This window comes from Ovis canadensis, chromosome 20, assembly GCF_042477335.2.
Source record: "Ovis canadensis isolate MfBH-ARS-UI-01 breed Bighorn chromosome 20, ARS-UI_OviCan_v2, whole genome shotgun sequence".
NCBI classification, from domain to species: Eukaryota; Metazoa; Chordata; class Mammalia; order Artiodactyla; family Bovidae; genus Ovis; species Ovis canadensis.
The window spans coordinates 57,099,882-57,171,970 of NC_091264.1; the positions used below are offsets into that span (position 1 = coordinate 57,099,882).

A 72,089-nucleotide genomic window follows, 5' to 3' on the forward strand; every position below is an offset into this window, starting at 1 on the left:
CGGATTGATTTTAGTACAGTCTAAACACCTCCCAAGTACCACAGTCAGTATGATGGAATCAGTGCCAATGCAGTGGCATCTGAAATGCATTTGCCTCAGCCTAAGGAGCTCGAGCCAGTCTCAATAGGGACCGGTCACAGAGAATACACTGTCCTTTATAGGGGGGGCAGGAGGGGACGAGTGTGGGGCAGGCCTGGGATGGCTTGTCCTCCCGGGGGCCACTGCAAACTCCTGCCATCCTCACAGCAAATCAGGGCAGGTACCCCGGGTTCTGGAAGAGGCTCCCTCCCTTCTTCTAGCTGCTGGCAGATGGGCAGTGACTCACAGAGCCAGCCCCTGAGACAGAGGAATTGGCTCTGCCAGTTGGTGCCTAAGAGAAAAAGAACAAAAACACAAGGCTCCCAGAAATCGGCTGGCAACACCAAGGCTGGCACTGGACATCCCTCATCACCACATGCCCATCGGGCTCACTGAGCCTCTGTTTCTATGTAACGTCCCACTGGTGGAAGTCTTGCGGGTCCCTGTCAGTGTGTGTGTGTGTGTTGTCTGTGTGTGTGTGTTGTGTCTGTGTGTGTTGTGTGTGTTTGTATTCTGTGTCTGTATATGTGTGTGCGCATGTGGGATGGGGGGAGGAAATCCACGTTTGTGATGCAGCAAAGGGAACCCCTGTGCTTTCTCCTCCAGAGCTCCACGAGCTCCTTGCTGCCCTTGGTGTTCACTGTCAGAAAGCAGAGCTGATGTCCTGACAAGAGCCTTGCTCTCCAAGCCCTGTCAGCTGGACCTATCAGAGGGACACATTGATGAGGTGTGAGCTTGAAAATGGGAAAGAGATCAGTTTGGGTTCATAACCTGTGGAATCCATCTAGTTCCTCTGTGTCGTCAGTCGGGGACCCCACAGAGCACCGTGCCCAGCAGTTGGGAGGCTTGCCTTTCTTTCTGAAGTGGCCGTAGATTGAGGGGTTTAGCCAGGAGCTTTGGGATCCAGGTAGAATGCTCTTTGCACAGGTCCTGAGTGACCTTTGGCCTTGCCTGAGGGGCAGGCCCAGGGGGTCAGGAGAAGCAGACAGCTGCTCAGAAGAAGAGGAGCATGGCTGGCGGGAGGCCAGGCGCTCTGACCCAGGCCGGGGTCTCCAGGCTCTGCCCAAACCCAGATGCATTCACTTCTCGTCGGCGCCCCTCACGTGCGCTGGTGACTGCCCCCGGAAAGGCAGGAAATGGATGAAGAGAGTGAAAATCTCGGGCTTCCCTGGTGGCTCAGTGGTAAAGAATTCGCCTGCCAATGCAGGAGATGCAAGAGATGAGGGTTCAACCCCTGGGTTGGGAAGATCCCCTGGAGAAGGGAATGGTAACCCCAACTCCAGTATTCGTGCTTGGAGAATCCCATGGACAGAGGAGCCTGGTGGGCTATAGTCCATGCAGTCACAAGAGGCAGATACAACTTAGCGATTAAAACAACAGTCCTCATCTCAGTCATTCCTAGGCGCCGCCAAGATCTAACCTATCGAATGGCCATTTGCATCCTCACCTTCTCACCACTGATTCTTTCCCTGGGTGGAGAAGGAGTTATTAGATTTTCCCCAAAATTGTTTTTCTTCAATTCATGAAAGCTCAGAGTCCTGGATCAGAAATGTGTGTGTTATACATAACGCCTTCTTGAAAGAAAGCCTGGCCCTTGAAGGCTGTGTCTCAAAGACTGAGCTAAAACCAAACTGAGAAGAGAATTTGTGTATCTTTTTGTGGTTTAGAAGGTCAGGGACTTCATTTCCTTCCTCTGGAGCTTGAAAAGGGCTTCCTGCTACGCTCTCAAGGAGCCTTTCATTTCTGCGGCTGCGAACACTGGTTTATGTTGATGGCAGCGTATAAAATTAAGTGAGTGGCTGGTTATTTCGTTTCTAGTACATTAGAGTTCTTCATATACAAAGCAGTTATTCACAGAGTTTATTCTGTTATTTGTTTTCTTTTGAATCCTGGGGCGGGGGGGGATGTTAACAAGGTTAACTCCCAGTTATTAAGGTTATCTAGTTTGTTTGCCGGTGGCTGAGTGGGGCCTGGGGTACAGGCTCTGGAAGCAAGCAGATGCAGGGGTGCTGTTACAGGGAGAGGGCTCATCTGGATTCAGGATTCAGGAAAGGAAGGGGAAGGATGAAAGGACGAGAGACGGGGTACCGGGGCTTGGGTACTGGTATAAGAGACTGGGTACCAGGGCTTGTTGACAGATTTGGTATGGAACCACAGAGCAAAACATAAAGAATAACTCCAGGATTGCAAAGTCTAGAGTTGTTGTTCAATCACTATGTCGTCTCTGCAACCCCAAGGACTGCAACACGCTAGCTCCTGGAGTTTGCTCAAATTCATGTCCATTGAGTCAGTGATGCTATCTAACCATCTCATCCTCTGTTGTCCCCTTCTCCTCCTGCCCTCAGTCTTTCCCAGCATCAGGGTCTCTTCCAATGAGCTGGCTCTTCGCACCAGGTGGCCAAACTATTGGAGATTCAGCTTCAGCAACAGTCCTTCCAATGAAAACTCAGGGTTGATTTCCTTTAGGACTGACTGGTTTGATATCCCCGCAGCCCAAGGGACTCGCAAGAGTCCTTTCCAGCTTCATCATGTGAAAGCAAAGTCTAGAGTACTTTCATACAATTAAAATGCAATGCATTTTATAGATAGGAGCCACATTAAGGAAGTAAAAAAGAAACAGATATATAATATTACTATTTTGATAATTTTAAAATTTAACCCACTATGTCCCAATATCATTAAGTTAATATTTTACCTACTGGGTTTTTTTTTTTTTTTCAGACTAAGTCTTTTCAAATCCAGCGTGTGTTAGCAGACCGCATCACAGATCAGCCACACTGCAAGCGGTCCGTGGCCACACATGGCGGGGACCCCCAGAAAAGTCCAAGGGGATTAGAAGGATTTAAGAAGAAATGAGCGGGAAAGGATCCTTTGTTTGGAGAGGAACCTGATAAGCTGTTGCCACGCTGTGTTTCGTGGGATGCCCGAGAGATGGTCGGAAGGAATTAAAGATCCAGCACTGGTGGTTGGGAGGGGGAGGCAGACAGGATTGATTGGTCAAGGCAGAATCGAGGTAATGAAAATCCCCTTGCTATATTCTACAACACTTGCTTCACGAATGCCCAGACATTGCTCTGTAGTAAGATTTAGCCCATTGACACATGTGTCCATAACGGTAAAGGGCTAGGACCATCTGTATGGGCCTGAAAGAGTGAAAGCATCAGTCAAGTCCAACTCTCTTTGCCCCCATGGACTGTAACCTGCTCCCTGTCCACAGACTTCTCCAGGCCAGAATACTGGAGTACATTTCCACTCCCTTCTCCTGGGGATCTTCCCAACCCAGGGATCGAGCCCAGATCTCCCGAATTGCAGGAGGATTCTTTACTGTCTGAGCCACCAGGGAAGTAGTGAGCTTATGCTTCCCCTAAAGCTTTCAAGCTTGAAGTATTTGGGGATATTAATGCCTATCCACCAACCTCCAAATTACTCCTAATATATATCAAGGATTCAGGTACAAGTGCTTTTTGTTAAGTACTCGTATGTTAAAATATCCAACAAGTACAGAAGTGTATAAAATAGAAAATAACTGTATTTTCAGCTTTCTTTTTGGTTCTTATAAAATAAGGATGCTATACTGTACTATATCATTTTCTTTAAGGTTTTTTGTTTTGTTTTGTTTTGTTTTTGACTGTGCTGAAATGGCATACAGGCTATTAGTTCCCTGGCCAGGGATCGAACCCATGTCCCCTGCATTGGAAGCATGGAGTCTTAACCAGTGGACCTTCAGGAAAGCTCCTCACTTTCTCTTAAATGAGTATTGTGAACCTCCACCTCATCCTTTGAAACGGACGTGCACTACTCTATTGTGCAAATGTGTTTCCCCATTCATTTATCTACTTGACGGAAATGTATGTTGTTTCAAATATTTTTGCTATTATAAAATACTACAATGGCTGTCCTTTCATATATATCTCTGTATAATAGATGGTTTTATTCCTTAGGAATACATTTTGAAAGTGATTATCATTATCAGTATGAATATTTTAAAGTTCTCAATTAATATTGCTAAGTTGCTTCATGAAGCTTCCCTTTGATACTTCCTGAGGAGTCTGTTTCCATGACTCCATGCTAATACTGGTTATTTTCATTCTTTTCATTCTTGTCCATCTGATTCGTGAAAAATATATTACAGTTTACATTTTAATTTCTTTGATCACTAGTGAAGTAAAGCGGTCTTTAAATATGTATGAAACATTCATATTTCTTCTGTAGATTGAAAGTGAAAGTCACTCAGTCATGTCCGACTCTTTGTGACCCCGTGGAATTCTCCAGGCCAGAATACTGGAGTGGGTAGCCTTTCACTTCTCCAGGGGATCTTCCCAACCCAGGGATCGAACCCAGGTCTCAGGCATTGCAGGAGGATTCTTTACCAGCTGAGCCACAAGGGAAGCCCAATTCTGTAGATTGCCTGTTCCTATTTTTTGCCCATTTCTAGACTTGGATTTTGTTTTTCTCTTACTAACAAAATGACACTGACATTTTATATGTAATACACCCTGTAGGTATCTCCCTCGATTGTTTGTTTTTTATTTTGTTTGTGGTGCCTTTGCTTAATATTTCCATTACAAGTAAAATCAGGCTAAAATCATCATGTGGAGAAGCTGGAACTGGGAACCAGCAGAAGGGCAACTGTGGGAAGAAATAATCCAGTGCTTTCCCTTAGTGGTAAAACTGGCCTAAAGGCAATACACAGAAGCAGTGGAAATCTCTCAACCATCTGGACATCTGGGGTAAGCCTCATTTTATTAAAAACAAAAGTACAAGTTTGTATTTTATTTAATAATAAACAATTTAGTCTCTAGACTGTAATAAGAATGAAAAATAAAGAAGGATGCTTTCCCTTCCAGACTTAATTCTGATTTTTCTTCAGAGAAAGGTCAATTGGGATATAGGCGGAAAAAAAAGCTCTTGGAAAAGTAATTTTGCTGCTTTAGAAGTAAGGATAATAACCATTTGGAAATTCGTTGCAGTTTAAACAAGTTTCTCCACGTTATCCCTTTTCTCACAGATGGGGCTTCTGGGCCAGGTTAAGCATAGCATTTACTCCAGAAACATTTTTTAAGCCCCTACCCTATGCTAAGTGCCTCTAAAAAGGGAAGAATTTCTTGCCAACTGGCAGTAGGACAAAAGCATGAAGAAGTCGGGCTTTACTCTAAATGTGCCTGGACGCAAGAAATACAGAAAAATCAATTAGTACAGCCCTGTCTTGAAGGCCTTATGGTCTCACAGGGAATAAGGTTATTGGACACACATGGGCAGTGCACTGCCTCCGGAATGCTGGAGGTGTGGCGAGCTGGGAGGGGGTGGGATTCCATCTAGAAGGATCCATGGAGTTTTCAGAAGAGGCAATCCTCAAGCAGTGTTTAGAGAGAGTGTATGTAGTTAAATGATCTGGAAACTAAGAAAGCAGATTCCAGATATTCAGAGGAAAGACAGACGTGATTGCAAACACCAGGGATTTCTGAAGCACTTGTCATCCTCAGGATGATCTGCTGAAGGAGTGCTCTGAGATACAAAAGTGTAAGTAGTGATCACTGTGGTTACACAGACCATCAGATGGTGAGAACTGTGGGACCCGGCATGTCAGTACCCAGGGCTCCAACATGGGCCAGCTTCTGATATGACTCTTTTAAAAGATAAGATGCCTTTTCAACCTATAATAATAATACTCAGTTCAGTTCTGTCGCTCACTCGTGTCCGACTCCCCACGACCCCATGAACCGCAGCATGCCAGGCCTCCCTGTCCATCACCAACTCCCAGAGCTTGCTCAAACTCATGTCTGTTGAGTTGGTGATGCCTTCCAACCATCTCATCCTCTGTCATCCCCTTCTCCTCCTGCCCCCAATCCCTCCCAGTATCAGGGTGTTTTCCAGTGAGTCAGTTCTTCAAATCAGGTGGCCAAAGTACTGGAGTTTCAGCTTCAGCATCAGTCCTTCCAATGAAAATTGAGGACTGATTTCCTTTAGGATTGACTGGTTGGATCTCCTTGCAGTCCAAGGGACTCTCAAGAGTCTTCTCCAACATCACAGTTCAAAGGCATCAATTCTTTGGCGCTCAGCTTTCTTTATAGTCCAACTCTCACATCCATACATGACTACTGGAAAAACCACAGCTTTGACTAGACAGACCTATATCAGCAAAGTTAACTCTGCTTTTTGTTTGTTTGTTTGTTTTATTTTATTTATTTATTGGACATGCAGCATGTGGGATCTTAGTTCTCCAACCAGGGTTCGAACCCATGCCCTTTCCATTGGGAGCTCAGAGTCTAAACCATTGGACTACCAGGGAAGTCCCATCTTTGCTTTTTAATATGTAGCCTAGTTTGGTTATAGCTTTTCTTCCAAGGAGTAAATTTCATGGCTGCAGTCACCATCTGCAGTGATCCTGGAGCCCCCCAAAAATAAAGTCTGTCACTGTTTCCATTGTTTCCCCATCTATTTGCCATGAAGTGATGAAACAGGATGCCATGATCTTAGTTTTTTGAATGCTGAGTTTTAAGCCAGCTTTTTCACTCTCCTCTTTCACTTTCATCAAGAGGCTGTTTTTAGTTCCTCTTCACTTTCTGCCATAAGGGTGCTGTCATCTGCATATCTGAGGTTATTGAAATTTCTCCCAGCAGTCTTGATTCCAGCTTGTGCTTCATCCAACCCAGCGTTTCTTATGATGTACTCTGCATATAAGTTAAATAAGCAGCATGACAATAAATAGCCTTGACATACTCCTTCCCCAGTTTGGAACCAGTCTGTTGCTCCGTGTCTGGTTCTAACTGTTGCGTCTTGATCTGCATACAGATTTCTCAGGAGGCAGGTAAGGTGGTCTAGTATCTCACTTATACAGCCGTTTGTACTTTCCAGGCTCTGTTCCAAGCACCTTACATATACCAGCTCAGTTAACCCTCATAAAAGTCTTATACTTCCCTTTGGCAGGTAAGGAAATTGAGGGACAGAGAGTTTTAGCCACTTACTGAAGGCTCTTTGGTTCAGAGGTGATAGTGTCAGTATTTGAACCTGAACTGGGATGTGAGTCCAGCCATCCAGATCAGTGTCTTCCAAGCAGATATATTTACTGAGTATTTACTAAGTCTCAGTAAATAAGTTGCACATGGACTCAATGGACATGAATTTGAGCAAACTCCAGGAGACAGTCGAGGACAGAGGAGCTTGGCATGCTGCAATCCGTGAAGTCACAGAGTCAGACACGACTTAGCGACCGAACAACAACAAGTTGCAGGTCGAGGTATTTATTCTGTACATGTGATTCTCAACTGCCATAGATCTGTGAGGTTGTGAGGTTGATACTACAATTTCTCCCCTTCGATAGCATTACAGAGATTATCTGCTTGCCCAGGGTCACAAAGTAGAAAGTAGCAGAGCCAGGATTTGAGCCCAGAGAGAATGACCGTGGAGAGAGGCAGAGCTCCTGGGCACGGTCACGGAAGCACAAAACGCAGGAGGAGGGAGGGGACGGTCCCACGGCGTCTGACACATCTACTCTCATAGTTTTCTCTAGAGCCTCCAAGGCAAAACAAATCTTCAGAGGATGCTCTGCAAATACTGAGGAAGACTGCAGGAAATGGGCGTGACAGGCTCAGCTAAAAGGAAACTGGGAAAGGGGTATTCAAATATCCCAGTCATGGGCAAAGGAAGAACTGTCAAACAGAGAGATGGGACTGATTCTCTATGGCTTCAGAGGGGAGAATCAACCGGGATTTTCCAGCAGTACACTCACAAATGGAATGGCGTTGTGAACCCCTTGGTAGTGAGGTTTTTCTGAGAAAAGGCAGGAAAAAAATGACCATCAGAAAGTTTGGAGAGGGGCTTCCATGCTGGATGCAGAGCTGGCTTAAGGTGCCTCTAAGGTCACTCTCTTCTATGAGCTAATTGAATCTTAATCACCTTCCAACAAGCTCCGTTCCTTTTATGGAAATTAACATAAGACAGAATCAAGACTTGGGAAGTTCACTAGAAGCTGTTTATCCAGCATTCTTTTGCCTGTTTTTACCAAATCTTTGGTGCATGAGGTTCATAATTAGGTCCCTAAGGAAATACAAGGGGCATCAGTAGTTTATAAGATAGATTGGATTATGTTCCTTGTAATTTACAGTTCAGAGTATTTTGTTGCATACTAATGCTCTTGAAAAGTCAGGCTCCATGAATGAGAACTAACAGCTCACCTTTAACCAGAAGATATGATTAACCAGGATAACCCACCTGCATGCCATGACAGATAGCAAATGTTCTGGAACAGTCTCCGAACGGGAAACTGAGCAGCAAAGTATATGAAGCCGTCTCCTGAGCAGAGGCAGCAGCCCTCTGCTCATTTCCTCCACTGGCCAAGCCCAGGCCCCGGAGGTTATGATTTAGTGTGGCCACAGGGTTTATTCAGCTGTTTTTCAGGGACAGAAGAGCTACTGCTCAAAGGCTTGATGGCCAGGGGCATCCAAAAAGGCGGCCAATGTTCACGACGTGTGTGTTCTCCAAGCACAAAAGGTCTGTTCTTTCGCAGGACTGTCTGATGGTCTGGATGTGAACCCTAAGGGAGAGGTGATTACTCTCCCCATCAAGCTGCAAGATGCTCCAAGGGGAACTCTCCCAGAAGGCCACAGTTCACTCGGTTTATTTAGGGAGCTTCTAACACCAGTGATAAAAGAATCCTGCTAATGCAGGAGATGCAAGAGACATAGGTTCGATCCCTGGGTCAGGAAGATCCCCTGGAGAAGGCATTCCAGTATTCTTGCCTGGAGAATCCCATGGACAGAGGAGCCTGGCGGGCTATGGTTCATGGGGTCACAAGAGTTGGATATGACTGAGCAACTAAACAACAGTGATGGCACCTCGAGGCAACGTGCCCACAGCAGGCACTGCATAGGTCACACCTGCCTTTCATGACCCTGCCTCCTGCCTGGCTGCTCTCATCACTGATGTTAACTTTGGGGAGTCACCTTAGGGCTGGCCGGTCACCCTGCTCCCAGGGCCACCTGGCACACCCCCTTTCCTGTGTCCCAGAGGAAAGTGAGCCCCTGCCCCCACACACAGGAGGCCTGCTGCCAGGCCCTCCGCCACCCCTGGCTTTTTCTCCACTCCTGTCTTGTCACTGACTTGTCCCTGGACCTGTTCTCTCTACCTGGGGGCCTCCTGTCCCCTCTCCACCTCCAGGGTCCACTTTGCCAAGTGCACACCCCGCGGGCTCTGCCCATAACAGCTGTGCTCCAGGGAAAGCACCATGGACCAGACACCAAGAGCCTGTATGCTGGTCTCTGTGTGGTCCCGAAGCCACGGGGCTTGTTTCCTCAGCTGCAATCCAGGAATAATAACTACCCCCTCCCCTGCTGGGTATAAAAGGCCTTAGTGAACTGAGAAACGCCCCACGATGTAACAGAAGAGACGGACATACCACCTAAAAAGCAAGGCACTCCTGATGCACCATAGCAGGCACAAACCCTGACACTATGCTAAGGAAGCACGGGAGTCACACAAGTAGCAGCTCCCTGGGGCACCAACTCGGGCAATGAGTAAGGACGCACAAGCCTGGAGGAGGAGACGAGTGTTCCAGAGGAATATCCCAGTGCTCTAGAAGTCTCTCCTGGAAGCCTCTGGGAGGTTTCAGAGATGCAAGCAACACAGGATGGAAAAGCAATGCACGTTGCCTAAGTCAAAAACAGAATAAAACCCTCCACTCTTCACTATTCTTCAATCACTGAGATTTAAATGTTCACTAAGACAAATTAGTATTTTGTTAAATGCAAAAAAAAAAAAAAATCCTAAGGCATTTCACTTCCAGGGATAAACCCCAAAGAACTGAAAACAGGAATGCTAACAGATATTTACACTCCTGTTCATAGCAGCATTGCTCACAACAACAGACACATGGAAAGAAACCCAGTGTCCACTGACAGGTGAGTGAAAAACCAAAATGCTGTCTATCCATACAAAGGGATATTATTCAGCTTAAAAAAAAGAGGACATTTTGACATAGACTACATCAGGGATGAACTCTGAGGACACTGTGTGTGCGTGTTAGTCACTCAGCCGTGTCTGACTCTTTTAGACCCTATGGACTGTAGCCCACTAGGTTCCTCTATCCGTGGGATTCTCCAGGCAAGAATACTGCAGTGGGTTGCCAAGCCCTCCGCCAGGGTATTCCCCCTCCCTGCATTGCAGGTGGATTCTTTACCCACTGAGCCACCTGGGAAGCTCTTAAGAACATTATACTACATGAAATAAGCCACAACGTACAGTGCATACAAACAAGTTCCGTTCTGAGAGCTCATCACTTTGTTTGTGAGTTAAACAAAGTTAGCCTAGCACAGTTGGCTATATACCGCTGTGTTTCCTCTTGCTTCTGGATATCCTGGGCTTGAAATAAAGATGCTGTACTATGGTACTCTTTACAGCACTGTGTAGTAAACTGCCCCAAGGCCCAACCACCTGTAGAGCATGCCCGAATTTGACAGTGTATGCCAGACATGTGAATTATTAATAACTTACCTGGTTGGACTTGCAAACTCACGTTCACATCTGTGAAACTTCTCAACTTGAACGTTCGTATGTAGGAAACCCCTTACTGTACAAATACTGTATGTTTCCACTGATAGGAGGTATCTAGAATATAGGCATACCTTGTTTTATTGCTCTTTATTGCAATTCTCTCTCTTTTTTATTTATTTTTATTTTTTGCAAACTAAAGGTTTGTGGCCACCCTGCATCCAGCAAGTCTACTGGTGCCATTTTTCCAGCAGCCTTTGCTTACTTCGTGTCTCTGGGTCACATTCTGGTAATTCTCCTACTATTTCAAACTTTTTTTTATTATTATTATATTTGTTCTGATGATCTGTCATCAGTGATCTGTGATGTTAATATAACTCACTGAAGGCTCAGATGGTGATTAACATTTTTTTTTTAGCAATGAAGTATTTTTCTTTGTTATCCCAAACTTTAAACTTTGAATTTTGTATTGGTGTATAGCCAATTAATGATGTTGTGATAGTTTCAGGTGAGCAGTGAAGGGACTAGCAATAAAGTATTTTTAAAGTAAATTGTATACATTGGTTTTTTTAGATATAAAGTTACTGCACACTTAATAGACTACAGTACAACATAAACATAGCTTTTATATGCATTGGGAAAGCAAAACATTCATGTGACTTGCTTTATCACAGAGGTCTGTAACCAAACCCACAATATCTCAGCAGTCTGCCTGCAGTCAAATTCATAGAGACAGAAGGTAGAATGGTACTTTCCAGGGGCTGCAGGGGAGGAAGCTATTGTTTAATGGGTAGAGTTTCTGCTTTGCAGGTTAAAGGGGTTCTGGAGATTGATTATACAACAATGCTGCTGCTGCTAAGTCACTTCAGCCGTATCCAACTCTGTGCAACCCCATAGACGGCAGCCCACCAGGCTCCCCCATCCCTGGGATTCTCTAGGCAAGAACACTGGAGTGGGTGGCCTATCCCGTCTCCAGGGGATCTTCATGACCCAGGAATCGAACTGGGGTCTCCTGCACTGCAGGCAGATTCTTTTATCAGCTGAGCTACCAGGAAATCCAATACTTTAACATTCAGTTCAGTTCAGTCGCTCAGTCGTGTCTGACTCTGCAATCCCATGCCCCGCAGCACGCCAGGCCTCCCTGTCCATCACCAACTCCCAGAGTTCACCCAAAGCCATGTCCATTGAGTCAGTAATGCCATCCAACCATCTCATCCTCTGTCGTCCCCTTCTCCTCCTGCCCTCAATCTTTCCCAGCATCAGGGTCTTTCCAAATGAGTCAGCTCTTCGCATCAGGTGGCCAAAGTATTGAAGTTTCAGCTTCAACATCAGTCCTACCAATGAACACCCAGGACTGATCTCCTTTAGGCTGGACTGGTTGGATCTCCTTGCAGTCCAAGGGACTCTCAAGAGTCTTCTCCAACACCACAGTTCAAAAGCATCAACTCTTCGGAGCTCAGCTTTCTTCACAGTCCAACTCTCACATCCATACATGACCACTGGAAAAACCATAACCTTGACTAGACAGACCTTTGTTGACAAGATAATGTCTCTGCTTTTTAATATGCTGTCTAGGTTGGTCGTAACTTTCCTTCCAAGGAGTAAGCGTCTTTTAATTTCATGGCTGCAGTCACCGTCTGCAGCGGTTTTGGAGACTTAATACTACTGAATCTTAAACATGATAAAGGTGGCAAATTTTATATCTATATGATTTTATATTATGTTCTTTTGGCCACAGCCTTTTTTTTTCTCTGTGTTGGCTCTTAACTGCGGCCCTTCCGCTTAGCTGCAGACTCTTCGTTCTCCCATACAGATGTCCTGTTGCTACGTATGGACTCTAGTTGTGGCGCTAGGTCTCAGCAGCTGCAGCTCAGGGGCTCTCTCATGGTGGCACTTGGACTCTGGAGCACATGGGCTCAGTAGCTATGGTGCTCAGGTTTAGTTGCTCCGTGGCATCCAGGATCCCAGCTCGCTGACCAGGGATCGAACCCACATCCCCTGCATTGCAACGCAGATCCTTATCGACTGGATAGCCAGGGAAGTCCCTACCACATCTTTAATAGGAGACATGAGCCGTGCGCATCAGGTATTCCCAGGGGTCACTTGGTTTTGGAAGAGTTTCTGAGACTCACATATACTAAACAGTCAACCGATATTTATGGAGTTGAAAGACTATCTTGGGCACTTCCATGATACCTCAGTTGGTAAAGAATCCGCCTGCAATGCAGGAGATCCCGGTTCAATTCCTGGGTTGGGAAGATCTTCTGGAGAAGGGATAGGCTACCCACTCCAATACTCTTAGGCTTTCCTTGTGGCTCATCTGTGCCTGCAATGTGGGAGACCTGGGTTCGGAAGATCCCATGGAGAAGGAAAAGGCTACCCACTCCAGTATTCTCGCCTAGAGAATTCCATGGACTGTATAGTCATGGGGTTGCAAAGAGTCAGACATGACTGAGACTTTCACACTTCACACACAAGACTATCTTGAACTCCCCTTTCTCACCAAGGGGCCTCAATAAAGGAAAAGGTTTCTAACCAGACAGGAAAGCTTTGATTGGATGAGGAGGCTGTCAATCACATCATCTTTCACACACATGGAAGAATGTCTGATGAAGGTTGCTCGGTCTCTGCAGCTTTCTAACTCCACTCCTGTCGCCCCAGACGGAGGATTCTCAGCCTCCAGTGCATCAGGCCTTCCAGGTGTTTCTTCCTCAGGGCAGCTGCCTGGTTTTCCTTCTCTTCCCACTCTCTGGTTTCTGCCTGGGTCACTAGACTTTCTTTTATGGCATCTACTGTGTCTATGCTAATGAATCTCCAGCCCAGATTCCTCTTCTGAAACAGATTTTTACAACCAAGTGCCTATGGAGAATTTCCATTTTAAGGACTCTCAGTATCTCTTTCTATCCCAAACCAATCTACTCCAACCCCCCTGGCATTTCAGTGAACATCACCACCATCCTCCTAGTTAAAAGCCAGGACCTAGAGGTCAATCACAGCTTCCCACCCTCATCCCTACATCTAAGTCCTGTTGCTTTTATCTCACAAGTAACTTTGGACTCCACTGACTCCCTCCTGACTCTTCCCCACTCTCATTCTGGCCTGGGCAGATGTTAACAGCTTCACATTGCACTGTTCCAGCCACAATCCCTTGTGCCAGGGCCAGAGCCCAGCAGATGGCACCCTGCCACGTGTCCTTGAAGAATCCCTATTTACAAAGGGTCTTGGCAGGGTTGATGGAAACCCACAAGGGATGGTGATGTCCCCTGGGGCTAGCAACAAGGGGAGCCTTAGGCGCCTGGACCTGAAGGGAGCTGTTGCTACGTATAACCCAGAGAGAGAACACAAAGAGGGGAAAGGGCAGCCAGGCAGGATCAGGGCTGCAGGAGGCGAGCAGAGGCTGCAGGAGGGAGCAGAGCCTCTGCCCATCTGAGGCCACAGCAGAGAGGGAGCTGGGGAACAGGTGCCCCAGTTTCCAACTCTGTCTCCCCTCCTATCCCCTGCTCCTGCCCTCTGTGGTCTGGACTCATCTGCAAATCAGGAAGCAGAGAAACCCTCTGTTGCAGTCCCAAAACTGTCAGCCTGCTGGAACACAGAGCAGGATGGAGAGAGGCAACAGGCAGGTTTGGAGCGACAAATGGAAAATATCCCACACACCCTCTCCGTTTCAGCCCCACGCTGCAGCGAAAGCACCTTTCCTATAGTACAGATCTGATCATGCCATCCCTTCACTTAAAGGTCTTCAATGGCTCTTTACTGCCCCAGATGATGCTTGAACCTCTTAACACCAGCCCTGCATTATAGCTGCCTAAGTCTCTGGGCGGGCACCCATCAACACCTCCACCGCCCATGGTTCCCCTTAACGTGGCTGCTCTTCCTCTCTCTCTCCACTGCAGCCACTCTGAAATGTGGGCAATGCCCTCTTGGGTCTTTGCACCCCCTTTCCCTGCCAACTTATTCCACCAATCAGTTCTCACTTTGGTTGTGGCCTCCTCCAGGCAGCCTTCCATCACCACCCAAGACGAGGTGGGGTGCCCCTCCCCTGACTCGCCTCTCTTTCCTATGGTAGCCCATTGTGCTTGCTCATCAGACACGATTGTCTTTGATCTACTTCACATCCATTTTTCCCATAGACCTCAGCTGGTAAAAAATCCACGTGAAATGCAGGAGACCCTGGTTTAATTCCTGGCTTAGGAAGATCCACTGGACAAGGGGTAGGCTACCCACTCCAATACTCTTGGTCTTCCCTGGTGGCTCAGATGGTAAAGAATCTGCCTGCAATGCAGGACACCTGGGTTTGATCCCTGAGCTGGGAAGATCCCCTGGAGAAGGGAATGGCTACCCACTCCAGTATTCTGGCCTGGAGAATCCAATGGACAGAGAAGCCTGGCGGGCTATGGTCCATGGGGTCACAAAGAGTTGGACACGATTGACCAACTTTCACTTTCACTTTCTCCTATAGACCAGAAACATATTGGAAGCCAAGACTGACAGCCCTAACATTTGCTCAGTGCCTGGCACACAGGCACTCAACATATACTTGCTAAATCATTGAATGAATGTTTACAAAAATCCTGTGACGTATTGGGATTTGAGGCTACAGATGTTTAGGGACTTGTCCAAAGTCACAAGGCTGCTCAAGATGAGGCCCGGATGAAAGAACCTGTGAGTTCTGATTCTTGAATCAGTGGGTGGTACTCGCTCCTCCTCCCCAGGCTGCCTGCCAAGGATGCCCCAGAGATGCCAGAAGAAGGTGCTGTTGCTTTGTCTGATGTGCCCAGAAGTCTAGGCTCCCCTGCACACAGACACTGGTCTCTCCTCCTTATAGAGCATATAAGATGTGTTCGTGGTCTTCAAGTTTTTTTCGTTTGCTGGTTTCTCCGGCAACAAGGCAATTGATGTGGGGAAACAGGGTCAGAGGATTACAGAAGGAAAGTCTGAGGGCCAGATGCTTTTGCTGGAAAGAGGACAGAGGCAGAGACACAGACAGAGAGAGACTAAGTCACTGCAACTGGAATCCACCCCAGCTGATGCACCATCGCGCCTCCCCAGCACCGGAAGGCTTCTCACACCAACCCGTCCTATGGGAAAGCCCAGTCCCCACTGCAGCAGGTATACCTGCTCCAGATTTAATTTCTCAAAGCACACGAGGGCTGAAGTCCAGGGTTACAAGACAGCAGGGGGAACCCTGAGAAGCAAAGGCCTACTGTCTACTTTGGGGAGCAGTTATTGGATTCCTGCTCCCTTCCCCGACTCCCTACCGTCTCTTCTTTCTTCACACTGAAGGGAAAGTGCTTAATAGAGTGACTGCAGGCTTTCATCCAAAGGAACAAACAGCTAGCAAGCCTGGCTCTCAAAACACTAGTAGGAAGGATGTCAACATGGGAGCCTCGGAGAAATTCTTCTTGGAGAGTACTTTAGTCAATAATACCGGGGAGATGGCGAGGGCGCAGAGCGAACTGAAGTGAAGGTGCTTCTCTGTGAATGCTGAGAACCACGGCATGCCCAGCACTCTCCACTCGCCAAATGGGGGGGGGGGGGCCAAGTCCTTTCGAAATGCACCAAAGCCTCCCTGCACTCCGGTTAAAAGGAAAAGGGGTCATTATCTCCGTTCTATAAACGGGGGTGCAGAGAAAGGCACCACTGTTTTGCCCTGGTCCATAGTAGGGAAGCCTGAGCTCTCCCCAGCTCCCACATGGGGAAGTCTTTCCTGGCCCAGACAGGGGACTCCTGGTCACTGGGCTTGGTCCCACATACCCCACTTTCCCCAAGAAAACTCATGGGTGTCAGAGATCTCCAAAATGAGAGAGCAGAAAGACACAGGTCCTGCTGGGTCAGAGGCACGGTGGAAAACATATTTAAAAGTAAATGAAGGAACAACAGCAGCAAAGGCCTGGGGCTGGGGCAGCTGAGTGGGGGCAGCTGCGGATACGTGTGGCCCTCGGAGAAGGAGCTGCAAACTCGGGTTGCCTTCCTGCCTGGGGGATCTTCAAGGCGTTCGCAGATGGGAGCCCCTTTTGAAAAATAAAATTCTAAAGTAAATTGCGCTTGGGGCTTGAAAACACAGAGTGTCCTTAATGGAACAAGCTCCCTAATAGCCTAATGCTGCAGTAAATACCTTGCAGAGGGAGTCGGGTCTTATTCAGTGATGTCTCAAGGCCAGGTGGGTTCTGGCAGAGGAAGGGAGGGAGGGAAGGATAGAAGCAAAGTAGGATGGAGGGAAAAGAGAAGGGGAGAGAGAAGCAGAAGGAGGGAGAGAGAGGAGAAGAGGGGAGGAGGGATGGAGAAAGGAGCACCAGAGAGCAGAAGGGAGGGAGGGGGTGAAGGGTGGCGACAGGACGGCAGGAACACAGAGAAGCGGAAGTATCCTTCCCCTCGCTTCTCCCTGCTTCAACACTGAGGATATGGTTTGACGGGGCCACGCTGCATCGCTGGACAGGACCAGCTCCCGTCCATTGCCCTCCCTCCCACACTCACAGCTTCTGATGACACCCGGCCCCCTGCAGGCTTGGGGCCAGTCACGGCTTCCCACTCAGCCCCAGAGGTGCCATCTCTTGCCCCCTGCCCGCACCTCAGTAAATAGCAGCCCTCCTGAAATCCTCTTCTGGTTAAGCTTTTTGAGTGGGTCGTGAGTTTCCTGCCCAGGTCCTGAATGGTGCGGCAGCTACTTAGCTTGTCTGACTTAACTTGTGACTCCTTTGCCTCTAAAACAAGGATGCTGATACTAAGCGAGAAAGTTTGTTTCTAGGCAACAGCAGAATATGACGCCTATGGGGCACCCGCTATGTGCCTGGAGTTAGATTACAAATTCTACAGGCGTGAATTCCTTTTCTCTGACTTTTACAACAAGCACCTTGCTACCATGCTTTCTGAGAAGGATGAGGGCAGTGATGGACTTGCCCCCTATGGCCAGGGTCCAGCAGCTCTGAGCTACCCAACCTAGCAGCCTGGCTGGCCTGTGTAGGCATGTCTTTGTCAGCTCACAGCTGGGGAAGAAGCATGGGTATGATACAGGCTTGGGCAACCATCTCCAGCCAAAGATAAACCCTGTGCTTTAACTTAAGAAAGAAGGCCACGAATGTCTGCTGGACCCAAGATACCTTCTTCGAGACCAAATTATGGAAGCAGTGACAGATTTTGTTTTCTTGGGATCCAAATTCACTGCAAATGGTGACACAGCCATAAAATTAAAGAACCCGTGTTCCTGGGAAGGAAAGCTATGACAAACTAGACAGTATATTAAAAAGCAGACACATCACTTTGCTGACAAAGGTGCACATAGTCCAAGCTATAGTTTTTCCAGTGGTCATGTATGGATGTGAGAGTAGGACCATAAAGAAGGCTGAGCGCCAAAGAATTGATGTTTTCCAACTGTGGTGTTGGAGAAGACTCTTGAGAGTCCCCTGAACAACAAGGAGATAAAACCAGTCAATCCTAAAGGAAATCAACCCTGAATATTCATTGGAAGAGTTGATGCTGAAGCTCCAATACTTTGGCCACCTGATGTGAAGAGCCAACTCATTGGAAAAGACCCTGATGCTGGGAAAGATTGAAGGCAGGAGGAGAAGGGGACGACAGAGGATGAGATGGTTAGATAGTATCACAGACTCAATGGACATGAATCTGAGCAAAAACCTCCAGGTGACAGCGGAGGACACAGGAGCCTGGCATGCAACAGTCTATGGGGTTGCAAAGAGTCAGACACGACTTAGCAACTGAACAAAAATAACAACAACACTCATCTCGCTGGGTGAGGCTTTCCTTTTGGGGGTGGTATTTCAATAAGCTTCAAGATCTGGGGTCATAATCAGCCATCCCCATTCTCAACCATTAAAGTGTCTTAATGACTCATCATCATTGTGGAGGGTCCATCCAACCTCCAAAGGAAATCCAGCTCACTCTTTCCATTACGCCTTCTTTCAGTGAATACACAGTGAGGACTCACCATGTGTCATCATTTTGGTTGCAGCTGTCTTCATGGAAACAGAAGAACAGGAGAATTCGGAAGGCAATTTTCCAAGATTATGGAAGTCCTGATCACTAGCGTGTGGGCTGACTCGTAACCAGACGGCTCTAAGCCTGGCGGTTTGTTTATGACTTCCATTTAGTCATCTTGATAGTTGTCTCATCAGCCTGATTAGGCTCCGTGTTTACTTCTGTTTTCCCATCACCCCTATATTTGCTATTCTGCTCACTCTCATCATTGCTGCTATAACTATAATCCACTATGTCCAGCTTACAAAGGACAGTTCATCCTTCATGAGCAAACAGATCTGATGATTTTTTCATCCAGCCTGTTATTCAGGGCTCTGTGATCACCTACTATGCTTCACGGTACTGTAAACACCGAGAATTTCTAGGGACTTCCCCGGTTGTCCAATGGTTAGACCACTGTGGTCTGTGCTTCCAACACTGTGGGTACAGGTCTGATCCCTGGTCAGGGAACTAAGATCCCACGTCACACCGTGCGGACAAAAAATTAAAGAAAGAAAGAAAATTAACAAAAGCAGAGAAAATTATGGGATGTTTTAAAAGAGACCAATTCTGTTGTGAAACATTTAATGGGTAGGGTTTTTCATCAGAGTTTTATGGAGTGAATTTATGTACAGAAATGCATTTCTGTTAATACTAGTCTCTGTATTAACAGCATGTTAGTATTTACACGCATCTCATGAAATCAGGAATAATAACAATGGTTTATTTCATTCATCCAACAAATTTTATTATATACCTACTATGTGCCAATCACTGTTCCTAACATCAGAGATAAAGCAGTGAGTGAAATGAAGACCCCAATCTCTTGGAGATGATAATCTAGGAAAAGGAGGTGGAGCATGACCGTGGATATGACGTCAGGGAGTGACATTCACAAAGGAGGAAAACCAAAGCAGGAGGAGTAGGCAGAGAAGGTCTGGGTGCGCGATTAGGTGGCATGGTCAGGGAAGGCCTCCTGATGAAGCAAATGTATTGGGAATGTGGGTTTTTGAAGTCAAGAGTGTCCCAACTAATAGAACAGTCAGTGCAAAGGTCCTGAGACAGCAGAGGTTTGGCAGGTGAGAGGAAGGTGGAGGAGGTCAGTGTGGCTGCAGCGGAGCAAGGGAGAGGTGAGTGCTGGGAGATGAGGTCAGAAAGCTTGTCCGGAGGGCATATTACTCAGGGTCCCACCAACCATGGAGAGAACTCTGGATATGGTTCAGAGCAAGCTGGAAGTCTCCTTCGAAGGTTCTGTGCAGATTCTGAGCAGAACGTGATATACTCGAAGTTCCAGAAGACCCACTCTGACAGCTGTGTGGAGAATAAACAGATGTCAGTGCTGCCAGGGCAGAAACAAAGAGGTCAGTTGGGGCCATTGCAATAGTCCAGGCAAGAACGGGTGAGTCCTTTACTAGAACCGACATATTTGATGTTTGGCTTATACTCTCCTTACAGCCCTGGTGGCTCAGATGGCAAAGAATCCCCCTGCAATGCAGGAGACCCAAGTTTGATCCCTGGATCAGGAAGATCCCCTAGAGACGGAAATGGCAACCCACTCCAGTATTCTTGCCTGGAGAATTCTTGGACAGAGGAGCCTAGAGGGCTACAGTCCACAGGGTCGCAGAGTCAGACACAACTGAGCTACTTTCACTTTTCTCTTTGATTTACCTAAGCTGGGATTTTTTTCCCTCCTTGGTGAATATAAAGTTTCCTACTCCATAGCTAACCACACAATACAGATTTTCTTAAATGGACATAACACTGACCAAAATTATGTGAACAATATAGTCTTTTCATCCCATTCCCCCTAACTTGAAGAAAGAAATACAAGATTCCTTTTTTCTTTTCTCTGTGTAAAAGTGCTCCTAGCAGTTGGTCTCAAATGTTTGAGGAATTGGTACAAGATGAGATTAGAAACTGAGAACTCTGCTTTATTAAATGCTCTTTTCTTCTAGTAAAATTGGGCTAATCACTTCCAAACTGCACGTTTCAGACTTTCACAAGTTATCCTTCAAAAGGAATGCGTGTGATGCTAATTTTCAGGGACTGGATCACATTCTGAATTGCAGTATCTGAAAGTTTTCAGTTCTATTAATAAAAGACTGTCACTGAATTTTTCCCTTGAAATTTGGTTCAAAGAAATGGAGAGAGCAAAATATTGCATTGTTACACGCTGTATTATTTGTTCGTAATATTCACTGCCCTTCTCTGCAGACCACTTCCTACAGAACAATTATTCTTCCATTCCTGCCAACATTGGGCTTGACCATTTCATTCCCTTTGGACAATGAAACGTGAGAGATGGCACAGCCTGTGCCATCTCAGCCAGGAGCCTTCAAAGCTGATGGGTCGTCTCGCCACTGCTCTTCCCTCCACGGTGAAGCTGCTGTGTTCCAGGCGGGGCTGCTCCTTCAGCCGAGGTTCTGGGATATAAACAGCACAGAATGGAGTCCAGGTGGCCTGCAAACTGTAACTTAGGGAGGAAAGGACCTTGTCTTTGTGAACAGAGTTGGGGTTCTTTGTTCCTGCAGCATAACTAAACTTCAGCTGATGGATATATACCTGTATTTTACCCACTTCAAATAGGTGAAGCCTTAGAGTAGGGTCTGTCGCTTTCTTACACATCATTGGTGGTCGTGGTTTAGTTGCTAAGTCGTGCCTGACTCTTGCAAACGCGTGGACTGTAGCCCGCCAGGCTCCTCTGTCCAGCAGATTTCCCAGGCAAGAATACTGGAGTGGGTTGCTATTTTCTTCTGCAGCAGATCTTCCCAACCCAGGGATCCAACCCACATAATTGCAGGTGGATTCTTCACTGCTGAGCCACCAGGGAAATCCTACAAATTGTTACAGCTTGATCTGGAGAAAAATGACTTGGAGAAAACTTTATGGGTATTTTGAAGATTTCTTAAAGAGATCACTCCATTCTCTCCAGTTCAGTTACATTTGGGAGAGCTTCCTAATTCAGAAAAATGTCCAAGGTGAAATTCCACTTTGTGACCTTCCCCTTCAATATGTTAACCGGGGGCCAGGAATATAGGCTATTGCCTCGTCCTCTTGAAAACAGTGAGAAGCTCAATTTTGAATAAAGACCTGTAGACACCAGAAGGTGCTGAAGAGAGACATCTGGGATGCTGTGTGGCCAGCGGATGGGATACTACAAGCAGATGGACGGGTCTCTTGTATCCCAGCCTACCCTGCAGATCCTGGGCTAAACATCAATGAGGACAATAGCTTATCATTTCAGAGAGTGTCCAGAATTTTCTTAGCGATCTTCCTAAAGGTTGAGTGAATACATATCATATCCTTTGCAATTCCCCAGCTTAAAGGCCCTGGGTTACCTACAGACTGACAATAAAAATCTAAGCTCCCTCCCACGACCCACATCCACCGCCCCGCAGCCCAGCTCTCTCCCCCACGACCAGCTGCTCCCCTCCTTTGCTCTCTCTTCTCCCTCCCTACTAGTCTTTCAGTTCCCCAAACATATAAAAATCTTCCCTAGGTTACAGACTATGCAATCGCTGTTTCTTCTTCCCAGAACATTTCTGATTCTTCACTCGTTTTGATTTTCCAAAGCATAAGAGACGCCACCTGGATAGCTGGGGCTCCCCTGAGGAAGGGTGTTTCTAAGCATCACGCGCCCAGCGGCCCACGTGCTTATCACCTCTCAGGATTGACAGCAAAGCAGAGAACAGGGTCAGCGGAAGCCCTCTCCACCACTGCTCAGATTTTCTCAAAACCCTGCCTGCAGCTCACTGCCACGCCCGCTCTGAAGAGGCCTGACCGGAGCCCCTGCAAACCACCTCCTGAGTCAGAGGTGCTAGCTCCAATTAACATCAGGAAGATCCCTTTTTGTTTCCCAATTTGTTTCCTCTTTGTTTCTTTACTGTCCCTTCCCAATTCAGTTTCCCCCACGGTGCTGTCTAGCACTGTCTATATCACCCAAGTGAGAGATCCCCAACCAGAAGGCAAATCTTTTTATGACAGTGAGTATCCTCCTTTGCAGGAGCTTCCCAAGCGGCTCAGTGGTACACGATCCACCTGCCAGTGAAGAAGATGCAAGAGATGCAAGTTTCTGTCCCTGGGTCGGGAAAATCCCCTTGAATGGGAAATGGCAACCCACTCCAGTATTTGTGCCTGGAAAATTCCACGGGCAGAGGAGCCTGGCGGGCTGGCTACAGTCCACGGGGTCGAAAAGACTGGGACACAAGTGAGCGCACACGCAAGGGCACACTTGCATCTTCCTCTGTAAGACGGTGGACTCTTTCTTTAAGTGGCTGGAGTTACCACCAGTTCCGTTCCTCTTGCATAACGGGTCTACCCTGAGGTGTAGCTCTTTTAAGCCATCCATGCGGTTGTTTCACTCTTTGTTCCCTGAAACCTACACGGATCCTATTGTAAGTTTCTTGGTTTCCTTTATTTCTGCAGGTCCTCACTCCAAGGGGGAAAAAAGATGAATTATTTTATTTCTTTCATTTAATTTTCCAGACGCCTGGGGAAGCGTGCTTAGAGAAATCCAAACAGAAGAAGAAGAAAGAGTGCTGTTGAAAGACGATCGGCCCCAATGCCTTTACTTGGCTTTAGAGAGAAGAAAAAGGTGCTTCAGTGGGCACTGGTCCATTTGAAAGGACACAAGAGAAATCTCTTTTTGTGTGTGTGACGGTCTCCTTCACAGCCCGTAATGCTTCTCTCTACATTTTACAAGGGAGTATTCCATGAAGCAATATACATATGTACAGACACTCACATGCACACACACACACTCCCACATGTGTGCAAGCCCAAAGAATGAGGAAGGGCTTCTTCTGTGAGCTGGCAGCAAATCTCTCCAGAGAGAAACACAGTGATGATGCCTGTAAGGGTCTATGTAAATACTTCACTCCTGATTATTATCCAAAATTTGGGATGTCTTGTACTTTTTTCATAAAATTTTCCCATCATCAGCATTCTCTCTCTTTTATGTACTCTGAACCTTCCAGTTCATTAAAACAATATAAATATAATACTATTACTGACAACAGAAGATAATGGCATTCTGACCTCCTTGTTATGCTATAAGCCAGACACTAAATGCATCACATGAATCATTATCATTTAATTTTTAAAATAGCCCTCTGAGTTAGATACGATTGCTGCTGTTGCTGTTATTATTATTATCATTTCCAGATTATAAAGCGAAGGCTTTGGGATTTAAATAACTTGGTGCTTGGGTTTCAAATCCCAGCCATCTGACCCCAGGACCCAAGCTTGTAGATGGAAACGGGCGTCGCCTCGCTACGCAAACCATGTGGCAGGACAGAAAGCGGAAGAGCAGAAATTCACCGTTTAAGCACTAAACCCTTTTTCCTAATAAAGCCAATCGTACCTGGCAGGCTCTCCCCTCTCACTGCAATACCGACCGGGACAATTTCCCAAAGTTCTTTGCTCATTTCTGGGTTCCCCCGCAGCCGCATTCCATCACTTGAGCCCCCTATCCGTAGGAGCAATCTGTAAGTGGCTCAGCTCATAACAAAATCCTTTGGGTAATCCCCTAAAACTCACTGGCAGGAATCCAAGAAGGAAACTTCGTATATCAAATACCACTCTCAATGAAAAAATATTTTAGTAAGGACCTAGAATATTTATAGTAGGTGTGATTATCCCCCTTCCCACTTACAAAAGTGATAGGAATTCTGGATGAGATATCGCCACCAAGACAACATCTTCTCTCCCTCCGTGCCGGGAACCACAGAAATGCTGTGATATATCGGAGAGGAGCAGCACGGAAACAGCACGTCAGAAAAGACCTCATGAAATACTCTCCTGCAGAAAGGCAGTCTCTACACACGCAAAGACCAGGCTTAAAATCATTTCTGTGTGATATGCATATAGCAGGGAGCACAGGACTCAGCTCTAATATGCTAGAGAAACAGCAATGCGCTGCTTGCGCGGAGTGCAACGCGACAGCCGGGCCGGGCATCATTGCTAACTCGGTCAGACACCTGCACGATCAGCCGCGAGCTTCCCAGCAGGCGGAGGCTCCAGGCAACCTCCCGGAAAATGTGACAAATAGCCGGGCCGCCCACCCTGGGACATACCTGGGTAAGGGGACGTGACTCTGACTAGTAAGCGTATTAATTATTTCCGAGGCCTGGCCAATTACTCTTGGGGTTTCTGTAGCACAGTGTCCAAGTCAGTGATCTGAGCTCTGCAGGAAGAGGAATGGGAACAGAGGGAATTTTCCCCTCCAGCAGCCACCCCTCACAGCTTGTTGTTGTTCAGTTGCTAAAGGAAAGTGAAGTCGCTCAGTTGTGTCCAACTCTTTGCGACTCCATGGACTGCAGCATGTCAGGCTTCCCTGTCCTTCACCCTCTCCCAGAGTTTGCTCAGATTCATGCCCACTGAGTCGGTGATGCCATCCAACCATCTCATCCTCTGTCGTCCCCTTCACCTTTTGCCTTCAATCCTTCCCAGCATTAGGCTCTTTTTGAATGAGTCAGTTCTTCAAACCAGGTGGCCAAAGTAGTGGAGCTTCAGCTTCCCTGGTGACTCAGCGGTAAAGAACCCACCTGCCAATGCAGTTCGATCACCTGGAGAAGGAAATGGCAACCCACTCCAGTGTTCTTGCCTGGGAAATCAATGGAAAGGGGAGACTGGTGGGCTACAGTCCATGCGGTCGCAGAAGAGTAAGACACAACCAAGTGACTAAACAACCTCACTATTGCAGGCACAAATAAATGATGCCCAAAACTGGGCTGAAAATGGAGGAATCCAGTCATTCCCTTGAAGGGCTCCCCATTCCCTTGAAGGGCTCCCCAAACATACGTTCGTCACCACAGTTCTCCCAGCACCAAAACTTCATCCCTCTCGCCCCAGGCAGTTTTTTTTCATTTTCCTCCACCCCAAGTGAGTCGACATCTTTGCTGTTTTTTCTCTAGCACAGGGCTGCCTGTCCCTACCTTCTGGCCTCTGGAAATGCTTTCTCCCAGCCTGGAATGCTCTTAATACCCATCGCCACCCTCACATCCCAGCCCTTCTTCAGAGTCTATCAGACCCTGGAATCTGCTTGATTGTCCCTGTCCTTTGCACTCAGGTGGGTGAGAGCTAGGCTGTGGGAGATGAACTGTAATTAGGATGAGAGGGAGTTCGGTCATCTTCTGGATGCTTGTCTTAAAGACTGCCAAACCTGCATTGAGTGCAAGTATGCTTGGTGAGGGACCAAGGAGTGTTAGAATCCCCACCATCTGTCCAGACAGAGCTTGGAGTCTCTCCACCTCTGGACCATTCCAGGGACTGGCAGGATGACACAGACCCTGAGGAGGGGGGCGCATAACACAGAAATGTGGGGAGAGCAGAGAAAGCGGGGGCTCAGCAGAGGCTGCTCTAAGTCAATTAAAGGGCTACCAATAGGAAAAGGCTTCCCTGAGAGCTCAGTTGGTAAAGAATCCGCCTGTAATGCAGGAGACCCTGGTTCAACTCCTGGGTCAGGAAGATCCACTGGAGAAGAGAAAGGCTACCCACTCCAGTATTCTGGCCCAGAGAATTCCATGGACAGTATAGTCCATGGGGTCACAAAGAGTCGGACACAACTGAGTGACTTTCACTTCACTTCCACTTTCAATGGGGAAAGCAGAGAACTGTTTGACACCTTCTAGAAAGCTACGTGACTGAGTCTATGTATCAGCAAGATTATTTTCTTGCTTCCTATGTGCTCTTTTGGGCTTCCCAGGTGGTGCTAATGGTAAAGAACCTGCCTGCCAACGCAGGAGACGTTAAGAGACATGGGTTCAAGCCCTGGGTCAGGAAGATCCCTTGGAGGAGGGCACGGCAACTCACTCCAGTATTCTTGCCTAGAGAATTCCATGCACAGAGGAGCCTGGAGGGCTAAGGTTCACAGGGTCACAAAGAGTCTGACACAATTGAATCGACTTACACTACACATGCACATGTGTGGTCTTTGAGACACGGTAAGATAACAGCAGAATTCCAGAACACGCTCAGCCACACCAGCATCCGTGACCTGACCTGGTTGCATACCTTCCCAGGGTTCGCTATTGGTCCTGCTCATGTGCTGTGCTGAGTCGCTCAGTCATGTCTGATTCTTTGTGACCCCATGGACTGCAGCCCACCAGGCTCCTCTCTCCGTAGGGATCCTCCAGGAAAGAATACTGGAACGGGTTGCCATTTCCTACTCCAGGGTATCTTTCCAACCCAGGGATCGAATCTGCGTCTCCTGTGTCTCCTGCATTGGCAGGTGGATTCTTTATCCAATGAGGTCTCAACGGGGGCTCTGTGGTGGTGATAAATACCACGGTGGTGGTAAACAATCACTTCCTCCTTGGCAGAATGCTTTTGAAATGGTCTCATATAAAGTAGAAGCTCTACAGTATACATACAAACTTAACTTTAGGGGTCTTGGGTGGAGAGAGAAGCCCACCGCGTGGAAAGAGATGACCCTCTAACAGAGTAGGAAAGAAAGAGCCCAGACTCGGGAGCCAGACTGCCTGGGTTCAAATCCCAGTGTTACCATTTACTGACTAGGTGACTTCAGGCAAACCACGTCAGCCCTCTGCGTCCCCATCAGTCAAACAGCCATGACGATGAGAACACCGAGCTCACAGGGTGGTTGTGAGAATCTGTTGAGACAGTATTTGTGGAACTTCGGCATGGCTCATAGTGAGTGCTACTGTTATTCTTGTTTAAGAGGCTGCAAATGGATTTCTGTGAAAAGCCTCACCATGCTGCAGACAGAGAAAACAAAGGTGGTTTCAAAGTGAAGGTACGAGGTCAAGCATTCAGAACCCCAGGTCCTGCTTTTCAGACAACCTGTTTCTCACATTGGGCAACTCGATGAGGACTTCCTCCAGGGTGCAAAGCAAGCAGGATTTACATATTTCACATGCACATGTGGAAAAGCCAGCTAGTGCTCAAAGTATACCTGTTGAATTAAAGCAACAGCTCTGCGATGGATTTAAAATATGTTTAGAAAGTTCCCCTCCAAGAAGTGAAGGCTGCTTCTCTTCCTCTGCGGCATCGGCTGGATTTACAAAATTTCTAATATAGTGAATACTGTCCATGGGGTTCTCCGTGGACAGATTTTTTTTTTTTCCCTTGGGTACCAAAATCATTGTAGATGGCGACTGCAGCCATGAAACTGAAAGACTCTCGTTTCTTGGAAGGAAAGCTATGACAAACCTGCTGCTGCTAAGTCGCTTCAGTCGTGCCCGACTCTGTGTGACTCCAGAGACGGCAGCCCACCAGGCTCCCCCGTCCCTGGGATTCTCTAGGCAAGAACACCGAGTGGGTTGCCATTTCCTTCTCCAATGCATGAAAGTGAAAAGTGAAAGTGAAATCGCTCAGTCATGTCCGACTCCTAGCGACCCCATGGACTCCATGGGATTTTCTAGGCAAGAGTACTGGAGTGGGTTGCCATTGCCTTCTCTGATGACAAACCTAGAGAGTGTATTAAAAAGCAGAGACATCACTTTGCCGACAGAGCTATGGTTTTGCCAGTAGTCATGTACAGATGTGATAGTTGGTCCATAAAGATGGCTAAGTGCAGAAGAATTGATGCTTTATAATCGTGGTGCTGAGAAGATTTTTGAGAGTCCCTTGGATGGCCAAAGAAAGGCAATGCCAAAGAATGATCAAACTACTGCACAATTGTACTCATCTCACATGCTAGTAAAGTAATGCTCAAAATTCTCCAAGCCAGCCTTCAGCAATACGTGAACCAAGAACTTCCAGATGTTCAAGCTGGTTTTAGAAAAGGCAGAGGAACCACAGATCAAATTGCCAACATCTGCTGGATCATCGAAAAAGCAAGAGAGTTCCAGAAAAACATCTATTTCTGCTTTATTGACTATGCTAAAGCTTCTGACTGTGTGGATCACAATAAACTGTGGAAAATCCTGAAAGAGATGGGAATACCAGACCACCTAACCTGCCTCTTGAGAAACCTGTATGCAGGTCAGGAAGCAACAGTTAGAACTGGACATGGAAAAACAGACTGGTTCAAATAGGAAAAGGAGTGCGTCAAGGCTGTATATCGTCACCCTGCTTATTTAACTTCTATGCAGAGTACATCATGAGAAATGCTGGGCTGGAAGAAGCACAAGCCGGAATCAAGATTGCCGGGAGAAATATCAATAACCTCAGATATGCAGATAACACCACCCTTATGGCAGAAAGTGAAGAACTAAAGAGCCTATTGAGAAACTGAAAGAGGAGAGTGAAAAAGTTGGCTTAAAGCTCAACATTCAGAAAACAAAGATCGTGGCATCTGGTCCCATCACTTCATGGGAAATAGATGGGGAAATAGTGGAAACAGTGTCAGACTTTATTTTGGGGGGCTCCAAAATCACTGCAGATGGTGATTGCAGCCATGAAATTAAAAGACGCTTACTCCTTGGAAGAAAAGTTATGATCAACCTAGACAGCATATTAAAAAGCAGAGACATTACTTTGCCAACAAAGGTCTGTCTAGTTGAGGCTATGGTTTTTCTAGTAGTCATGTTTGGATGTGAGAGTTGGACTACAAAGAAAGCTGAGCACCAAAGAACTGACACTTTTGAACTGGGGTGTTGGAGAAGACTCTTGAGAGTCCCTTGGACTGCAAGGAGATCCAACCAGTCCATCCTAAAGGAAATCAGTGCTGCGTATTCACTGGAAGGACTGATTTTGAAGCTCAAACTCCAATACTTTGGCCACCTGATGGGAAGAGCTGACTCATCTGTAAAGACCCTGATGCTGGTAAAGACTGAAGGCAGGAGGAAAAGGGGACGACAGAGGATGAGATGGTTGGATGGCATCACCAACTCGATGGATGTGAGTTTGAGTAAACTCTGGGAGTTGGTGATGGACAGGGAAGCCTGGTGTGCTGCAGTCCATGGGGTCAGAAAGAGTCAGATACAACTGAGAGACTGAACTGAACAGAACTGAATGCAAAGAGCTCAAACCAGCCAATCCTAAAGGATATCAACCCAGAATATTCACTGAAAGGACTGTTGCCAAAGGTGAAGCGCCAATACTTTGGCCACCTGATGCAAAGAGCTGACTCACTGGAAAAGCCCCTGATGCTGGGAAAGATCGAGGGCAGGAGGAGAAGGGGACAGCAGAGGATGAGATGGTTAGATAGCATCACCGACTCACTGGAGATGAATTTGAGCAAACTCCAGGAGATAGCAGAGGACAGGGGCACCTGGCATGCTGCAGTCCATGGGGTAGCAAAGAATCAGACACAACTGAGTGACTAAGCACACACCCACTAACTTAGTAAGACCTAAGTGTCATTCTCTGGCAATGTCTCACACACATGCGCCCTCAAACTTAACCAAGGACTGCCATTCATTCATTCAGCATTAATTAATTACTACTAACTAATTAATAATGAGCATACCAGGCACCGATCTTCACTGATGAAAAGACATGGCCTGTGCCCTCAAGAACCTTCAGGAAAATCACATCACGTCATCATGGACCACTGCTGTGGAACAGCATTCCAAGACCCCTGCAGGAGAGTGGGGAGACCATGTGAGCTTTCAAGAAGGGAGAGTGTTTGTGCAGACTGAATGTTAACTTTTGAAAAGGAGTTTTGTAACAGCTTCAGGACCCCCTACCCTGGCCCTGAGTGGAAAACCAGAAGAGCACAGAGCGTGGTATTTCTGATCTGCAGAATTACATGATGCCTGGCGGAGCACTCAAGTTCAACAAAAGCACGGATAATAGCATGCGTAATCCAGGACGTCAACATGAGCCCCAAACACCCCCTTGGTTCCTGTGAAAGGCTGAAGCCAAGGGCTCAGCGCTAGGCAGGGAGGACACAGACATCTTTTCCTGGACAAGCTTTGTTCCAGGTCAGCCTGAAAGGTACACAACGCTGCCCCAGCTCAGAGGCCGGCAGAACCCACATCACAGGTGGAATTAGCTATCAGTAAGAGACTTCCAGAGTGTTTACTCACTTGCCAGATTTATTTATCAGGTATGGGATTGAGAGGATTTCCCGACAGGATATGTAGAGATTAGTGTGCAGCAGAAATGCTTTTTCAACAAACCTGTCTGCTAATCAGGTCCTGCTTTTCTCATTCTAGCAGAACGGTGCTTGTTGCCCTTCGCTGGCATTTCTGGCAAGAGCAAACATCCATGCTGACAAACAAAGCCAGAGGCACCATGGACATCTCTCTATCATGCTGAAGAGCAGCTGTCACTTTTTCCAAACCCACAGGCACATTTAAGTATTTTGTTAGAGCCACACATTTAAGATCAAACAACCTCAGGTTTCCTTGAGCCCACACCACCTGAATGAGAAGGAAAAATATTTTCCATTCCCTGCCTGGTCCACCTGGAGTCATCATGAGATGATTTCCAGAAGCGTCTCAAGCCCACGCTGGGTCTAAGCAATGTGTTCATTAAGAATGTGCCACGTCAGAGCTTAAAAACGCAGCTGAAGGCTCATGGGTCTCTCGAAGGGCAAGTGGAGAGTGGGGACAAGTCCACTCAAGCAAGATTCTTATACAACTTCTCTCACTGCCTCTCCAGTGAGGCCAAAGCAAGCAGATAGAGAGAGAGAAAATCACCTCCTCATCTGGCCTGTTCCAAGCCAAACATCTGGATGTTACATAATGAGCCATTGGGGTCGTTTTTCTTGCTTTCCTTTGCTCGCTTTTTAAAAATAGGTTTAACAATTAAATCTGGTTTTTACACTCTAAATTTCATATATTTTCCATAAGCTCTTTGAGCAGACTGGTCTTGATTATTCTTTTCCATTAAAAACCCACACAGTAATACCCAGAGCGGAAACCTCTAAAATAAATCAGGGGTTACCACGAGGTAACTTCTGATCCTTCCTCAGCAACTTCAGATGTCCATTCCTCACAGGCAAATGGCTCAGGACAGTAAGGAAGGTACCAACGTGCCAACAGTCGTAGATGCCAATGACCTCCATGCTGAAGACAGCTGGCTTTCTGCACAGCGGCTCAGTTTTACACAAAGGGGAATGATACCGACAACTCAGGGAGTTTCTTCTCGTTCAGTTCAGTTCAGCTCAATTCAGTAGCTCAGTTGTATCCCCTTTGCAACCCAATGGACCGCAGCATTCCAGACTTCCCTGTCCATCACAAACTCCCAGAGCTTACTCAAACTCATGTCAATTGCATCAGTGATGCCATCCAACCATCTCATCCTCTGTCATCCCCTTTTCCTCCTGCCTTCAATCTTTCCTAGCAGCAGGGTCTTTCCAATGAGTTGGTTCTTTGCATGAGGTGGCCGAAGTATTGGAGTTTCATTTTCAGCATCAGCCCTTCCAATGAATATTCAGGACTGACTTCCTTTAGGATGGACTGGTTGGATCTCCTTGCAGTCCAAGGGACTCTCAAGAGTCCTCTCCAACATCACAGTTCAAAAGCATCAATTCTTCAGCGCTCAGCTTTCTTTATAGTCCAGCTCTCACATCCATACGTGACTACTGGGAAAACCATAGCTTTGACTAACTGTTTAGTTCCTTACCATTTCTCAAAGCACCCTGAGACAGGACAATGGGCTAGCATGTGCTGTCAGGGCCCAGCTGATCGTAAGGTTGCAAGTCCATGGTCAAACACAAGGTGTGGTGGTGAGCAGGGAGTTTCTTTGTTCTGGCTCCCCTGCCCTTTCTAATTAAAAAAAACTACTGGCCTAAAAGATAAAGACTGCCCATAAGACATCCCTCTCTAGTTATATCTCCTGTGGTTCTACTAAATAAACTCTGCTCCCAAGAGACACTCTACTCAAGGAGGCCAAGTTAAGTCCCCAATTTTTCTATTGTGTTCATTTCCTGCAACCTTGTACACCAGCTCATCTGCAACTGGGACACCCTTTTAAACTCTACTCAAATAGAAAATTTCCCAGGGCTTCCCTGGTGGTTTGGTGACAAAGAATCCGCCGCCAATGCAGGAAACATGGATTTCCTGCATTGATCTTCCTGATCTGGGAAGATCCCGAATGCTGTGAGGCAACTAAGCCCATGCGCCACAACTACTAAGCCTGTGCTCGAGAACCCAGGAGCCACAAGCACTGAAGCCTGTGCACCCTGGGGTCTGTACTCTGCAGCAAGAGAAGCCTGCGCAATGAGAAGCCTGAGCAGCACGACCAGAGGGCAGCCCCTGCTCCCCCAACCAGGAAAAGCCCACGCGCAGCAACGGTAGACCCAACACAGCCAAAAAGAAATTAATTAAAACTTTTTTAAAAAAAGAAAATTTCCCCAACATACAAGGCTTCTCATGAGCCTGCTGCTGCTGCTGCTGCTGCTAAGTCGCGTCAGTTGTGTCCGACTCTGTGCAACCCCAGAGACGGCAGCCCACCAAGCTCCCCCGTCCCTGGGATTCTCCAGGCAAGAACACTGGAGTGGGTTGCTATTTCCTTCTCCAACGCATGAAAGTGAAAAATGAAAGTGAAGTCGCTCAGTCGTGTCCTACTCTTAGCGACCCCATGGACTGTAGCCTACCAGGCTCCTCCGTCCATGGGATTTTCCAGGCAAGAGTACTGGAGTGGTGTGCCATTTCCTTCTCCTCTTATGAGCCTAACATACTCATTTTGCACCTTACACACTCGGTGTGACAGGGAACAGAAAGAAGTAAAAGATGCAGTCTCTGTCCTCACATTTCATAATCCAGCTGTACAGAAAGAATATAAATGAAAGTTGGGGATAAGGTGATGAGCATGATTAGAATATATATATATATATAAACAACCTGTACTTCCCAATGAGTTGTACTCTGCCCGTATTCCTCAGAGTATATGCTCTTCAGTAAGGCTGACAGGTCTCACCTTTTTGGAGAATTTTCTCTTCTGGAATTACGTTTAGATCCAGTGTTCAAGTCACAGAAGCAAACCAGCCTCATTCAGTGTTCAAGTCACAGAAGCAAACCAGACTGATCCAGGCACTGAAGTTCGGAGTGTATCCTATTTCCCTTTAGCAAAAATGGTTTCTCTTACCCTGATGGCTGGCTTTTTCACTGGACTCCAGATGACTTCTGGATGGTTCCAAGCGCCATATTCACCTTCAAAAACAGCTGTCAGCATCGAAGGTCTGAACAGATGTGCCTCGGGTTCTGAAGGCGATTCCTCAGACGATGCCTCATCTTTTCCTAGGGCACTGGCGTCTCCACAGCCATGACCAGACTCCTGAAAACACGACAGAGCAGAGAGGCCCCTTCAGCTGGCTCAGCCACGGAGGGTTCTTAGACCAGAACAGGCAGAGCTGAGCCTTGAAGTCGAGTGAGGTTTGGTCAAGAATAGGAATAAAGATTCAGAGATGGGGAGGCACTTGGGTTCTACACCTAGACTCTGAAGTCTGGATTCAAATCCTGGTTCTGCAATTTACTAACTGTGGACCTTGCACTATTTCCTTAACTTCTTCAGACCTCAGGGAGAAGGGACAATAAGGACAATAAGACTATCCCTCAAGGCTGTTGTTGAGGATTAAATGAGTGAATACAGGTAAAACACTAAAGATGATGTAAATGTTTTTTGTTGTCAGTATTATCAGTCCCCAGTATTAAAAATTTTAGTCCAATCAAAATTAAAAACCTGTCTCTTTCATTTAAATCAGCACTTTTTCTCCTTCCACCAATTGGAAGCTGGGGATTTTTGCTTGGGAAAACGACTTGATCAGAGTTTATCTCTTCCTCTCAGACCCTCCAATCACTGCTGGTGGCTCAGATCTCTCGGAGCCAAAGAACAAAGTTCTTCAAGGAGGGCTTGGGGATAACTGGAGTTCAGACAGACGTACAGGTGTTGGCTCTTTCCCTTGTGGGGTCCTTCCATGGGTTTTTCTGATGGCTGGAGGTCCCCTCCCAAGGGTTCTGCTGGTGGGCCACCCTTCCCCCACAGGTCCTTGTTCCCACTGTTGACTATGCCCCTCCCTTGCCTGGGGAGGTAGGCCCACTTTGCCAACAGGAAGACTGGCCAGTGTATGTGTGCCTTGCCAGCTCTTTCTCTCGCCACTGTAAACAGTCTCTCTACTCTGAAGCCACCTTGGGCCCTGTGGCCCCCCACCCCCAACTCCAGGAGACATCTGCAAAGCTCTCCAGGTAGTTCTCTGAAGCCCTGCTCCCCTATTTTAAGGGAGGTGGGAAAGCATAACATTTTTTTCTAAAAAATGCTCCCTACTGGCCTTTCCTGAGTACTTAGCCTCCTGTCACACAGCCTGGAGGTGAGAGATGGCCTTGTCTGTCCAGCATTCCTGCAGAGATGACCTGCATCTCACTGGAGACGGCAGGCAGCATTTAGTCAGCACATATATTGTTCCATGTTTGAGCATGAGTAGAAACCCCACCATCTATGAACAGGAGCTCCCCCTCTGTAGTCCTGTCACAGGTGGACCATTGCTAGGCTGGAGCAGACTAGGAGCATTGTGGGAAATTCCCTGGAGGACAGCTTAGGGAGCCCAAGGGAAGGGCTTGACTACTGGGGCATGGAACTAGGCTGGGTGGTATAGACAATGGGAAGCCAAGGGGGTGTTTCTCCCTCCTTTCTCCATAAGTGGGAATGTACAACCCAGTCCCTTTCTTGCCTTCACCTCCTCTGGCCTCTCTCTTTCCCAGAGAGCTCTCAGAACAATCAAAAAAGAGTGGGAAGCATGTGCTTGTGTGTGTGTGTGTGTGTGTGTGTGTGCGCGCGCGCGCAGGTGGGGGGAGGGCGGGGTTAGACTATGGTAGGGGGCGTGAGCCCAGCCACAAGCCAAGGAGGAAAGTGAACGAAGGGGGAAAAAATAAAATTCCAGTGAGCAGGGAGAAAAGTCGACCCTCCAACCCGCACACACTGAATGAGGACACCCAGCGCCTGCAGCGGGGTCAAACGAGGTCAGAGGAGCTTATCTCTCTCTGAGTCTGGAATTAAGGGCAGCCCAGGACAAGCCTCCGGACCAGGACGTTCCCGGGATGTTCTCTACTTGAGCGGGTTAGGATTCCAGGACTCGGGTGCGTGGAGAGATCCTCCGAAACGGTGGTGGTGTAGACCTTTTACCAAAAAAAAAAAAAAAAAAGGCTGCAGATTGCTTCGGGGGAGGAGGGGGAAAGAGGCGGTATTCTCAAGAAGACAGTAATTGTCCAAGTGTTTGTCTCTTTCCGAATGGATTCTCAGAATGGCCCTCAAAGGGGGGGGGGGGGGGGGAAACTGCTGAAAACATCAACATACCTGCTGCAGTGACAGGCCCCAAGTTCTGATTCCCTGAGTTGGGACAAAGACGCCATCGGGGCGTGCATCTCTCTCAGGGGAACCCCCAGATCTGTGGGGCGCGGCCAGCCGGCCCTGGGGGTGACCCAGGTCCGGGTGTGTCTATATGTTCATTAAAACTTTGGCAGGAGGCAAGTGCGGACTCCGGCCGCCCGGCGCGGCGCGTGCGGACCCCCGGCCGGGACACCAGCAGCGCGGCACTGCCACCTTGTGGACGCCGGCCGCCCTCCCGGGCGCCGCGCGGAGCCTTGCAGTCTGCAGAGGCTAGCCGCCGAGAGCTCGGAGCCCGGCGCGGCCCACGCCACCCCCGCAGGAACGCGCCTCGGAGCCGAGCCGCGGGAGCCCGCGGGGGCGGGGCCGGGGGCGGGGCCGGGGCGGGGCGCGCTGGCGCTGATCACGTGGGTTAGCAACAGGCAGCAGCCAATGGGAGCGCGAGTCAGGTGGTGCGTGTGCTCGGCGCTCGCGGGACTGGAGGCATTCTTGCGCTCCGGGGCAGGATCGGGACGCGGGAAGGCTCCCTAAATGGGTGCACCTCTCGTGCAGGGAACCCCTGGCGGCGGAGGGGCGGACGAAAGACAGAAAAATAGCAGAGAGCTTTAAAATAGGACTTTCCCACTCTCTGGACTCGAAGTAATGACCCCGGGGTGGGGAGGGGGGGCAGTGGGCGGCGGCGGGGTGGGAAGTAGGCGGCAGGAGCCCCGCCCAGAGCCTGGGTTCGGGTGCCCTCTCCCCGCCCCACCTACTTGTTGCCCTGCCAAAGCCTTGGGGCTGAAACGGCCACTTGGATCCACAGAAGGAGATTAAGACAAAAAGAATAATGAAGTTCCTGTCCGTGGCCTGTCCGTGCTGGCAACCCTGTAGCAGGTAGAGAAGACAGGCACGGTCCTTAGGCCCTCACGGAGCCGAAAACTTAGCCCTTCAAGAGACAGAAGCAGAGGAAGGTCACGAATTGGATCAAAAGAAAAAGTCCGCTTAGGAGTTGGTTTTAATTACTGTAAGTGGAAAAGCCACATCCAGAAGGACATCTAATGAGTTTTATGGTAATCCCACCATGCTGACATAAACCAGCCCACCCCTGCATACAGAGAAGACCACGACACAGAATGTCAGAGGTCTATTCCAGGGCATGGGCTAACCCAGGACCAACAGAGACAAGCATGGTTTCCATCTGATTCTTGCTATCCTGGTTTGACGGTCAGGCACATGCGTGATTTCTCTAATAGGGCATCTCTTTCTCTGTGTGTGTGTCTCTCGTTGCTTTGTAATGTTCTCCTGGAAGATCTTTTACTTCTTTATTGTTGTTTGGGAGTTCACCTGGTGTTTTCTTTCTCTGAAATGAATCCAGGGTGTAGATGGCCTCAGAAGGGCATCTAATTCTTTGCCCTGCCTCAAGGCACTTTGAAAGAAAGACAATAGACTGTGATACTGTTGTGAGGTGGTATTATAGAGACGAGAATATCTTGAAACCAGCAGGATCTAGCCATTCCTATTCTTAAAGTAACCTAGGCAAAGATATCAAAGAGCAGTCTTTAATAACCTACTACAAATGCTAACCACTTTGGGTAAGGTATAATAAGAACTTTCTGATCCCAGGTTTTATTGGTTTCTATTTAAGCTCATTCAGGGTCAGGCTACCCCAGAGGGCAGTTGAACACCTGCCTAGCAGCTTATGGACAGGACGGTGCACTTCTCTCTGCCAGCCAGAGAGGCCCGTGAGGCCAGCTGCCACCAGGAACCTTGCCTGATGCCCAGACTCTGTGGGGCATTGCCTGGGCAGCTCGGAGAAGGAGATCCACTCTGAGTCATACTTTCTTCTATAATGCTGCCAGCTGAGTTGATTCACTCGGTGAACAGGGCTTGTGCACTTTTCTGTGTGTGGAAATAAACCTACTGTATTTGATGGTTAGGTGTATATAAATTTGATACAGTATTTGATTTTTTTTAATCCATCATATTCTCAAGTCCTTGACCAGGAAAGGGTTTTGAAGGAGTCAAGAAGATTTGACAAACATTAATGGAGCTCGAACTAAGTGCCAAGCCTTTGTGTAGGTTCTGGGAATACAGCACTGCAGCAGGGAACTTGCGTAAGGAGATAGACTCAGGAGGAATAGAAGTGAGGAGGGATGTGCCTGTTTCCATGGTCCAGGAGTAGGCCCATGCTGACTGATGGCTGCTCCCTAAAACTCCTCTATGTCAGCCCCATATTCTTTGGGGGACTTCTTAAATCATGAATCAATAAGGTCACTCACATGTCAGTATTATTAAACAATGTCATGTGATAGGAAAAGTCATGGACTAGGAATAAAAAAATATATACCATGTACCTAGTTCCAGCCTGGTTCTGCCACTTGATGAAATCCATACCTTTCTACAAATCTCTTAAACTTTGAATCTTATTTCCGTCATTCTGACTTTGCAACTCCGTGGGGTCAAGATTCAAGGCCTCGGTTTTCTCATCTGTAATTTGAGAGGTTTGAACTAGATTTAATTTTTACTTTCTTTAGAAGTGAATTCTGCTTTTGAGATAAAATCTAACCTAAAACCCCAACATGTAAAACAGATAAAGACTAGGCTTGCTCCGGTGGCCTTGAGGGAGAAAGCTAAGAATCCTATCTACCTCTTCCCCCATCCTTAGAAGACCCTTGAGCCACCTGTGTGTGACCCCACTGAGCATAGTGTGAAACCCACTGAACTAGATGATTATGTTTAAAGTACCTTCAAGTCCTAAAATTCTATAAATCAAATTGTTCCAATATTGGAAAAGAAAACTCCAATTTTCTTCCTTCATTAATTAATACAGGAGATAGACACAAGTTTCACTGAAACCAGAATACATTTCATTACAGTGTTCCTATTTGTGAATCCAACCTTTCTGTCATAAAATGAAATTAGATTTTAATGGGACACAGTATCCTGTAATGAGAAAAAAACTTCTCACTGTGTTCGAACCCACCCCTGATCCTGGGTGGATCAAGTCAAGGAAACTTACCTCTCCAAATCAATAAAGTTAAGAACTGTGGTGGCTTCGTAATCACAGAGTTGCACATGATCATTTGTGGGCTCCATGCCCTAATAAGTTTCTCTAAATTCAGTAAGTTTCAAATTCCACCCTGCCTACAAGCCAGATCGCTCCATCACACTCTCCTCGGTACGTATACTCACCCTATTTGGAGAGAAAGGGGAGGGGTGTGGGGAAGAAGACAAATTGGGTTGTAAATGACACCATCAGGACATCGAGCTAGAAGTAGTCACTGGATCACTGCTGTGTTTGCCCTGGTGGTTGGAGCTCACAGCGTGCCTTCACCTCGGCTCACCAAGCAGGATCCACAGCTCCATTAATAAGTATCCTGCTAGGCACTGAACGCAACATGGGTATTCATAAGGGCAAACCACAAAATCCCAGGGCTTGGGGAAGGTTTCAAGCAAACAGTCTGGGCTAAGGACCCAGGACCTGGGGCAGGATTAAAAGGAGCGACCCCACAAGAGACATACAGTTTGATACATTGCCTCCAAGAGTGCACGTCCTGGGAAAAAGCAACAGGCCCTGCCTGGGAAGCCGGGGAACTTTAGGGCTAGACAGAAGAACAACAGCTCTGGTCATGGCTGTGACTTGGTTATAAGTTAACTTTATGGGTCACCGAGTGTCTGGAAACAGACCATAAAAAAGAAGAAAGGGTGGCCCAAGCAGCTTTGTGTTGAGAATGGCTGTGACCAGTTGCTTCTGGAAGGGAGATGTATTGACTGCAATAAAACTTGATGGGCTCAGTCCTGGTTTGTTCAGGCTGGAATCGGAAGTAAACTTTGGACCTGAGTAATTGGTTTGAAGCTGTGCTTAAAGAGTGGGAGCAGAGGGGATTTTGTTCCAAGCGGTAAACAATATGGTACCCAACTGATGCGCATGGTCCACCTTCTTTGTGACCTCTAATCCCATGATGCTGTCTGCAGGCAGCTCTTTTAGGTTAATCTCACAGTCCACACAAATTGGTATAGTTTCACTTTCGCCGTAATGGCTTTATATATATGTATATATTTTAAATTTTCCTTGTTTATCTCAGGACAGCAACACATTTAAGGTAAACATAAAGCATCAGCCTTAAAGACTTACTATCCTTAACTGTCTGTCCTGGAGGAAACAGTGCATTATGTTCCGTGTTAACTTCTCCCCAGCCATCCAACTTTAGCCTCCTCCAGCTAGTCAACTTAATTATTTATTAAGCACAGACTTTCACATCATCAGGTGTCACAGAGAAGGCCATCCACCGCTCTAAGCAACAAATAAAATAAGATTATGCCAGAAATATTTCAAAAAACACGTTTTTTTCACTTGATTTTTTCTTGTTTCAAAGTTTGGGGGAAGCATGTTACCAAAGCACTGAACTGAGTTTTCTCAAGGCCAAAGAGCCCATCTTAACTCTCCTTATCTCTAGCTGTGTGGCAATCAGAACATAACCCGTATCTCTGAGCTCCCGTTTGTTTATCTGAAAGATGAGGGAGGCTGAGTTGGGTCATATTCCGTATCACAAAGCTCAACTATAATCATCATTAATGTTTCCTGTTACAAGCACTTTGCCTTCTTTATCAGATATCCCTTGTAACAACCCTGTGATGTGTGTATTATTATTTTCACCATATTCTAGATAAGGAAACTGGACTGAGAGAGGTTTTGAAACTTGTCCAAGGTCACATGGTGAGGAAGTGACAGCTCCAGCACTGGAACCTACTTTGGCCCCAGATCCCAAGATGCGGCCGCAGTTTCACGGCACAGAACTGCCTTAGAGTTCATCCGGAAAGGGGGCCACCTGATCTTTAATTTATATCAGATTTTCACCTCGACTTTCTCAGAGCTGCCAGTAGTGATCAGCTCTACACTGGTTACTGCCGTCTTGTCTTCAGAGAGGCACCCTTAAGTGGGTGCTGGAGACAACCGGGGGAGAGAGAGGGGCTGGGGGTCGGCACGCCCAGGCCTCTGAGGGTTGAGAGTAGACTTCTGTCTGGTGAACGTGCCCCAGCATTCAGAATCCAGGAGGCCATAGCTGTCCAGACATGGCTGAGTTGGGAGGGACAAGAGGAGCCCAGTGATGCCTGACCAGGACCTTCCTGTCACCTCCCTTCACATGCCCCTTAGACTAAGCCTGGTGCCCAGATCCCCCGTTGGGTGTGTAAAGAACACGATGCCATGTGTGGAGAAATAGCAGTGGAAGCCTCCTTCTCAGGAAGCTGGGCGTCCAGCATGGGGGACAGGGCTGCCCAGTTTGGTTGCCCTGGGTTCACTGCTCCTGCATGGACATCCACACGCTCCATCAGACAAAGCATCAGCCCCATCTGCCTCATGACCAAAGGCTTAGAGTCCTTGGAATGAAAGGATCCCATTGCTTCTCCACAGACCTTGGGGGAATGTTTGGGTCTCCATGATGTTAAAAGTGAAAAATAGCAATTTATGCAAGAAGGGGCAGTGATACTCCAGAGATGATGAAACACAGCCCCTGCTCTAAAAAAACTCGCTGTTGGGTGGGGTCCACCAAGGCTTCCTTTCCCTTAGGACCCCTTGGGTTAATCCAGTTATCCCAAGACTGAAAAAAAAAAAAAAAAGAAGAAGAGCCTCATACAAGATAAGTACAATTTTTTAAGTACACAAATTTTTAGCATGTATTTAATGAATTAAGTAGAAAATAATCAGTTGAGAAATGTCAGCCTCCAGAAACTGCACATTTTGTTTTGAAATACTGAGGCTGTCAGACACAATAAAAAATAATCTCATTCATTACCAAGAATAAGGAAGCAGCTATGCATATGCTCAAGACTAACAGTGGAAGAGCTAATTCTCCTTTAGCTGTTTTTATTAGATTAATCTTGATCTGTATTGTGGATGTAAATTACACTTCCTCCTATAAATTCAATTTCGCAGACAAAGATGTACTTCTTTCCCGATCTATTTTTAGTGGCTTGAAGACTGGCCTACATTTTTGCTGACCACATAGGTATTATGTGAACCTCCTACCAGCTCCCTGAGGTGATAATTACCATTTGGGGAATCCCCCTTGAGGGATGAGCGAAAACTCCTGTGGAAAGAACTCCGATTTCCATGTTAGGAGACCAAGCACTGATTCTAGCTCTGCCCCTAACTGGATGTGAACTCTCAAACAAATTACTTCACCTCTCTAGTTCTGTGTAGAGTGAGGGAGCACAATTAAATGATGTCTTTCTAAGACTCCTTCCAGCTTTAAAATTATGTCTTTGCTCAAGTCTGATGAACAAAAGCCAGGAGTCTCTGTCATATGAGAACACTGGATCCACCGAGAGGAATGGTAAAGGAGACTCTGGGGACTGGAGGCTGAGCCAGGGACCCTGGAAGCAAGCACGTGAGAAGGAAGCAGCAGCAAAGGCTGCTGCCTGATTCCCAGGAAATTCCCTGGGTGAATTCCGGGTTCCAGCCTGGAGCGCACATTGAAGGCTGGGTGCACCGGGATTCTATGAGATGTGACATTGAGTAGACCCATTTATTGTCCTCTGAATCAGTCATGAGTATTTCCATCAAAAGAAAGGACAGTTAAAAAAATTCAGCAAGAGTGAGGAGTTTAATAAAGAATGGTACCTCCAGGGAGAAGAGACCCATTTTCCAGCCCAGTTACAAAAAGAGGCTGCCTACAGAGCTCTTACGGGGTTTCCCAGGTGGCGTTAGTGGTAAAGAACCTGCCTGCCAGTGCAGGAGACATAAGAGACGCGGGTTCAATCCCTGGGTTGGGAAGATCCCCTGGAGGAGGGCGTGGCAACCCACCCAAGTATTCTTGCCTGGAGAATCCCATGGACAGAGGAGCCTGGTAGGCTTCAGCCCATAGGATTGCACAGAGTTGGACAGGACTGAAGCAACTTAGCATGCACGGTCAGTGCTCTTATGCCTCCATTTGTCATGATGGGAGTCTAGGTCAAGAAGTGTACCCATAGCAAAGCCAGACCCCCCAGGAAAAGCCCACGATGAAATGCAACAGAGCAGCGGAAGCGACCGTAACCAAAAGGGCTGACCCGAGAAAATGTTCATTACTTCAAAGGGAACATTGGAGCCCCTCCCGGATCCCAGGCACTGGGAAAGGGGAGCCTTCAGGGGGAGGTGTGAGTCTGCAGGTGGGTGATTCACACACAATGCTTGTCCTCATCTTCACTACAGTTAATCTTCATGACTCCCTCTTCCTGGATTCCTAGCCTGGAAGAGGAGGAATTTTTACATCAAAGCCATCCTCCGGCTGGACTTTGTCATCTTCTCTATGTTGCTGTTCCAGCCTGGCCAGGACACTCTTTCATGTTTTAGAACTTGCCTCTGATTCAGCCATTCAAAAGAGAGAAGTTCTTCTCCCTATTTGAATACCGGAATCAGGATGGCTACAGTGAATTTTGTGTCTGTCCCATAAAAATACCGGAATTTGTGTCTTCTTCCATTTTCGGTCTATGCCAAAAATGGTCCTCAGTGAAAATGCAAAGGGAAAGAAGAACTGCCCAAAGAGGAGCATCAGCGACTCTGTTCACGCAGACTTGCAGGATTGTTGCTTAGCTGCCTCTCTCTGCCTGTGACTGCTCAGCTCAGTTCAGTCGCTCAGTCATGTCCGACTCCTTGTGACCCCATGGACTGCAGCACGCCAGGCCTCCCTGTACATCACCAACTCCCAGAGCTTACTCAGACTCATGTCCATCCCGTCATGATACCATCCAATCCTTCTCCTCCCACCTTCAATCTTTCCCAGCATTAAGGTCTTTTCCAATGAGTCGGTTCTTCGCATCTGGTGGCCAAAGTATTGGAGTTTCAGCTTTAGCATCAGTCCTTCCAATGAGTATTCAGGACTGATTTCCTTTAGGATGGACTGGTTGGATCTCCTTGCAATCCAAGGGACTCGAAAGAGTCTCCTCCAACACCACAGTTCAAAAGCATCAATTCTTCGGCGCTCAGCTTTCTTTATAGTCCAACTGTCACATCCATACATGACTCCTGGAAAACTGCTGGTTACTTTAATATTACTCTGTATGTTTGTATTGCATATTCCAGGTGGGGCTAGTGGTAAAGAACCCACCTGCCTATAAACAGAAGACATAAGAGACATGGGTTTGTTCCCTGGGTTGGGAAGATCCCCTGGAGAAAGAAATGGCAACCCATTCCAATATTCCTGCCTGGAGAATCCCATGGACAAAGGAGCCTGGGGGGCTACAGTCCATAGGGTCGCAAAGAGTCAGGCACGACTGAAGCGACTTAGCATGCACATGTTTGTAACAACAACTGTGGCAAGGGGTCAGGAATATATATTCTTTGTACTTTTAGACAAATCACCCTCTTTAATCTTTAACAACCTGGTGAAGATACCTTTACCTTAGCTGTACAAAGGCGGAAATTGGGGCTTGTGGAGATAAAGTGACTTAAGCTGGGGAGCTGAAACCTACAGCATGTTGTTCTGATCCCAGGGCCTGTGAGCTCCTCTTGTACCACAGTTCACAACGGGCCACGTCTCGTGAAACTGGAGCCAGAGACAGAGGAGGCAAGTGCCAGTGTGGTTTACAACAGTGTCAAAATGTTAAACGGTGGTGTACAAGGCTTTTCTATGTGGACAAACAGACTTAAATAGGATGTTCTTTCTAAGCAGACTTTATAGCTAAATATTAATGGGGATAGGGGGCTTCCCTGGTGATCCAGTGGTTAAAACTTTGCCTTCCAGTGAAGAGGGTACAGGTTTGATCCTCGATTGGGGAGCTAAGACCTCACATGCCTCAAGGCCCAAAGTCCAAAACATAAAACAGTAGCAATATTGTAGCAAATTCAATAAAGATTTTTTAAATGGTCCATATTAAAAAAATCTAAAATCCTTATATATATATATCTATATATATATATAGTGAGTGTAAAAGTCACTCAGTTGTGTCTGACTCTTCGAGATCCCATGAACTATACAGTCCATGGAATTCTCCAGGCCAGAATACTGGAGCCGATAGCTGTTCCCTTCTCCAGGGGATCTTCCCAACCTAGGGATAGAAGCCAGATCTCCCACATTGCAGGCAGATTCTTTACCAGCTGAGCCACCAGCGAAGCCCAAGAATACTGGAGTGAATAGCTATTCCCTTCTCCAGCGGATCTTCCCAACCCAGGAATCGAACCGGGGTCTCCTGCATTGCAGGTGGATTCTTTACCAACTGAGCTATCAGGGAAGTATATATATATTTAAATTATGTATAAATAGGACTGATTCTTGAGAAGTCCCTTCTGGGCACAGCCGTGAACTTCCTGTCTACGTCATCTGGCAGCTGCGTTCCTGCTCTCTGGTGTCTCCACCAGAGCTGCCTCCCTCATTCATAGAGCAGAGCTGGGGGCCTCAAAAGACCCTAATAGTGATGTCCTGTAAGACGGAAGAAAGAGGAGGCTACACCAACTCCATCCCAGAGGATTCCAGCCCCGCTCACGGTGGCAAGACTTTGCTACAGCGTTCCAGGTCCTGCTCCTCTTCGGAAAGTCCAGGCCCATCAGAGACCAGCTTCCTCTGCAGGGAAAAACTGGGAGACTTCCTGAGCTAGGAGGGTCTTCTGAAGTGCTGGCCTTACTCTAGGCTATCTCTGTGAACCAGGGGCTTTCTGTGACATGTCTTCTGATTACTAACAGCCAAGTGTTTGGAAAACGTTTGGAAGGATGAGCACTCATTTCTGGGACTGGAGGGCAGCGGATGCACTGCAAAAGGTGTTCAAGTGGGAGAAGACAAACCAAGGAAGAAGTCAGAGGTGGGAGCGAGCAAGGACTGGGGAGGCTAGTGCCAGAGATGGAGAGGAAGAGCAGTGTGTGTGTGTGTGTGTCTGTGTCTGTCTGTCTGTCTCTGTGTTTGCATGTTTCTGTGCGTGTATATCTGTATCTGTGTGTCTGTGTGTGTCTTTGTGTGTTTCTGTGTGTCTGAGTCTCTATGTGTCTCTATTTGTTTCTGTTATCTTGGTCTGTGTGTGTCTCTGTGTGTCTGAGTCTGCGTGTGTGTGTGTGTGTGTCTGTGTGTGCGTCTCTGTGTGTGCATGCAGGGGAACAGGGTGAGAAGGGCTTACAAAGCAAGGAACAAGCCTGAGAAATGCTCTGAGCTGAGGGGGACCTTTCATATATTTCCAAAATACTTGAAAATGCCAACCTGAGTGTTACCCACCCCCAACACCCCACCCCAGTCAGCACTCCCCTGGGGAAAGCTGCAGGGGGTCCCAGAGAGAGTTCTGCTCTGCCGCCTTCAGACAGAGCTCCTCTAGTCCCTGCCAGTTCCCCCAGAGGCCCAGTTTCTTCATCTTGAGAGACAGGAACAACAACACTTCAAAGGACTGTTGTGCAAAGTGAGTGACATACTGCGGGAAAGCACAGGCACGCGGGAGGCAGTCAGCCCCTGACCGTGAATCTCCTCGTGAAGCCAGGGGGATCTTCCAGTTGACTCAGCTGAATTTTGCGTTTTAACGGGGCTAACATAAACAGAGGTGGTTGGGCAGGGCCACGTCATTCTTCTCAGATATTTTCTCACTAAGATGTCGTGAGGATTAAATGAAGCAACACATAAAGGACCTAGAATGGCGCCTGTCACTGTCAGTGCTCAATAGCTGTGAACTCAGTTAGCTCAATTAGACAAACGAAAGAGAGGTCCAGAAGCCTTGGTTGTGAACAATTATATCAGTGCCATCCACAAACTTATTTATTCGATTCCATTCTCCTGTCACTCCCAAACATTACCAATATCTTGGTGTAGATTTTCTGCGGAATACCTTGGTTTTTTTAAACCACAAAATGCTTATGTTAAGAGAAAAAAGATCGTTGTTCTGGAAAGCCCAAGATCTATGTACATACATTTATTTAGCCAATATTATTGAGCACCTTGGAGGTACCAGGCACTATTCCAGGGACCAGGGACCAAGGATGCAGGGAGCAAGACATCCAAGTCTTCCCTCACATGTACCTGTTATAGGTATGATAGGTATAAGCTTACTGTTTAGTTGAATCTGACTCTTTTGCCACCCCAGGGGCAATAGCCGGCCAGTTGCCTCTATCCATGGCATTTTCCAGGCAAGAATACTGGAGTGGGTTATTTCTTTCTCCAAGGGATCTTCCCAACCTAGAGATCAAACCCTTGCCTTCTGCATTGGCAGGCAGATTCTTTACCACTGAGCCACCAGGAAGCCCAGGTGTAGACTAGCAATAAACATATAAATATATACTAGGCCAAGAAGAAAAATAAAGCAACAAAGGAGAGTGAAGATGGTGTACTATGTTACATCAAGTAGTCACAGAAGGCCCTTAAAATAATACATTTTAATATTAGCTTTATTTCCAGAATTTAGACCTATTAGTGCCAAAGAGTACAATAGTTGAAAAAAATGTTTTACTAAGTAAAGAATGACACATAAAATGAGACATAAAGAAAGATAAGAAAAAAAAGAGTTAAAAAGAATATACCCTAGAAAACTATATAATATACACATATCATTTGACTCCACCAAAGAATATATTAAAAACCTCTCATCCTTCTGCATCCATTGAATGCATCTGGGTTTCCTTGAAACAAGAATAATATGCTAAAAAATATTTAAAGATGGAAACAAAATGAATATGTGTCATTTTCCAATCCTTTCCTGGAAAATTAGACTGTTCAATGCATACTTGCTACCTTAAACTATCCTAAACAAATAAAAAAGAACCATGTTATAATGAAAAATATATGAAATTTTTCTCAGTGAGAAATCCATGTTGGTTGTCCATGGAGGAATGGCAACGTCTCTTGCCTTCAGTGTTGAAGCAACAACTCTTTTGCAAAAGCTATCTGTATCGCTGGTTCACTCTTGCTATATTTTTCTTCCCAAATTTCTGTCTCACTCTCTTTATCTGCTGAGTCTGCTGCACAGCAGTCATTGGCTGTTGTTCCCTGAGGTATGTGAGCTTCTCACAAGATTAATGGCCTCCAGCACAATTATCTTCCCATTACTACCCACACGACCTGCCCATGCTGAATCACCATGAGGTTGCTTACCTAGTGGAACCATCGTCACATGCCATGTGCTTCAGTGAACTGTTTAGGTATTCAGAAAAAAAAATAGATCAGGGTTTTAAATTTCCATCATTTGGAATTTTCCTGTTTAGACATCTATCATATAGACATCAGGCTATAGAATGATTTCAGTGGTGTTTCATGATGGACAAAGACCTCTCCTATGCTTTAACTCATTCGCTCTTAACAACACCCTTGTGAAAAGACGGGGGCTGGAATTGCTGGCTGATTACCAGAACTTTTTCCATTGTCCCTGGACACGCCACTAGGCTCCATTTCCCAGCGTCCTCTGAACTTGGGTGTGGTCATGGACTCTGTAGAAATCTCCTGCAGGAGTTTTGCCATCCTCTTTCTTGTCCACAGCAAACTTATGGAGATAGAGGAGACACAGGATGGAGCATGGATCTCTAAATTTCCACATAGAGTGGAGTTACCTGAGGAGTAGGAAAGACTCATTTTGAAAAGCAAAAACAAAAAAATTTATCGCATTTTATCCTAGATATGTGGGGGTTGTCTGTAGCTAATGTTACTTTAATCATCTACATTTCTACAGTGTTCATCATTGAGGCAATAGCTTCACTCCAATATTCTTGCCTTGAGAATTCCATAGACAGAAGAGCCTCATGGGCTACACTCCATGGAGTTGCAAAGAGTCAGACATGACTGAGCAACTATCACTTTCATTTATCTCATCTGAGAAAGCTTGGAGCAAGCATTATTTTTATTACCTCCCCGTGTCCATCCCTTGGTGCCTCAGATGGTAAAGAATATGCCTGCAATACAGGAGACCTGGTTTTGACCCCTGGGTTGGGAAGATCCCCTGGAGAAGGGAATGGCAACCCACTCCAGTATTCTTGCCTGGAGAATCCCCTGGACAGAGGAGCCTGGTGGGCTACAGGCCATGGGGTGACAAAGAGTTGGACACGACTGAGCAGTTTTCACCACCTTTTCAAATTCGACAAACAAAGGCTCAGAGAGACCATGTAATGTAGTCAAAGTCATGAAACTGTTAGCAGAGATGGAATTAGGTATCTGAATTAGGTGTAGTCAGACCCAGACCTTGTGGTCTTTCCACTAAAATGCGATAATTTCACAAGATTTAAGTGATGATGCCGATCTTAACTTTCTAGGTCATTTTCCACCTAGTGTTGAGAGAGATTCTGTATCAGCATGCTTTGCTGCTGATATTTTTCTGGGTCTGAATTGAAGAATTAAACCTAGCATGCAGTCACTTGCTCATGGCCCATAGGGCTGCATAAATACTTATATCCTGTTGGTCTTTGGTAAGATGCCATCTGCCTTCTAGCTAGGCAGCCTCCTGAACTTCATTTTTCTAAATGTCAATAAAAATAAGTCAATCCTTTCATTCTCCTCCACTTTAAAAGCAAATATCTTATTTAAATATTTAAATATAAATATCACATATTTTAAATAAATATTTATGTATTATTTCTCTCTATATATTTACTTTAATATTCAGTGCTCACTAGGTACAAAGCACCAGGTATGATGCTGTGAGGGATTTTGTTGTTGTTGTTCATCGCTAAGTTGTGTCTGACTCTCTGTAACCCCGTGAACTGCAGAATGCCAGGCTTCCCTGTCCTTCACAACCTCCTGGAGTTTGCTCAAACTCACATCCATTGAGTTGGTGATGCCATCCAACCATCTCATCCTCTGTTGCCCCTTCTCCTCTTGCCCTCAATTGTTCCCAGCATCAGGGTCTTTAAAAATACACAAACAAAACCCACAGCATAGTGGCCAAGAGTGTAGACTCCGTAATTCGTGCATGAATTAAAATTCTGAGCCCACTATTTGCTAATGGTGTGACCTTGGACAAGTTACTTAACTTCTCTGTTCCTGTGTTTCCTGACCTGTGGCATGGGGGTCAGGAAACCTTCATAAGCCTACTTATGAAGATGTCATGATAATTAAATGAAACAATACCTATAAAACACTTAGAATGACATCTGACACCAAGTAAGTGCTCAAAAGCTGTTACCTCTTATACTCGGATAAAGGAGGTGTACCTAAACCCTGTCAATGAACAATTATTATATCAGTGCCATTCACAGACAGTTCTGAGATTCTGCATCCCTCTTACTATGTAAAGCTACCCATATTTTGGTGCAGTTTCTTTGAAACCATAAAAGTCTCTTCCCATCACATACAAGGTATTTTCCACTCTCAATCTCTTCTAAGAATGTGTTAGTCGCTCAGTCATGTTTGACTCTTTGTGACCCCATGGACTGTAGCCTGCCAGGCTCCTCTGTCCTTGGGATTTCCCAGGCAATCATACTGGAGCTGGTTGCCATCTCCTCCAAGGGGTCTTCCCAACCCAGGAATCAAACACATGTCTCCTGCCTACCAGGTGGATTCTTTACTGTGTGCTACCAGGGAAGCTTCAATCTTTTCTATAATCAGGCACTAGAGGAAGGAAAACACACATAACATATTTTTTTCCCTTTCTGTGCCAGGTACTAACTACAGTAAGCACTTTACCTCTGGGTTTCTAGTTGTTTTGTTGTGTTTAAACCTTTCAACAACTTAATTTCTCATTTGCAGATGAAGCCTCCTAGACTTCAGAGAAGATAGTGTGTAAGCCTCAGACCTGGATTCAAAACCCAATCTGCCCTGCTCCAAACAAAGCCAGAGCCATAACCCTCGCTAACCAGCTTGGTGATTCTCGGCTAGTCTAATTAAAGCCCCAGAATTTCACAACCTTCCCAGAATACAGTCAAGGAAGATGAGATATCATTACTTCCACCTACCTCTGAGTCTAGGAAATGATGGGCCTGGATATTAACAAGGCAGCTTCTCCCCTACGTGCAGAAGACCCTTGAAAAGGGTATTTTAATCATGGGTGTCATATTTGATGATTGTGTCTGTTTGTATTTAGAACACTTGTTATCCTTGATGTTTTCGCCCTGAGGACATTCAACTGAACAAAACTGCATACATCTTTGTGGATTGCCCTTTCTGCATCCATAAGTTATCTGCCCTTTTAAAATAATTTGCAGTAAAACACCAAGTGTTTCTTCTAATGGGAATAGACAGCTAGAGGTTTTTTTGATGCAAATGACTTCTCCCCACTTTCTCCCCAGCCCAGAGCTAAATCTGCAACAGCCATGGAGGGGTTCTGTGTTTCTAGAAGCAATTTAAGCACAGCGGTTGGGAGCTGCGATGTGACTACAAGCCCCTTGCTTGATGTTAGGGGAGGCTAAATGAGACAGGGGGAAAGATTCTGTGTGATGAGCAGGGACGTATTAAGGGCACTTATAATATTCACCTCTTTCGCTTTCGAGAAACCAGCTTCCTCTCGGGTAGTTTTGCGTTTGTGTGTAAAGATTAAACTGTTAAATAAAATCATAAGCGTAACCTATTGTTATTCATTTTCTCCTGGATGTAGTATGTTGGGCCTCTTTTTAACTTTGATAGCATTCTGAATTCTATCCATGGTAAAAATCAAGAATTCCATTTTAACTTATGCTTTATTCTAGCACTTAAACGTATGATGAGTTTCTGTGTTTTTATTTCACTACTTTTGGTTGTTAGTTACTAAGTCATGTCCGACTCTTTTGTGACCCCATGGACTGTATGTAGCCCACCAGGCTCCTCTGCTCACAGGATTTCCCAGGCAAGAATACTGGAGTAGGTTGCCATTTCCTTCTCCACGGAATCTTCCTGAGCCAGGGATCAAACCCTCATCTCTTGTATTGCAGGCAGATTCTTTATCATCCAAGCCATCAAAGAAACCCTAATTTTACCTGAAAAAAAAAAAAGTCAAATCTCAATTCAATTCAATAAAACAGTGAAATATTTTAGTAGAAAAAGGGAAACAAGCACAGTATCCAGAAAGAAAACTTGAGTATTGCTGCCTCTTGACTAAAAAGAAGTATATTTCTTACTACAGTTCTTTTTTTATTTTAACAGAAAACTGACTTTGGAAGAAAAATATATAGCAAAAAAGACTATCGTAAGACTAATGAGATGTTTGAGAAATGAGCTCCGCAGGCAAAAGGCAGTCCACAGAAAGAATTATGCATGGCCTTAATTGTTGTTAGGATTATAATTAATAATTACAGTTAGTTCTTGAGCTGTAATTACTTCGATGTCACTTCCAGCAAACCTCTGGCCAGAGGATCCAAGTACAGTGGGCTCTCGGCCCATGAGCAATTGGACAGCACAGCTTCTCCTTGGTGGGAACGGAGACAGGTTACCCTGGGAACCCTGACTGGAGGGGGATATTATATGATCCGCACATCACAGAGGCGACCAGAGCAGCTTTCTCACGCATGCCACTCCCCATCCTCCCTGCAGCTCACACTGTCCTCAGGCCCACCGTGGGCTATGCAGATCCTCACAAGCTCCGCAATCTGGTCTCACGAGACACTGGGGGCTGCCTCCTCGGCAGCTGCTGCGCTTTCAGCCCCACCCCACCTCAGGCATTCTGGGAGCCTTCGAGGAATTTTCCAGAGATTCTTGATTCCATGCCCCTGTCTCCTAAACTACCCCCACTCTGATCTCAGAGTGCAGTCTGCCGAGTACTCACATCGTGATCACAAGGGTGAACGTCTCAAACCCTCCCCTGGACTGATGGCACTGTAGTCTTCAGCGGTCCTGGGAAAATGCATTTAAATGGTGACCTTCTTGCCTCCCCCCACATCCCCCCCCCCCCCGATTCTAAGGCCGCTGGAATCTGAGAACCACCAGACTAATCAAAGGGCTTCCCAGGTGACACAGTGGTAAAGAATCCGCCTGCCAATGCAGGAGATGCAAGAGACACAAGTTTGATCCCTGGGTCGCGAAGATCCCCTGGAGTAGGAAATGGCAACACACTCCAGTATTCTTGCCTGGAAAATCCCATGAACAGAGGAGCTTGGTGGGCTACAGTCCATGGGGTCGCAAAGAGTCAAACTCAACTAAGCATATATACACACAGACTAATCAAAGGACTCATTTACCTATCTCTCCCTCTCTTGCTTTTTCTTTCCAGGATCTCTTTTTTGATTACTCACAAGCATTCCCGAAAACCCAAGAGGAAGCCTCTAATACTCTTCGGTTCTCCTCTGCAAGCCTGCTTTCTGATCAGCATCACTCCCTCCCAGAATGCTTTCCCATGAGCAGGACTGAGGGCATTTTAAGTTCCTCCCTTTCTTTCTCACTTTAAAAGCAAATGCTTGCATCCTTCAGACAATCACTCTTCTGTCTCAAGGGCCTCTCTCCCAGACCCTTCAGCAGGATGCCAATCAGAATAGAAATCCAGGCTTCCCCTCTGCTTCCAGGAGGTTGGGTCCCTGGGATCAGCCAGCACAGCCTCCTCCCAGCAGGCAATGCCCACCACGCCTTCCCACTTCACCCCGCTGTCCCCACACCATGCTTCAGGCAGCCAGCCTCAGCTCTCCCTCTCTCCTGCTTGAGGGTACTCGTATCCCCCAAAGGAGGAATGGGATTCATGTTAGGACCAGCATATGAGCACACCAAAACGGGTGCCAATCTGATATCAACCCTGCGTGTGGTCCTTTCTGCGCTCACACTCAGATTGCAAAACAGCCTAAGAAAGTTCTGGTGCTGGCAGAGGGCATCAGGTTCTCCTGGACACTCGGAGACTCAATGCGGATGGACAGATGCTTTCTCTGCGCTGAGTCCCCAGGGGAGTTCTATCCATAGGTCACGAGGAGGGAAGAGTGGGCAGGCTGGCTGAATCATCTCAACCCCCTCCAAAGTCCCTTGGGTGAAAGGGCCATCAACTTATTTATTTATTCTTTTTTAAGAAAGCTTTCAGCCTACACATGAGTTATGAAAATCAAGATCAGGATCATTCCCCCTTTTCTCTTTGTTCCCAGGGCTAAGGCTCACTGGCTCTACGAAACGAAGTTGGAAGAACTGTCTGCATCTTGGCACGTAAGGAAGCCCTCCATGCATCCCATTGTGTTTCTGGAATTTCCATATCCACTACCCCAGAGAGATATTTTTTTCCCTTTATGGAATAGAATCTTTAGTATTTTTCCAGACTAGTCCCACGAGATATAAAATAAAAGAAGACTGACGAGAAAGATTGAGGGTCTGAAATTTGACCTTCTGTTTGGGACAAGATGAATAATGGAGGAGAGATTTTACGGTCCTGTTTCTGACCCAAATAGCAAACGAAGATCCTTCTTTCTTCCTCCCACTGCTTAAGCAAAAAACAGCTGTGCGCAGCATCTGCAAGAGTGGTTCCGACCTTGTTTTATCCTATTTGATTCCCACTGGCTTTTATGTTTTCCATAAATGATTGAAGAAAAGTTCTCAGTTGGAAATAGCAGTAAAATCGTCCATAAATCCTTGGTTAGCACCAGCTCCAGACAGCTCATTGGATCCTCCACCCAGTCCCTAAGTGAAGGCTGGCTGGTGAGCCGAGGGGAAAAGAGGACCTGGGTCTCATCAAGAAGAAAGTTGAAGGCCAGCACCTTCTCCTCAAGTCTCGGCCCATTACAGAATGTGCAGCTTCTCTTCTCAAGCACAGTCCCGGTTACAGCCCCTCTAAATTCCTCTATGTCTCTGAGCTTCCATTTCTCTATTTATTAAATGAGGAGTCATCATATCAACCCCCTGCAGTGTTCTTGCCTGGAGAATTCTGTGGACAGAGGAACTTCGCGACCCCATGGGGTCACAAAGAGTTGGACATGACTGAGCGACTAACACATTATATCTACCTCATTAGGACAATGTCTAGGACATAGTACAGATTCATTTTTATGATTGTGAATCCTTCAGTTATTGCATAATAAAAATAATGAACATTTATTGACAGACTGTGATAGGCATTTTATCCACTTGGTGTTGTTTCATCCTCAGAATAACTCCTAGAGGGGAGTTCTTATCTTTTCATTGTTTGGAAGAAAAAAAAAAATTAAGTTTTGCAAATTTAAGTAGTGGACCCAGGAACTCTCCACTTTTAAACAGGGAAATGGGGGCTGTGCTCACCAGAACTGTGTTCTTTCTGGCAAACAACAGCATCCAGCATTGGAAACCTACTATGCTTTCTGGTCACTGAGGATTTAGGCAAGATCAGATGAGAAGGCCTTGATCCCTGAAGACTCGTTGTGCCGCTTGCCATAACTCCCAAGTCTTTCATTGGCTGGTGACCGTGTAGTTGGAGGGATGAAATGAGAGAACCATGCTCAGTTGCCCATCACCCACCTTGAAGACAGTTGGCTGGTCCTCAGCTTGTGCAAACTCAGCCTGTCTCTAAGTATCTTGGTCCCAGCTCAAATCCTCTTCCTGCTCTGGGCACCATGACCCTCTCAGCTTCATCTCTACCCATTGGTAACACAAGAGCTCTTTCCAGACTGATCATCTATCAAATTGGCTCAGAAAATTCATGTTTTCCTTGGATGTGAACCTTCTCCAAATGTCTGACCTGAGGATGACTGCTCCCAAGAGCCCCATGTCTGAAAACTGGAGAGAAGGGAAGCCAACAGTCAACAAACTGTGAGGAAACCACCCCAAAGTTGACTCAGACACTATCTAGCCACCAGCTCATCCTGTTCACAGCAACCAAATCTACCGTTCGAAGAAGGAGCAGGATTTCAGCTCTTCTACTGGTACCTCCTGATCATGTCTCCAGGGTCAGATTGAGCAATAATTTTACTCCAGATAATGACTACATCAGGGCTTCCCAGATTGCTCAGTGGTTTAAAAAAAAAAAAAATCCACCTGCCAATGCAGGAGACGCAGGTGATGCAGATTCGATCCCTGGATCAGGAAGAGTCCCTGGAGGAAGGCATAGCAACCCATTCCAGTATTCCTGCCCGGGAAATTCTGTGGACAGAGGAGCCTGGCAGGCTACAGTCCATGGGACTGCAAGGAGTCAGACACGACTGAGTGACTGATTAAGATGCATGTAAAAACTACATCAGGGGATTTTGCAAATTTATAATTTCCAAAGGGCACATCAGCCAATATTCTAATTTCTTAACTCCATTTCTTTCATTAAGGAGCTATTTTTGTTCCCGAGTGGGTCATTTGCTTTTTCCCCATTTTGATCAATTGAACTTATATCATCAATGCTACCGAAGGTTGAACTGAGAAAATTTCAAGTTCCTATTTACCCCTTTTCACCAGAAGAAATGCTATCAACTCCAATAGTGTTTAAAGAACTTTTAAATTTTGTTTAAAATTTAAACAAATGATATTTTCCAAAACTGTAATAAATTGAGTGTTTTGCAGTTTGCATAGGGTAGTCTTAACCTCACCACAATTTTGGGGTCCAAATTTTATCCAGTCAAGGCTCTTTTAATACTCCAATGTCACAGTCCTAACTGAATCAAACCGTAGTTTATCTGTCCCAAGTATATTGCCAGCTATGTTTCCTTTTTGGCCAAGGAAAGAAGTTTACCTTCCATTCCTGAGCAAAAGAGACCACAAATTCAGGGATTTATAAGCTGAATAAAAGCTTCTGAAAATAATGGAATGAATTTATTTTAGGACCTCTTCCCCTGAGCCCAAGATTTCTGAGGGGTGTGTAAAGGGAAGGATATAGAAGGTAAGAGAGTTTGGGCTTCCCTGGTGGCTCAATGGTAAAGAATCCACCTGCCAGTGAAGGAGACACGGGTTCCATCCCTGAGTCAGGAAGATCCGCTGGAGGAGGAAACGGCAACCAGCTCCAGTATTCTTGCCTGGGACATCCCTTGGACAGAGGCGCCTGGCAGGCTACAGTCCCTGAGGTCACAAAAGCTCAGATAACGACTTAGTGACTAAACAACAACAAAATAGTTTTCCACTTGATTGATTAGGCACTGAACATTTCTAAATTAATGCTTTTTTAAGAAAAAGAAATGGGGAATGAGATTGGAGGGAGGTCCATTGTGAAATGATCTTTTATTTTTTTAAATTTTTTATTTTTTGGCCATATCACCAAATACAGAGGGCATCTCAACTCCCCGACCAGGGCTGGAACCCACGCTCCGCTGTAGTGGAAGCACAGAGTCTTAACTGCTGGACCAGTAGGAATTTCCCTGAAATGGTCCTTATACCAGGATTTCAACATCTTTTCCGAATGTTTCATGGTGAACAAATAGTGCATCCCCTAACCTGCCATGAAGCTGAGCAACACTGAGGGACCCTGGAAGACAAAAATAAAATGTACAAACTCTGCCTTCCTTTCCTGTTCTACTTTTTCCATTGATTTTCCTGGAAATGTTAACAGATCATGAAATTTGCCAACATCTACTTTACTACAGATTGCGTCTCATTCTTTTCAGTCTAATGAAATGGGGCCCATGGGGAGAGACAGGTAAGAAAGTAACCTGGGAGGCAGAGAAAGAAAAGAGCGATGTCCACAAACATGGCTCTAATCAGCTCAGGTTGTGGAAGCCAACGAAAACGTTGTGGGGCCCAGATATAAATATTTTGTACCTTTCTGCCAGGCACTATAGTTTATTACAGGAACCACGTTTTAGAAATTCACAGGCAAGTGTTACAAATTTGAGAACATAAGTTGGACCCCTTCCCATTCCAATAAGCAGTCGCAGGTGTGGTTTTCATGAAATTGTGTATTTAGGGAGGGAGGGGAGAGAATTACATGTTCTAAGCAAACTGTATTTGCATACACATTATGCATGTACCCAACACACACTTGTGCAAAGACGATTAAATATGTTCTGTGTTGGCAGCCTCTTACTGTGTTTCCTTAAAGCAGGAATAGCAAATGGGTTTGTCTCGCATGCCAAATCCAATCAAAATGCAGTGACTGTTTGAAGGGCTATGTTGAGAAGGAGTTGGAGGTTATGCCTATGTTGTTATACCTACGTTCAGTCAACAATTTTTGTGTAATACGTCCCATGCTCAAGGCTACGTTTTATTGTTTGGGTAGGGGGGAGAGGGGGATGGGGAGACACTCCCACAGATTTCAATATACCTGGTACCTCCTGGAGTGGTACTACCCAGCTGCCCGGAGTGCAAGGCCAGGATCTGGGGTAGGTTTAGAAAGAGCGTGGTGACCGGTTGGCAATGTCCACAGAGGGACTGCACCAGCGTGGGAGGGCAGCAGTGGGGAGGGGGTGGGCTACGCTGCAGAGTTCATATCATGGATTTGTCGTCCCTGGTAAAGAGCCATCAGAAATACACTCACCCTTCCTTGCTACCAACTGGCATGCAGTGTGCATATGGCCAACCCAGTGTTGAGCTACGGAAGTGTTTACAGCTGGGACAGGGCAATGCAAAACGCAACAATAAAGCAAAAGAGCTGCCTGTCTTTAATGCTCTGGGAAGAGGAGAGGGTCATTTGGTGCTCCCAAATGTCTTGTTTCACTTTTATTAAAGACCAGGACGTATTGAAATTCCTTGACCTCTGAATTTCAGTTTTTTCTTTCCTCTTCCAAAGACCTATTCACTTAGATGTCCTCTGACTGTTATGACAGGAGTATCCCTTGATGCCCACGGAATACCAGAGTGGAAGGGACCTCCAGCCATCTTTGTGGGCCACTCTGCCACCTTTGGCAGAGTCTCATCCCAGAGAGAAGGAGGGTCTGTTTCTCCCCTGACAGAATTCCAGCTGAAGGGCCTGTGATCTCCAGGCCTTTCTCTTCTCCACAGTATTTTAGGGAAGTTCCTCTAGAGGTCAAAGCTGGGCCATGTATGAGAGAGGGTTAAGACCATGTATACTAGAATACTTCATCCTTCTCCCTAACCTTCTAGAGTTTAGTATACGTAATGTTTGCTTTAAGGAAAAGAAGATAGGAATTAAACTTGATGGCCTCATAGCCCAAGTCCATTAATTGCTTCAGATACTATAATTTCCTCTGCTTTTTTTCTAGGCCAGTGTTAAAGTTCTAGATATGAAGAGACCTAACAAATTATTAGAAATTCTCTTATTTTGTCTTTTTTATATATAACTGGGTCATTCAAGTTGATGATTGATGCTAATTAGTCATGCAATAACCATTTAGCTATAAGGGCTATTAGAAACTCTTTTTTATTCATTCATTCAAAATGCATTTTAAAAATATGTATTTAACGCCTGCTTTCATCCTAGGCTATTCTTTTAAATTAACCGATTTAGTTTTTTGGTTGTGCTGGTCTCCGTTGCTGCGCGTGGGCTTTCTCTCGTTGTGGTGAGCGGGGCTCCTCTTCGGAGTGTTGCGTAGGCTCCTCGTTGCAGTGGCTTCTCTTGTTGAGGACAGAACCCAGAGAGCAGGTTCAATAGCTGTGGTTCATGGGTTTAGCTGCATTCGGAACCTTCCCAGACCAGGAATCGAACCTATGTCCCCTGCATTGGCAGGAGGATTCTTATCCACTCTACCACCAGGGAAGTCCTAACATGCATTTTTGAGGCCAGAACAGACAGACTCAGCCAGCAGCCTCAGGAAGCTTAGCACTCCCAGATTCTCCAGGGTGATCCCAGGGCCTTGAGGCAATTGCCAGGATGGGAGAGGTCTAGGGGGCAGAGCAGGCAAGAGGGAGGCCCTACACCCCGATTTAGGTGTCAGGAAGGGCTTCCTAGAGGGTGCATCATGACATTGAGACTGGAAGAAACATTTCTGGTCTTTGGGAGCTGGGTTAGGATGAAAGGAAAACATGCTAAACACCTTAAAAAATAGACACCCCAAATGTGCTTTTCCTTTGAACCAGCAGCTCCATTTCTAGAACATTTCCTAAAGAGCTAATCAGACAAGTGCACAGATATGCAGATAAAGAATGTCCATCACAGACCATTTATGATAGGAGGGAGAGAGAGAAGAAAATGAAAAAGCAACACAGATAATCCATAAGAGATTGGCTGATTATACTGAAATACATTCAGGTCACTAGGTATAAATGGAACCATTAAAAGTCATCTTGTAGAACAATGTTTCTTGACAAGCCAAAATGTTCACAACAGGTTCTGAGAAAATGAAGTGAAAGTCGCTCAGTTGTGTAGATCTTCCTGATGGCTCAGACGGTAAAGCATCTACTCACAATGCGGGAGACCTGGGTTCAATTCCTGGGTCAGGAAGATCTCCTGGAGAAGGAAAGGGCAATCCCCTCCAGCACTCTTGCCTGGAAAATCCCATGGACGGAGGAGCCTGATAGGCTACAGTCCATGGGGTCATAAAGAGTCAGACACCACAGAATGACTTCACTTTCACTTTCACTTTCCTTTGCAACCCCATGGACTATATCATCCATGGAATTCTCCAGGCCAGAACACTGGAGTGGGCTGCTGTTTCTTTTGCCAGGGGATCTTTCCAACCCAGGTCTCCCACATTGCAGGCATATTCTTTACCAGCTGAGCTACTGGTGGCTCAAAAGATGGTCCCTGGGACTTCCCTGGGGGTCCAGTGGTTGAGAATCCACCTGCCAATGCAGGGAACACAGGTTTGATCCTTGCTCTGGGAAAATTCCACATGCTGTGGGGACCCCAACTATATGCCTATGCACCCCAACTACTGAACCCTTCTCTAGAGCCTGTGAGCTGCAATTATTGAAGCCCATGTGCCTAGAATGTGTGCTCTGCAACAAAAGAAGCCACCTCATTGAGAAGCCTGCACACTGCAGTGAGTGGCCCCCCATAGAGAAAGCCCTCACACAGCATCAAAGACCCAGTGCAGCCAAAAATAAATAAATGAATATTTTTTAAAGATAAAATTCATTAAAAAATAAACACTGGATTTAAAAAGAGAGAGAGATGGTCCCTGGATCAGCAGTATCAGCATTCCCTGTGTGTGTGGCTTAGTCACTCAGTCATGTCTGACTCTTCTCAAGCCCATGGACTGTAGCCCTCCAGGCTCCTTTGTCCATGGGGATTCTCCAGGCAAGAATATTGGAGTGGGTTGCCATGCCCTCCTCCAGGGGATCTTCCCAACCTAGGTCTCCCTCATTGCAGGCGGATTCTTTACTGTCTGAGCCACAAAGAAGACTTAAATGCTCAGAATTCACGTTAAAGTTTGAGATGCACTCGTCTGGATGACAGACTGCTCTTTGTTGGCAATTAAGTTTCCTCTGGTCCGTGGCATTGTGTGAAAAACGGGCAATATGCTGAGTTTTTCACAAAGTTAAATATATTTAATTAATAGTAATACTCTTTATTTGAGATTATAATCTTGCTTTTATGGGGTTAAACTTCCTTTGTTTTCTATGATGGTGGTGATTTTTGGATGGTAGGTTTTGTTTATTGTTTTGCTGCTGTTTTGGTGGCCTTAGTTAGCAAAATAAACAGTTGGTATGGTAATCCTATGTGTTGTTTTTGAAATTTTACTAGGAAATCTGGGAATCATGATGAATGCTAACACACATTGCTTTCAAGTGAAATATTATGTGTGGGTGTGTGGTCTGGGTGTGTGTGAATTATATGTAAACACTGGGTCCCTCTGGGAGGTAGAACTGTGGACATTTTCAATGCTTTTTTTCTTTTTTTCTGAGTTGTCCAAGTTTTCCACATTTAACACTTGAAAAAAAATGGATTGAAGTAGAAACTAGAGGAGCCTACAGAAAGCAGCATTTGGTCTCAAGTCTCAGGAACCTGTGTCTGTCTGGGGACCCTGATGCAATGATGATGTATCAGTACATAGACTGTGGACCCAGTCGGTCAGGTTGAAGGCCAAGGGCTTAGTGTCCTTGAGCCTCAGGATCCTTATTTATAAGATGGGTTATAATAAATATAGTACCTGATTCTGGGGTGCTTCAGAGACTAAGTACTAAGCAAACGTAGCCATTTTTCAGTAGTACCAGAGCTATTGAAACAGGAGCTTCCCAGGTGGCAGTAGTGGTAAAGAATCTGCCTGCCAGTGCAAGAGATGCCAGAGGCACGAGTTTGATCCCTGGGTCGGGAAGGTTCCCTGGAGAAGGAAATGGCAACCCACTCCAGTATTCTTGCCTGGAGAATCTCACGGACAGAGGAGCCTGGCGGGCTATAGTCCACAGGGGCCACAAAGAGGTGGACACGACTGAACGATGGAGCACTGTTGAAGCAAACTATTACCAGATGGGTGGTTTAAAACGAGAGAAATGTTGTCTTTCACACCTCTGGAGGCCAGAAGTCCCAAATCGCGGCATCAGCAGACTGCTACCTCTGAAGGCTCTAGAGCAGATGCCACCCTCACCTCTTACCGCTTCCGGTGGCTCTGCGTGTTCCTCGGCTTGTGTCTGCATTTCTCCGCCCTGTCTCCATGTTCACAGGGTCTTCTCTCTGCTCCTGTCTCTTATAAAGACACCTGTGGTTGGGTTTAGGGTAGGCCTGGGTAATCTAGGATGATACCATCCTCAGATCCTTGATTTAGTTACATCTGCAAAGCCCCTTATTTCAAATAAAGTCACATTTCCAGATAATAAAACTGAGCCGCAGAGATATCTCTGCAATGGTGGGCAGGTGGGGTGGGAACCATTCATCTCAAAGCTAAGCTGAAAATATAATCCAACTTTGAATAACAAGTGACACATAACAGTTGAAGTTTCTGTCTCCTATCTAATCTCTGGGAAGCTTGTGTTTCAGAATTTTCTCTAAAGGTTCTTGTTTGGATCGAAGTCCCTTGATTTCTCATTTCCAAACCAGGAATTATTGCTATTACTAAAGATATCCATTTCAAAACCGATTGCTGTTTCGGGGCTCAGCATTTCTGTTCACCGTGGTCACCACTGGAAATGGGAAGAGAGGGTGAGGAAAGCAGCGTGAAGCCCTAAAGGGAATCCCCTCTAGATTAACGCTTACACAAAAGGGAGCCCACTGAGTCATTTTACTCTGCAGAGTTCTGTTTTGTTTTGTTTTTTTTCTTCCAATAGCCTCCTTACATTCATCTAACAAATGACCACTGCCCACAGGACATAGGAAAGACTGCTGACTGGAGATATAGGACAGCTGTTTTCTCAGGCCAGCTCTACAAGGGCCACAGGAGGGAGTTTTAATAAGAGGCAACCAGGGAATTCCCTGGCTGTCAAGTGGTTAGGATGGACTGAGCCTCCAGCACTGCTCCTCCAGATTAGCTGAGCAGGTTGCTACTCATCACCTCCAAATTCCTCACCTGGACTTCAAAAGGGCTTCCTGGTGGCTCAAATGGCAAAGAATCTACCTGCAATGCAGGAGACCCAGGTTCAATCCCTAGGTTGGGAAGATATCCTGGAGAAGGGAATGACTATCCACTCCTAGCTTCCATGGAGGAGTGGTGGGCTATATAGTCCATAGGCTTCAAGAAGCTAAGATAACAATATTTCCCTGTAACTGTTGTAGGTGTTCAAATGGATTGTGGAATCTAGAAAAATTGTACAGATGAACCTATTTGCAAGGCAGAAAAAGCAGAGATAGGAACACAAACATACGGATACCAAGGAGGGAAGATGGGTGGGATGAATTGGGAGATTGGAATTGACATATTTACAGTACTATGTAGCAAATGTATAAAATAAGTAACCAATGAGAACCTGCTGTGTAGCACAAGGAATATTCAATACTATTCAATACTCTGTGGTGACAAAGAGGAGAAATACATATATACATACCTGATTCACTGAAACGTGAAAACTAATACAACATTGTCAAACACCTAAATGGCAATTAAAAGAAAAAAAAATGTAAGGGCTGGTTTGGCCTGTGGTTGAAGTGCAACACATGATTTATCGAATGGGTAAATGAGTGAATAAATGTTTGTGACTTTGAGAGAGTAGAGTTGCACTTTAGAATTCAACTGTAAAATTCATCTGACAAAACACACACATTTTTCTACATGAGTTCTTTCCCCTCCTCCCACGGGGGTTTTCTCCTAATGGGAAATTAAATAGCTTCGTGGGTACATCATTTCCGCTACTTGCCAGGGTGGAATGCATTTATAGAATCAGGACTAATGAGACAAACTTACAATATAGCTTCTCATGCGTACATGGGAGGCACCTAGTCACCCACTGGCTGCCTCCCCTACCTGAGGGTCCTTCTCCTTTCAGGGAAGCCCCCTTCCTCACCACTTGGCACCCCATTTACTTGAAATACCATACAGGGGAGCCATAAGACAGAATCCTTTCCTAAGCCAACTCAGGCAACTTCTACTCTCAGAATTGCAAATCCAGGTTATAAGTCCCCTTTTCACAGCGTGATGCAGGCTTTCCTTTGCTCAGATCTGGGAATACGTTTGTGGCTCCTGCTGGCTGGTGTGGAGACCATTCAAGAGAAGCAACTTACTCATCACTCACATCCAGTGTCTCTTCAGACCCAGCTCCCCGACGGTTAGCCCATAAAATGGCCCTCTCCCCACGCACACATAGAGAAAGAAAGATGTCATTTGGATATCTCAGACTAAGAATAATGATAGGTTCTTGAAAAATTCAGACAACTAAACCAAACCTGAAGTTGCCATTTGGCCTGGCAAGAAAATTGCTTGAATTCTTCCTTCAGTCTGCAGTCACCGTCAAGATTCAAATGTCATCTCTGCTACGAGTTCTTTCACTGGTGGGCCCTGGAGTTAAAATTCATTCAGTCGTGAAGCCGTTCCCAAAGCATCTATGAGGGGGACTTCCAAATAATTAGAACCAACAGCAATTTGAAAAGCTTCACAACTGCCCTGTGGAATGGTTTATTTGGCTAATGTTGTTACACCCATTCCAGTGGTGGTGTTTTCATTTCAGGCTACGGGCAGGCTTTATAAGAATGTGAAAATCAATACGAAAGGTTTGTCAGGGCGACATGTTTGTTAATGTTTTATTGATTATGCTATTGGTTGTAAATTTTCTAACTTAATAAAGCTCAAGATTTTTGCAGTAAAAGACAGAGGTTATTTAATTAACTGGCAACTTAATGCAAACTACTAACATGATACATTGTGAGTGCTTCAAAGTGATTCATCACTCTCCAAGTGGCTATGATATTACACCAGAATATTATGCCCCTTAAAGAATTATGGAGTAGGAAATGGCAACCCACTCCAGTACTCTTGCTTGGAAAATTCCACAGCGGAGCCTACTGGGCTACAGTCCATGGGGTTGCAAAAAGTTGGACATGATCGGGTGACTCACTTTCACTTTTTCTTTAAAGAATTAAGGGAGGGGAGTCTGATACAAAAAAGAAAGGCATCGATTATATAACATTCTACAGCAACTATAATTGTTTAAAAAAGAGGAAAAGGAGAGGCATCTACAAATGGCTTTTAATCCTAAAAGAATCTGACAATGCGCACTTAATATTAAAAGAAAAGTTGAATAACCACATAGTTGCTTTTTTTTTTAATAAAGGGAAATTAGGGGCTCCCTGGTGGCTCAGTGGTAAAGAATTTGCCTGCCAATGAAGAAGACACGGATTCGATCCCTTATCCAGGAAGATCCCACAAAGCCAGACTTCAGCAGTATGTGAACCGTGAACTCCCTGATGTTCAAGCTGGTTTTAGAAAAGGCAGAGGAACCAGAGATCTAATTGCCAACATCCCCTGGATCATCGAAAAAGCAAGAGAGTTACAGAAAAACATCTATTTCTGCTTCATTGACTGCCAAAGCCTTTGACTGTGTGGATCACAATAAACTGTGGAAAATTCTGAAAGAGATGGGAATACCAGACCACCTGACCTGCCTCTTGAGAAATCTGTATGCAGGTCAGGAAGCAACAGTTAGAACTGGACATGGAACAACAGACTGGTTCCAAATAGGAAAGGCTGTATATTGTCACCCTGCTTCTTTAACTTGTATGCAGAGTACATCATGAGAAATGCTGGACTGGAAGAAACACAAGCCGGAATCAAGATTGCCGGGAGAAATCTCAATAACCTCAGATCTGCAGATGACACCACCCTTATGGCAGAAAGTGAAGAGGAACTAAAAAGCCTGTTGATGAAAGTGAAAGAGGAGAGTGAAAAAGTTGGCTTAAAGCTCAACATTCAGAAAACGAAGATCATGACATCTGGTCCCATCACTTCATGGGAAATAGATGGGGAAACAGTGGAAACAGGGTCAGACTTTATTTTTTTGGGCTCCAAGATCGCTGCAAATGGTGACTGCAGCCATGAAATTAAAAGACGCCTACTCCTTGGAAGAAAAGTTATGAGCAACCTAGATAGCATATTCAAAAGCAGAGACATTACTTTGCCGACTAAGGTCCGTCTAGTCAAGGCTATGGCTTTTCCTGTGGTCATGTATGGATGTGAGAGTTGGACTGTGAAGAAGGCTGAGCACCGAAGAATTGATGCTTTTGAACTGTGGTATAGGAGAAGACTCTTGAGGGTCCCTTGGACTGCAAGGAGATCCAACTAGTCCATTCTGAAGGAGATCAACCCTGGGATTTCTTTGGAAGGAATGATGCTAAAGCTGAAGCTCCAGTACTTTGGCCACCTCATGCGAAGAGTTGACTCATTGGAAAAGAGTCTGATGCTTGGAGGGATTGGGGGCAGGAGGAGGAGGGGACGACCGCGGATGAGATGGCTGGATGGCATCACGGACTCGATGGACGTGAGTCTGAGTGAACTCCGGGAGATGGTGATGGACAGGGAGGCCTGGCGTGCTGCTATTCATGGGGTCGCAGAGTCGGACACGACTGAGCGACTGAACTGAACTGAACTGAAGCCCCTGTGCCCTGTGCTCTAGAGCCTGGGAACTGCAGCTGCTGAAGCCCGGGTGCCTAGAAGCCGTGCTCTGCAGCAAGAGAAGCCACTTCAGTGAGGAGCCAGCGCACCGCGACTAGAGAGCAGGCCCCGCTCCCCACAGCTAGAGAAAAGCCTGCACAGCAACGAAGACCCAGCACAGCCAAAAGTAAATAAATAAACACATTTTTTTAAAAGACATTAGGATAAGGCTCCTAAAAAGGTAAGCCAAGCGCCCATAATTCAGGTAGCATTTGTAATAAAATTCATGATAATCCACTTTCTGTCTCCCTAGTGAAAATACTCAACTTAATTCAATGATCCTGTGATATTACAGTTATTTATTAACATGTCTAATGCTAATGAAACCACGTAAATCCAGTCCTTTAATGGTTCATGTTACTCTTTCCCAGACCTGTTTGGTCTATTCTATACACAATGTATATTCACTCTAAAAGGTCCTGTATGGAAAATACTTTATGTTCCTCATTAACATGAGTTCTGATTCTCTCCTGATATAGGCAGCTGAAGCACAAAGTTGTTAGACTTAAAGCATTTCCCAGTGAACTATAAGTAAAACAAGTCTAAAGTGTTAGTCGCTCAGTCGTGTCCGACTTTATGTGGCCCAGGGACTGTAGCCCGCCAGACTCCTCTGATCATGGATTCTCCAGGCAAGAATGGTGGAGTGGGTTGCCATGCCCTCCTCCAGGGGATCTTCCCCACCCAGGGATCGAACCCAAGTCTTCGGTACTGGCAGGTGGACTCTCTACCGTCTGAGCCACCAGGGAAGACTCTAACAAGTCTTTCTCTCTTCAAATACAAGTCCTTTAGCATGTTAAATATAGGACATAGAGCTTGACTTTTCTTGCTGTTTTTCCCCCTACTATTAAGCCCTGACACACAGTATTATATCTTTTGTAGCCTTTCTAGAATTACGTTGAACAATCTGGAAGGGAGGTGGTTCCTATTTTGCGATGATGCAACTCAGCCCTCCGATGGGCCAAGATGTGACGCTACCATTAGAGCCACAGAACGCCCTGTGGGGATGCTAAACACCTATTTCCACACAAATAACTAAACTGGCATTAATTTTTTAAAAACTTCTTTCCTCCAGAAATTATTTAAAAACTGTCTGTAGTCACAAAAGCCTCTTGAATCACCAGCTCTTCCAAGAAATTATAAAGATTTTCATGGAAACCACTTCAATAAAGCATTTATTTCCTCAGAAGAATGGAAGAAGGGAAAGAATTACCATCCTGAGCACTCACAACCCCAATTACCATCTGCAGGTCTTCTCTCTACCTGCCAGGTTAATCACCAGCTTGTTCCATCACCACGCCACATAAAAAGCTTCCTTCTCTCCTAATTATTCCTCTCTCCCTTTCCCCTAATTTTTTTTTTCTGAATTATTTTTAACACATCTTTTCAAACGTCCTAATGGAACTCTTGTGAATGTTTCAAAATTTTCTTCCATTTGAAATTTCACACAAGCTCTTCCAAATTCTCAACAGTAATTCTCAATTAATAAAAATTTCACTGAGGCATGAGTTCCTTTCTTTTCCACTAATTTAAAAGTCTCCCACAGTGGGTTCCTAAAATATTTGGAAAATAATTTTTAAATGAGAACAATTCTTTAAATATGTAGCTATGAAACCAGATTCTCTTTGGACTTGACCTGGTCTGGGTTATGAGTTAATACTTCCCGGAAAAGGCTCTTTTTTTTCTTTTTATCCTCTAAAAACTATTTTGTGCCTTTTTATATAAAGTTTTAGAACATTAAAATGTTAAAACATTATCTTTTTGCAATCCATAGAGGCGAGGTGAAACTATGTAAACTCTGCAAGAACAAAATTGGGAACAGGAGTATGGATATTCTTTCCTTGGGCCAAAGAAGGAGATGTTCTATCCTGGGGATGATGATGAAGTAAAAGTCTTTGTCAGGGTCCTAGTTTTACACTGCTTGATGAGTTCAATGCACCTGGTAAACATGAATAAATGAATGAGAATATACATGGAACCAACATTGAAAATGAGTCACAAGCCAAGATTATTGTTCATCTAAATCCATGCATTTGAGGTCATAGAAAGAGCAAAGTGCTGCAGAAAAAGACGCATAGGAAGATTCTAATTTTTAGATTCTAACAAATTCCCCTCCAAGGTGACAATACAACCAGTGCAAGTTGCATGGTGTTTATTCTCATTTCTCTTTAAATTCACCACCAAGTTATGTTCGTGTGATGCTAGTTTTGACCTCAAGCTTCCTGGATAGGAATGACTGGAGCGTATTTCCTATGCTTCCTGTGGTTGTTGTTCAGTCGCTAAGTTGTGTCTGACTCTTTGTGACTCCGTAGACTATAGTTACCTAGGCTCCTCTGTCCATGGGATTTCCCAGACAAGAATCCTGGAGGGGGTTACCATTTCCTTCTCCACATACGCTTACTAGCTGTGTTTATTTCCTCTTTTGAGAACTGACATCTATTTTACCCACTTTTCTACACTTAAGGAAACTGAGGTTTTGTTAACCCGAGAAAACGTCAATTTCCAGGCTTGATAGAATTATAACCGCTTTCAGGCTTTGAGAAATATGAAGGGCCAAACTGTGATCACTGAAGGAATGCATCGATGAGGTAAGCTCTACATATCAATGGATTTGTACACATTATCACACTCACATACTCCAGATGCAATCTCTGCCTATTCCATACATGCAAATACCAGCCGCCAGTTTACACGTTATATCCCATAACAGAGAGGTTTTAATTTTGATGCTGTTAAATTTGTGGACGTTGACCTTTGCAGTTGGGATGTTGACCTGTGCCTTTTTCTGGAGGCTTCCCTTACCCACAAAATAAGAACAAACTCTTTCGTATTTCTATTTAATATGAATCATAATTTTTCATAATTTAACCTGCATTTTTTCTTTTCTTAAGTTTGTTTGTTTAGTGAGTTATTTTTGGCAGTACTGCATGGCATAAAGGATCTTAATTCCCCAACCAGGGATCAAACCCATACCCCCTGCATCAGAGTCTTAACCTCTGAACCATCAGGGAAGTCCTCTTCAAATTATAATTTTTAAAAATTATGCGGAATGTATTTTTGTGAATGGTTATGAGGTAAGGAGATGACTTCACTTGTCATTAAGTGAAAAGTCAGTGTTCTTGATGCCATTTCTTTAAACATTTAAGGAAAAGCATAACTCTTGTAGGGCACTTGGAGTCACGGAATGTCAGAGCTGAAAGGAACTAACTGTTTAACTGCCAATGTTTAGGGGTGGGGCCTGGGGTCGGGAAAGCCTCAGTGACCCGTGCAAGGCCACCCAATTGGAAGCAGCAGACTCTTACCCAGACTAAAACACAAGGTTGAGGCTGCCCTCCAGGCATGCTTCCCATACCGCCTGCAGGAAACGAAGCGTCCTCATTGCACAGGACACCTTGAGGTATGAAGAAGTGGCAAGTCAGTCTGAATGTAGAGCTGTTTGGGGCAGAAGAGAAGGGGAAAAAGAAGTCAGGAGACTGTGCGGAAATAAGCTTATCCAACAGATATAAGGATTCAGGGTTTCAGAACTAGTCTATGTGTTTAGACTCTGTGCCATTCACAAATAACAGAAACTCCAGTAAGTACTGGCTTTTTTAAAAAACGAGGCATCACAACTAAGAGACTGCAGGCCACAACTAAGACCTGGCACAGCCAAATAAATAAAATTTTTAAAAAAAATTTTTTTTTAAAGGGCAAGGGGAGTTTGTAGTTCTCACACAGGAAGTCTGAAGACAGGCTGTCCAGTGCTGGTATAGGAGTTCAATCATGCTCTTTCTAGTGTCTCCTTTGTCATTTCCAGTGTTCAGCCTCACAGTCACAATGTGGCTGCTGAGATGCCAGCCATCACATTTGGGTTTAAGAGAGAAAGAGTAAGGAAATGGTGGTGCCAATTGCATCAGTTTCTCTTGTAAAGCTTTCCTAGAAAGCTCCCAATAGATGGGCTTGTCTGCAAACTCAAACTGTTTCATGTTTCATCTCTAGGCAGAAGGGGAGTTAGAAACAGAGTACAGATGTTTCATGTCTGCCGTCACTACGGCAGCAGCAGCAAGTGGAGCCTGGAGCTGGGTGGCTTCTGTGTCTACCACATACTCATAACACATCGACTTGGAATCTAAATAATTCCAGGGCTCATGGTCTCTTCCAGAAGTCACTGTACCACCATTATTCCATGGTCTGAAACCACACTGGAAAAGAGGAGACCCCCGAGACCCCTGCTGTGCCTTCTCACAGGTGAGAGAGAAAAATAAAAAATGTCCCTCCAGTCCTAGATTTTCCATATTTAATCACTCCCAAGGCCCCAGAGCATGCTCTGGCCCTGTAGTGGATGGAAAGGTAATTTAATCCTCTACTATAAAATGGGGCAGCGCTTGCCAGAGAACTTTCTAGAAGCTGCCAAGCCATGAAAGCTGAAGAGCAGGTGCTCCAGACTTCCGGAATACGTGAGAATTAGGGCTCCATCCACATGCCCAGCTCTTTCACAAAAGCAGATGTTCATGGGTATGGTTTTGAACTCACAAATTTGGCTGCCTGATCGTCATGTGTAGCACCTACAGGAAGAAGTAATCCACATCAAGACTAATTAGTAATAATAACGAGGAGATATTCAGTGCAGATTTTGTGCTGGGCACTTTGTTTCCCATTTTGTATGCATTAAGTACTTTTTTCCCCCCCTTCATAAGCATTCTAGAGGGAAGTACCATTTTAGCCTTCATTTTAAAAATGAGAAAACTGAAGCCTGGAGAGGCAAAGTAACTGGCTTTCATTGCAGAACTATGAAGTGGCAGAAACCATGTATGCATCCAGGTTCTTCAATTTCCAAGCTTTTGTGCTTCATCGCCATGGATACTGCCTCCTTGAGAATGCTTTCTATGTACCATCACCCACTTGGAGCGTAAGATGCTCCAAGAGTCTGAGGGCCAGCACCATCCATCATCCAGCTGCGTACATTTACTAATATAAATTAAAAGTCCTTTTAAAATAAAAGTATAGAATGAGTACTTTGACTTGGCATTTTATGAAGCTAACGTGTGAGCATGTTAAGTCCGTTCAGTCATGTCTGACTCTTTGTGACCCCATGGACTGGAGCCCGCCAGGCTCCTCTGTCCATGGGATTCTCCAGGCAAGAATACTGGAGTGGGTTGCCGTGCCGTTCCTTTCTCCAGGGAATCTTCCCGACTCAGGGATCGAATCCGCATTTCTTGCATCTCCCACATTGGCAAGCAGATTCTTTACTGTCTGAGCCACCAGGGAAAGCCAGGGAGCAGATAAATTTACAGATTCTTAGGCCATCAAGACTTTCTATGGATTTGAAAAAATCAACTTAAGCCCTCATTTGCGGAAGAGGAAACAGAAGTTCAGAGAAGTGAAGCGCTTGCCACATCCACACAGCTCTTCCGTGGTCTAATGAGGCCTGGAATTCAACTCTTGACTCCCAGCCCAGGGTACCCCACAAAAGAGTTGAGCCCTTCCAGCCAGTTTCTTCCACTTCACATTTTCTCCTCCCCCTATTTGAAAGAAGCATGATTCCAGATGCAGCCTCGAAGCTTCCTGGCTGCTTCTAGGACAGCAGGCTCCTCTTGAAGCCAAGAACCCTTTCCGGCAGGCCCCTCTGCCACGTGCTCTAAATCGTGCACTGGGCAGGCACGATCTTTGAAGACTCTTTCCTTTCATCTCAGCTCAAAATAGCACCTGCCATATCGTTAGCCTCGGAAACTTCAGAGTGAGGGCCCAAAGGAATGGGTAAATTTATCACCTGGTGAAATGACCTACATTCTGCTTAATTGTTTTTGGCCTGACCATTACCCCAGGC

At 45.9% G+C, this 72,089-nt stretch overlaps 1 long non-coding RNA gene across 1 annotated transcript; it reads right to left on the reverse strand.

Moving 5' to 3' along the window:
- Window positions 1-19,256: 19,256 nt before the first annotated feature.
- LOC138425122 (uncharacterized) lies at window positions 19,257-36,055 on the reverse strand. The gene is made up of 3 exons (XR_011251108.1): window positions 35,680-36,055; window positions 33,478-33,666; window positions 19,257-19,845 (listed from the first exon to the last, which is right to left on the reverse strand). It is a non-coding gene; the product is annotated as an uncharacterized lncRNA (long non-coding RNA).
- Between the last annotated feature and the right edge of the window lie 36,034 nt (window positions 36,056-72,089).